This window comes from Sesamum indicum, linkage group LG2, assembly GCF_026168435.1.
Source record: "Sesamum indicum cultivar Baizhima isolate 11 linkage group LG2, ASM2616843v1, whole genome shotgun sequence".
Taxonomy (NCBI): Eukaryota; Viridiplantae; Streptophyta; class Magnoliopsida; order Lamiales; family Pedaliaceae; genus Sesamum; species Sesamum indicum.
In genome coordinates this window covers 5,988,063-6,060,151 of record NC_142658.1, presented here as the reverse complement: position 1 = coordinate 6,060,151, position 72,089 = coordinate 5,988,063, and the positions used below count along the sequence as shown (strand labels likewise).

The 72,089-nt window shown below is 35.6% G+C and overlaps 4 protein-coding genes across 8 annotated transcripts; 3 read left to right on the top strand and 1 right to left on the bottom strand.

Moving 5' to 3' along the window:
- Positions 1–11,952: 11,952 nt before the first annotated feature.
- Positions 11,953–12,552, top strand: LOC148789144 (zinc finger BED domain-containing protein RICESLEEPER 1-like). The gene has a single exon (XM_088877560.1). It carries the CDS (start codon positions 11,953–11,955, stop codon positions 12,550–12,552), a length of 600 nt encoding a protein of 199 aa, XP_088733686.1.
- A 26,330-nt stretch (positions 12,553–38,882) lies between these two features.
- Positions 38,883–52,001, top strand: SCA3 (DNA/RNA polymerases superfamily protein). Of its 3 annotated transcripts, none has more exons than XR_002286600.2 (19): positions 38,885–39,801; positions 40,077–40,280; positions 40,394–40,527; positions 40,804–40,873; positions 41,298–41,356; positions 41,585–41,702; positions 42,067–42,180; positions 42,308–42,436; positions 43,562–43,978; positions 44,852–44,902; positions 45,807–45,877; positions 46,850–46,934; positions 47,047–47,199; positions 48,388–48,462; positions 48,573–48,662; positions 49,201–49,248; positions 49,332–49,482; positions 50,700–50,803; positions 51,268–51,284. XR_002286600.2 is itself a non-coding variant. In XM_011071281.3 (19 exons), exons 1-19 carry the CDS (start codon positions 39,091–39,093, stop codon positions 51,376–51,378), a joined length of 2,859 nt encoding a protein of 952 aa, XP_011069583.2. In that variant the 5' UTR covers positions 38,887–39,090; the 3' UTR covers positions 51,379–52,001. The 3 variants fall into 3 exon arrangements, 2 of the variants coding, with proteins under 2 accessions (XP_088733576.1, XP_011069583.2); XM_011071281.3 differs by having other exon boundaries at positions 38,887–39,801; positions 49,332–49,446; positions 51,268–52,001; XM_088877450.1 differs by lacking the exons at positions 48,388–48,462; positions 48,573–48,662; positions 49,201–49,248; ... (1 more) ...; positions 50,700–50,803; positions 51,268–51,284 and adding an exon at positions 48,051–48,355 and having other exon boundaries at positions 38,883–39,801.
- A 411-nt stretch (positions 52,002–52,412) lies between these two features.
- On the top strand, positions 52,413–53,923 carry LOC105155472 (uncharacterized). The gene has a single exon (XM_011071348.2). It carries the CDS (start codon positions 52,721–52,723, stop codon positions 53,636–53,638), a length of 918 nt encoding a protein of 305 aa, XP_011069650.2. The 5' UTR covers positions 52,413–52,720; the 3' UTR covers positions 53,639–53,923.
- A 1,981-nt stretch (positions 53,924–55,904) lies between these two features.
- Positions 55,905–59,618, bottom strand: LOC105155406 (Tetratricopeptide repeat (TPR)-like superfamily protein). 3 transcript variants are annotated; one of them, XM_020692037.2, is made up of 3 exons: positions 59,461–59,618; positions 56,382–59,358; positions 55,905–56,305 (listed from the first exon to the last, which is right to left on the bottom strand). In XM_020692037.2, exon 2 carries the CDS (start codon positions 59,300–59,302, stop codon positions 56,489–56,491), a length of 2,814 nt encoding a protein of 937 aa, XP_020547696.1. In that variant the 5' UTR covers positions 59,303–59,358; positions 59,461–59,618; the 3' UTR covers positions 55,905–56,305; positions 56,382–56,488. The 3 variants fall into 3 exon arrangements, with proteins under 3 accessions (XP_020547696.1, XP_011069582.1, XP_020547695.1); XM_011071280.3 differs by having other exon boundaries at positions 55,905–56,279; XM_020692036.2 differs by having other exon boundaries at positions 55,905–56,279; positions 56,382–59,573.
- Between the last annotated feature and the right edge of the window lie 12,471 nt (positions 59,619–72,089).

Below are 72,089 nucleotides of genomic sequence, written 5' to 3'. Positions count from 1 at the left end.
CATGTTTGTGCTGATACATCTCTCTTAGTATCTTATTAGGCCATCAGTGGAAGGACAATAAGCATGGGAAACTCCAGTATCGCTGAACTCCTTAGGATATGAAGCATGGACTTGAAATTCTCTGTAGGGCGCATTCTGTTGTTGAAAAAAGTTCATCTTGTTCCCACTGTCAAAAGAAATAATATTAGTGGTTCTGTAATAGTTAGGGAGGGATATGAATTAGCTTTTAAATTTAATAAAGTTGTAATTAAGCAATTTGGTATTTGTGTTAGTAAAGGTTATTTAGAAGATGGCTTGTTCAAAGTTCAAGTTGAGAATAATAACAAAAATGATGTTTTTGATTCTATTAGATTGAATGTTGAATCATCTACTTTGTGGCATAGTAGGTTAGGTCATTTAAATTTTAATTCAATCAAACGAATGATGAATTTGAATTTAATTTCTAGACAAAATGTTGAACGAAGTCACAAATGACAAGTTTGTGTAAAAGCTAAACAAGTTAGGAAACCCTCTCAGTCAGTTGAAAGGATTCAAACATACTTGATTTAGTCCACACAAATATTTGTGAGTTCAATAGGGTTTTGACCAGGGACCACAAATATTATTTTACAACTTTTATAGATGATTGCATTAAATACTCTTATTTTTTCTCATGAAAAATAAGGATGAAGCCTTAGAAAAAATTTTGTTGTTAAAAATGAAGCAGAAACCCAAACTGATAAGAAACTTAAATGACTAAGGTCTAATAAAAGAGGAGAATATGAGTTGAGTAAGTTTAATGAATATATTGTCAAACTTTTGGCATTATTCATGAAGAGACTCCTCCATATCCCTCTTCATCTAATGGAGTAGTTGAACGAAATAATAGAACATTTAAAGATATGATTAACAGTCTCCTACTAACCTTTGGGATACCAAAGTATTTGTGGGGAGAGGGTTTGAATACGGCTTGCAATATTCTGAAAAAAGTCCCTCTGAAACACAATGCGAGTACTCCTTTCGAGTTGTGGAAAGGTAGAAAACCACACAAAAGAAAGAAATTAGGCCCTAAGACTGTGGATGTTGTGTTCTTGTGCTATGTGGAGACAAGTTATGCCTTGAGATTTCAGGTTATTAGATCAGAAATTCCAGGCATTGAGATCAACACAATAGTCGAATTTCATGATGCTATCTTCCTAGAAGATATATTTCCTATGAAAACAGGAATACCTTCAAGTGTTTCACTTGATGATTCACTTCCCTCCACATCTATTTCTAAACATGTGGAAAAGATGTTAAATAGGTTAATCCTGGTAGTACTAGTCTGACTCAGGAGTCAGATGAACTTAAACGGAGTAAGAGAGCTAGGGTTCTCAGGGATTCTAGAAGTGACTTTGTTACTTACAATATCGAGGATGATCCGATAACTTTCAAATATGCTATTCTTCGGAAGCTAAGTAGTGGAAAAAAGTTGTCAAAAGTGACATGGACTCCATTGTTTCTAACAGGACATGGGTGCTAGTTAATCTGCCTCTGGGGTGTAGCACTATTGGGTGTAAGTAGATTTTTTAGAAGAAATTGAAACTCAATGGAACGTTGATAAGTTTAAAGCTAGATTGGTGGCTAAAGGTTTTAAACAAAAAGAGGGAATAGACTATTTTAATACTTATTCTCCAATAGCTCGATTGACTACAATCTGGATCTTATAGCCTTTGCTTCAGTGTATAGTTTTCTAATTCACCAGATGGATGTGAAAACAGCCTCCTTGTATGGTGAACCCGAGTAGAAAATATACATGGATCAGCCTAAGGAATTTGTAGCTCATGGTAGAGAGCGCAAAGTTTGTAAACTTGTTAAGTCTCTCTATGGACTTAAACAAGCACCCAAACAGTGCATGAAAAGTTTGACAAAACTATCCTTCTATTTGACTTCACCGTAAATGAGAATGATAAGCGTATATACTGTAAAGTTAAAGGAGATAAAATAATTATTTTATGCCTGAATGTAGATGATATTCTTTTAATAGGATCCTGTCTATAAATTATAACCAAAACCAAGTCATTTTTAAAGAATAAGTTTGAGATGAAGGATTTGGGTGAGGTTGATGTAATTCTTGGCATCAAGTTAATTCGTTCAACTGATGGGATAGTCATTTCTCAATCTCACTATGTTGAGATGATAATTGAAGAATTTGGTTATCAGAAGAGTAGAATTGCAAAGACACCATATGATTCTTCTATAGCTTTTATATAAAAATGACAGTGGTGTTCCGGTTGCACAACTATGGTATTCAAAAATTATTGGGAGCTTACAGTATCTAGCAAATGGCACGAGACCAGATATATTCTTTTATGTCTCAAAGCTGGCTAGATACACTAGTTGTCCTAACAAAACCCATTGAGGTGCTTTTGGATATGGTACTAAGGTACTTGAAAGGAATGGTATCACTAGTCATATATTATGGCAGATTTCCTATTATTCTTGAGATATATAGTAATGCTAGTTGGATAGCCAAAAAATTCGAAAGTAACGGGCGTTCAGGATATATCTTTACCTTATGTGGGGGGGCATTCTCCTGGAAGTCTGCAAAATAGACTTTGATAAGCCAGTCTACTTTTGAAGTCGAGTTATGTGAGTTGGATACAACTGGTACCGAGGCAGAATTACTATTTGGGTTGTTATCACAGCTTCACGTTGTAAGCTAGCCTCTTCCACCTATTGTTGTACATTATGATGACCAAACCACAATTGCAATGTGAGGAGTCGTAAATACAACCAAAAGACCAAATGACACAACCAAATTAAACTGAAGTTTTAAAGGCATTAGTGTCTGACAGGGTAATTGGTATTGACTTTGTGAGAAAAAAGGACAATGTAGTTGATCATTTGACGAAAGAATTAGATCTGTCACAAGTATATAAATCTAGATTGGGGATGGGACTGAAAACCCATCAATGATGTAACTATGATGGCAACCCAATCTTCTAAGTGGAGATCCCATAAAGAAGGTTCAATTTGGTATTAACAAGTCGTAGGGTATATCAGAGCATCAAAATAGACTAATACTTTTTATGAGTTTGTCCCTGTAATTCTAAAGGGTGTTTGTACTACAAGTATAGTAAGGGTTTAACTCTGAATGTGGTCAAGTCTATTAGAAGAGATGTTAGCAGTGAAAGGATCGTGTGGTACGACCCTGGAACACGCAAACGGAAGCGGTCATGAAAAAGCATAGAATAATTAAAATTAAAGCGTAAAAAATAACAAATTCAAGGGGTGTACCCTTGGAGTCCCTGCGTTCCATGTAGTATGAAAATTAGACAACAACAAAAAAATAATCATACGAGGCTATGGTTGGGAAAAGAAAAGGAGAAGCATAAATGTAAAATCAAATTTTACCTCTTAAAATTTTAAGCTTCCAACTGAGCAACTTTGTCGAATTTGTCCACTCGAGATTCCAACATAGGAATCCTCCAAATATGATCCACTCCACAGCGGTGTAAACGAGGCCTTGATCCCTTTGCTAGAACAATTAAAATCAAAATCTCACCCTCAGTGAGAAGAAGGGGGCGAGCGAAAGCATGGATGATGAAGAGAATTTTTTTTTTTTTAATATATTGTTTAATGAGTTATTTCCTTAATAATTATAAACAATATATATTTATATACAGTAAAACCTCTATAAATTAATACTCTATAAATTAATAAACTCTCTAAAATAATAAAATCTCCCGGTCCTGACTTGGGCCTTTGTAAAAAAACATCAAATTCGATAAGATAATAAGATAATAATTTTTTGAAAAATTCCTTTATAAATATTAGGTCCCATTAAAACTCTAAATTAATAATTCATAAATATTATAATTATAAATATTATAGAAATTTATTAAAATATGAAGTCTATAATGCTTTACGCATTTGATCATTCATGGATGATTTTGCGATGCCTTTTAAATGAGAAGACATGAGTGGGTGTTATGAATTATTTTATTTTCATGTTGAGATTTATATAGTATATGTTTCATTCATTATGCATGAATATATTCAATTAGTTATAATAGTTATTTAAGTGCAACGAATTAATATAAACATGTATATTTAAGTAATTCCAATGAATTGATACATGCGTCTGTGAATATAATAGTTAATTGTATACAATGAATATATTTAATTAGTTACAAAGAATTGATTGATGCATGAATTTAATCAATAAAATATGTATGAATTCATTTATTTTCAATACATATGTACTAAATTTGTTGAATTTAAAAAGTCTCTCTTTTAATTAATAAAATATTAATTTATCGATAAATTAATATCTCTCTAAATTAATAAAATTTCATGGTCCCAAAATTATTAATTTATAGAGGTTTTACTGTACCTTGAATAGATACACAAGAATGTGGTAGATACACTCTATTATCTTTAAGGCAACTCTTCAATCCATTCCAAATAGAGAAGAGCCTAATTATGACCAAGCTAGCACTTTTCGAAAATACAATTATTTGGTCAACTTTCTCTCCATAAATTTTGCTAGTGGAACTCAATGAATGGGCCGATTTTATCTAAAATAAATTCAAGGCCTAATGAATTTTAATTAAATCCAATTTAGTAAAATCCATTTGATTGAGCCCACTAGGTATTTAATCCAATTAAATACTCAAGCCCAAATTATCTCTTGTTAATTAATGAAATCCAATTCATTAATTAAATAAAGACAAGTCCACATTAAATTAATCCGATTAATTCAAATTTGGGCCATCCATCCAATTGACCCCTATGTGTGAGTTATCCGATTACTTACACCTTAGGAAATTAATTTCAAATTAATTCCTTGTTCTTTCTCAATGATTTGTGTGTGAATCTTTAGGTTCACCTTTCAACTAGACATGGGCTAGTGTCCAACACTAACATTATTAAATCCAATTAATGAATCGCTCTTGATCAATCCTTCATCAAGAAGCCCAACTACCATAGATGGTCGTCTAGCAATGTTCCACGGCACTAGAGACTAGGTGAATATCCGTGTGAAAATTTAGGCTCTCGAGTCCACACGGGTAAGGTCTTTCCATCTATCATCTCGCGGTCTTAGTCTAGGGCATGGAATTAGGTGTCACTTCCCATCCTGGACTAGGCGTCAATGCTTAATACTTGAGACCGCGTTATGCCAATTTTCTCGACATAGAAATCTCTTTTTTCTATTCGATCAACCATTGTGGCCACAGGTTCATAAGGCTTGAATGCATCTCCGAGTGTATAGGAAATTCCTCTGTCACATACTGACAAGGGACTGATCCTATTCTTGGAACTCGTTGTCCTTGCTACATACCCTGACTGCACTGGACAAGGCTTATGATGATCATGTCTACGATACAATCACCTCTGGCACAGATCCAAAATACAGTGACCGTATGTATGTGACTACTGTGATTTTTCAAGTGTGAGGACTACTCTGACACTATTGGAGTCGGGGATTCGAGTCATACCGACAAAACCTCCAAACCTTCCATATGACGATCCCTGCGAGTTAGTCCAGTCAGTTGATCACCTTGTCAACTAACCCACTGAAATTGCATAGACGTCCAATGTTTGTCGCCGATGAAACGCGACACTCATCCAATGAATGTAATACCCAGTGCAAGTCTTAGTAGGACCCTCGATACCCAGTCTCGAGGTCCTCGACTTGGAAAACTTCAAACCAACCCTCGGAAGTTGGTTTCAGCCGCCATCAATGTGCAGCCCAACTACATGGGTTATTAAATGGTCTATGGGCATCTATTGTGACGTCAAAGTAGTGTTTCACGTAATTAGCAAGCACAACAAACACATGTACTAGAGATAAATACTTACCACATTTGTCTAGACAATATTACTTAAATAAAGATTGCTAGAATGGTTCCCAAAACCGCCAATCCAATTGGCTCTTTGGTCACCTATTCCAACAACCTCCCACTTGACCTTAAAGCCAATTACCCATATTTTCAAACTAGTCTGATCATGAGCAATCTACTATATCGGCTAGGTTTTACAGGTCTATTATGGTTTCTCGATGTTTTGCAGTCCAACTGCACGTCATAGCTTCCTACCATTGCTCCAAGCAAATGATGGTGTCTAAGAATTTTTCTTAGATTTGTGATGAGATCTTGGGCCTTTTACCTTGTGCCACAACCTAGCTGCCATCCTCCAAGGTGACCACTGGCGCCACTATGCCAGGTTGTACACCCAACAATCCGGTATAGTTTTTCAATCCTAACCACTTTCCAATACAACATCTAAAGTTGCCATACATTTAGCTTTAATGATGAAGCTTCTTATGGTATTCCGCTTGGAACCTTTCCAAATTTCTATATCATCATAAAGCTTGAATATACGCTCATTTTGAGATTAAACACGATTCATATGATGCTGGAAGCTATTGTCGCTATAGCCTTCCAAAATCAACTCTCCATTAATGTGCATCAAGAGCTCTTCTTTAATCCTTATTCAGGTATTAAAGATAGCTCTTCAACGGATATCTGTTACCTCATCGGTGCACACTCGATATCTATTTTTATGCTTAAAATTCATAAGCAATATTGGGCTTAGTGCGCTGAACAACATTCCTATGTCGCTTACAGCAAAGACATAGGGATGTCAAATATCTAAGCTCCTCATCAGTCTACCTCGACTGAATCTTGGATAGCTTATCCCTAGATAGGAATCCAATTCCTATATGAAGAATTATATGAACAATATTTGTGTTTTAAAGTTCCAAAATATCTTTCTATCATTCCAAATGATCAAGACGTGTTTAACATCTGAAATACTAGGAACACAATTGAGCTCCCACCGACCTTCTACCTTGTTCTTGACCGAGTCATGTACCTCATGAATTTGTCAAAACAAGTATTCCAGATTTAAGACGTTCAAACTTAGTTTGAATCCCATAGCGGATATTATGGCTCCAAGCTATTTATCCAGATCGACGTCTTACATCGCATTTTCTTATCCGGTTAGATTCAAAAACTCATACCTTTTAGGTAATTGGAGCTTTCTGATCGTCCTTTGGAGAACTGAAATATAGTCAGTGAAGATTTGATTACAAATGATGTTTGCATTATTCCATAATGAAGCTGGATAAATCACACTCCGAGTCTAATTTGCCTCCCACTAGTCCCTTGACATATGCAAGACCATTCCTCATACTCAAGACCCTTTGTAGGATACAGGCTTATTAATTCATATAAAAGATGGTGTCTGGATCACGGCCTTAAGAAAATGCCATGTTTTTCAATTTGACAATTTGTTTGAAAGTCCATATCAAGATGGACTAAGTAATTAAGTGAAACACCGAGTGAACCATGTCCAATCAAGGTTCAAGTTCTTTCTTATCCCAGACGGTTCAACATTGTCTCTTCAAGAAGAATTTCACTAAATGAGAATTCCATTCTCATTAAGATACTTCAAAAATTCCCACTAAATACACACCACCTCGATCCAATCGAAGGGTTTGTCTCCATAACCAATTTGGTTCTCCACTTCAAGGTGGTGTATCGCCCCCCACGACTTGTGAGATAGGAAAACAATAAGCATGTTTCTTTGTTCACAATAATGGTGTAGCTTGTCTCTATTCCAAATGTGTTACGACTCGTGAGACCACATTTGGTTAGCGGCAGCTTCCTCACCATATTATTGTGGATGGAAACCTTGGACAGATCAAGCCATTTTGATCCAAGTCCATTTTGGGCCCTAACACTTTAACTTCGTCTAACCGAGTGAGAGTTAAATTCGAGTGTTGATTGAGATCTCATCACATTAATATTTTGCATGCATAGATATCAAATATTTAATAGCACTTAAAAATGCATCGCATCCAAAAGAACCTAGTACACCCCTGTTGGATGATCACGAACCTAACCTATGCGACTTACTGAGCCCGCAGTGAGTCTAAGGTCTGTCTAGGGTGGCCCTATGCTATTACAAATGTAATTTATGCATTAACATACTAATGGGACTTGTAACTCCTCATTCGGCCTCCTTTCACCTTCAGCCTTCTTCTCCATGGGCTTGCTTTATAACAAAAATAAAATCCTCACCACAAAAATCCCGTGCTACTCTCATCACATCTAAAAAAAAACCCAATCAAAAATCTGGGGAGTACATAATTGGAGAGGAAAGTAAGCCTGATTATTCTAAGGCAGAAAGAGAGAGAAGGAGAGAGATAAAATAGCAGGGAACACTTAAATATAAACAAAATAAAATACATTCAAACGGTCAAAGGGCTTTGTGATCATCCATTGTCATCCAACTAACATAACAATCTAATAAAACATGCCAGACAAAAAGAAAACATCCCATTTATAATAAAAACCATAATATCCAATATCATAAAAAATAATTATATGTAGAAAATACAAGTTTAAAATTATAATTAAAAGGATGATTAAAATATCTGCATCCAATGCACATGAATAAACCATATTAATAAAGCAACTTAATTTTAGAAAAAAAAATCCAATTTAATTCAAAATTAATAATTTTTAGAAAATGTGTAGAAATCAAAAAATCTAATTTTCTGATAAACGGTAAAAGAACAGTGGAGCCGATCGCCGTCGGCCTGTAGCCGTCCACTAGCTCCCTTGCACGCACACGCGTGCAACGCCTACTGGCAGACTGCCCCACACGCACTAGCTCCCTTGCCAATATGCGCTCGTGTAGCACCTGTGCAATGTGCTTGCGCGTAGACAACTGCACGTGCGCTGGCTCCCTTACCAATGCGAGCACACGCACACACCAAGTAGCTTCGACTAGCAGTGCGTTGTTACAGTGACTTTTAAAAAAAAATTATTTCACACATTAAACTGAAAATAAAACCATGTATTTACAGAAAAATTCAATTTTTCTTAAATACTTAGATCATCCATTTAATCACAAAATTAAACAAGTTAATTTCTACAAATTATTACTAGGGGTGGGCAAGCGGGTCGGTTTAATCGGGTCCCGACCCGATCCAATCGGATTTGGGTAAAACGGGGCAGGTTTTTCGGATTTTTATGGCGGGTTCGGGTAAATCGAAACCCACCTATTTCTAATCGGATTGGGTTCGAGTTTTAAAACTCAACCCTATTAACCCAATTGGGTACCCGACTTTAAAAGGGGAAAAATGAGAGGGTTTACCATTTATGAAATGGTCCAGTTCTCCCTCACTCAGACTCTAGTTTTCCCTCTTCTTCTCATTTCTCACCCTTCCCAGCCAGTCAGCCACCACTCGCGAGTCGCCGTCGCACGCTCTTCACCCTTCCCCGCCAATCAGCCACCACTCATGAGTCGCCATCGTTGGTTGTTACTCTGTCTACACATCTTTTTCAAGATTCAATTTTGAACTGGGATTCCTTGAATCTTCATCTACAGCCTATAGGTAAGGTTTCTGTTTGTGTATTGTTGGTTTGAATTTGTGTTGTGTACATATCTTAGTAGTAAGTTTATTACTTGGGGTTGTAAAAATTATCTGCTCCATATTTTCAATTTTTGAAAAATGAATTCTTATCTGTAGCAGTGTTTTCTACAGTTCGTTTCAAGGCATTACGAGTTTTAGGCTTTTAGATAATGAGTTTCTGAACTAAGGTTGTCTCATCTATGGTGCTTCACTTCTGCGGCATGCTTGAGATTTAAGAAGGGTGATGCTATATTTCTGGAGTCGTTTTACTGTACAAAATTGCTAATTGACAAACTATTGTAGAGTTGTTTTGTGTTGATGATGGGAATACAAATTGACTGATACTTGATATATATTCCTGTTTCTTGAATGAGTAATGTCTATAAATTTTGATAGTTGATGAAATGGTGTGTTTGAACATCCTGGCAACTGGATCAAAGTTTAGAAGTGTGTTTGTTTTCATATCCCCTCAATTTTATAAATAGAAGCTCAATGGAAACTATTTAATGTAACAATACAAACTGTCAGGATGTGTATGTATTAAGATCATTAAAAACTATTAACTGTGTGTATATTTTCATTTATTTTCTGTGTATATGTATTTGTGATTTTTAATCTGGTTCAATGCCTAAAGAATCTAGCTTGCTCATCATTCGGTCTGGTTAAAAGTATTCGTCCAACATTAGCTGACTTATTTTGCGATGGCTAAGCCAAAAATAATTGGGGTTTGGTTGCTGAAGCCCTGTGACTGTTCTTGTGTGGAAATGAGAGATAAAAAAGAGAGTGCAGATATTAGCATCCATGTAGAGCGAGTAGGAGTTCATGTAAACAATTCAAAAAGTAATGCAAGTTTTCAGTTGTAGCTTTTCCCTATGTTTTCTCATGTTTGGGGTTAGTTGTGCTTTAAATTACATCAACTGTTTGAGTATATATCTCAGATTCTCAGACATGATTTTATATATCCATAATTTTGAAGTGATTCTTAGACTATATTTTTGAAGTGGTTCTTAGACTATCTTGTGTCTTACATGTGGATGTTTTAATCTTGCATATGTGAAATTCTCAATCTCAATCTTCACCTACTGTAGACTTATCAGATATTCAAGATTGAGGCATAAATATGAACATGGTTCATAATCAGGTCAGTGGTGATCATGTTGATAATCTTGACTTTGATGTTGATAAGGGTATGGATATGTCAGAGGTTGAGGATGATATTCTACTTGATTCTAAGAAAAGAAAAAAGAGGATAGTGACTTCTAGATCACCTTGGTGGGATCATTTTCATAAATTTTACTGTTAAAAAGATAAAGTGTAAAAGACTAGATGCAAATATTGTAGTTGGGAAATCAAAGTCAATCCAAAAGTACATGGAACTAGACCTCTAAAGAACCAATTTGAATCCTGCAAGACTAAACCTCATGATGTTTCCACCAATCAGACGAGATTGTCTTTTCACTCAATTCGTTTAGGCTAAAAAGAGGACCCTCTTGTCAATTGGAGATTTGATCAAGAGAAAATTAGAGAGGCTTTGTCTTATATGTTGGTTGTAGATGAGCTCCCATTTAAAACGGTTGAGAATTCTGGATTTAGACATTTCATGTCGGTGGCTTGTCCAATGTTTACTATTCCATCAAGAAGGACAATAACAAAAGACATTTTCCATATGTATGTCAATGAAAGAGCAAAATTGAAGTCATTTATTAAAAATCATGCTCAAAGGGTTTAGATTACAATAGACACTTGGACATCTATTCAAAAAGTCAATTACATGTGTCTCACTGCTCATTTTATTGAAGATAATTGGAATTTACATAAGAGACTTTTGAACTTTTGTCCAATTATTGGACACAAAAGTGAAGAAGTTAGTAGAGGTGTTGAGAAATGTTGGCTTGAATGGGGTATTGATAGGATTTTTACGATTACTGTTTATAATGCATCTTCTAATGATGGAGCTATGGTTTACTTGAAAAAGAAACTTGAAAACTGGGGTCAAAATATTTTAGGTGGAAAATATGTGCACATGAGGTGTATGGCACATATAATCAACCTTGTGGTTCAAGATGGTTTGAAAGGGAAGGATGAGCATTAGGCAATATCTCGTATTAGAGTGGTAGTTAGGTACGTGAGAAACACTCTAGCTAGGTACAAAAAATTTCAAGAATGAGCTGAATTTATGGAAACAAAAAAGTTATTCTCTTGATGTACCTACCAGATGGAACTCTACCTACTTGATGTTAGAAGCTGCGATATGTTTTAAAAGGGCATTTGATGCTTATGAAGATATAGATCTTGCTTATAAAACTAATCTTTCAAAGAAATCATTTGATGGGGTTCCTATTGAATCCGACTGGGATAGGGCAAAGATGCATTGAAGTTTTTGAAGCACTTTTACAATCTCACATAGTGCATTTCCGGTTCTTCATATGTCGCATCTGATATTGTGTTTTATGAAATATGTGAAGTTGATTTGCTTCTTCAAAGATGGTTGAATAGTGATGATGTTGAATTAAGTGATATGGCAAGAAAACTTTGACAAGTATTGGGAATCAATTGAAAAGATGAATATGGTTTTGTATTTTGGTGTGATACTTGATCCACGTCACAAATTGGGGTTTGTAGAATTTTCCTTTGATAAATTATATGGTGGCATTGGACAAAGTGATGCGATGAAAGAGAGAGTACGGGATGGTCTTCATAAGTTGTTCAATTATTACAAGTTAAGATATGGACACACTCTTCAAAGAACTTTAGAAAGCCCGGGTTCATCTTCTAGTCGTGTTTCTTCATCTTCTTCCTCATTAAAGGAAATGTTTATGTATGATGAAGAGAACGAGACTCACAGGTTTTCTTTACAACAAGAGTACATGATTTACATGACAGGGGGAAAAGATCACATAAAATCAGAGTTAGAGAAGTATCTAAGTGAGGATGTCGAAGAGTATAGGAAAAAGTTTGATATATTAAAATGGTGGAAAGTGAACACTCAGAGGTTTTCGATTCTATCAAAGATGGCTCGAGATATATTGGCAGTTCCTATCTCGACTGTTGCTTCAGAGGCCGCATTTAGCACTGGTGATCGTGTTCTTGATGCATTTAGGAGCTCACTATCTCCTAAAATTGTTCAAGCTATTATTTGTTGCTCAAGATTGGATCCGTAAAGATTCAAAGCCAATAAGCATAGAAGAAGATTTAAGTGACATTGAAATGTTTGAGCAAGGTACTTTTTATTTTTTCTTTTGCTTTGTTGTATATTAAATTCTATATATTTTTATTTATATAAATCTCAATTCTTTTTTTTCGTTTGTTTTCTTGTAGAGCTGACAAAATTGGGAGTTGATTCAACCATAATTGATATTTGACTGGACTACTTTTGAGTTTGGACTATTTCACATGTAATTGTAAATTGATGATTAGAATATAATGACTTGATGGATTATTTTGTTCATGTTGTTTGCTAATGATGTTTGAAAAAATTGAATGTCTCTTGTGATGCTTTGCCATTGCAATTTATTTTATGAATAAAATTGCATTGCTTCATTAAAAAAATTATAATAAAAAAAAACTTGCATGAAATTATCCGAACCCGACTATTGGGTACCCGCCCTACTCGGGTTCATAACACTACCCGACAACTTAGGTACCCGACCCGACGGCCACCCCTAATTATTACCAATAAAGTAAGCAATTAAAATATGCTTTAAAAATCGTTAAAATATGTTAACATGCTTATTCACATTAAACTAATAGTCTTTACATCGAACGGGGCTCTGATACCACTTCAAAGGATCATGTGGTACAGCCTAGGAACACGCAAACGGAAGCGGTAGCAGAAATGCATACAATAATTAAATTTAAAGAGTAAAAAAAAACAACAAATTCAAGGGGTGTACCCTTGGAGTCCCTATAAGTTTGATGTAGTATGAAAATTAAACAACAATAAAGAAATAATCATACGAGGCTATGGTTGGGAAAATAAAAGGAGAACAATAAATGTAAAATTGAATTTTACTTCTTAAACTTTCAAACTTTCAATCGAGCAACTTTGTCGAATTTTTTCACTCGAGATTGCAGCATAGGAATCCTCCAAAGATGATCCACACCAGACCAGGATAAATGAGTCCTTGATCCTTTTGCTAGAAGGAATCAAGATCAAAATTTCACCCTTGATGAAAAGAGAGGGGGCGGCCGAAAGCATGGAGGAGGAAGAGGAATTTTTTATTTTGTTGTATTACGTAATGAATTATTACCTTAATAATTATACACAATATATATTTATATACCTTGAATAGATAAATAAGGGTGTCTATTATCTATAATGCACTTTTCAATACGTTCCAAATAGAGAAGAGTTTAATTATGACCAAGCTAGCACTTTCCAAAAATGCAATTCTTTGGTCAACTTTCTCTCCATCAATTTTGCTAGTGGCCTCAATGAGTGGGCCGATTTTGTCTAAGATAAATTCAAGACCCAATTAATTTTAATTAAATTCAATTTAATAAAATTCATTTGATTGAGCCCATTAGGTATTTAGTCCAACTAAATACTCAAGCACAAACTGTCTCTTATTAAAACGGTATCCAATTCGTTAATTAAATAAACACAAGTCCAATTAAGTCCAATAAAGACATGTCTGTGACACAATTACTTCTCGCACAAATCCAAGATGCAGTCATCGTGTGCACGTGACTATACTGATTCCTCAAGTTTGAGGACTACTCCCGTACTATTGGAGCCAGGGATTCAAGTCATACTGACCAAGCCTCCAAGGCTTCCATGTAGCGATCCCCGTGAGTCAGTTCAGTTAGTTGATCACCTTGTTAACTAACCCACTAAAATTGCATAGACGTCCAATGTATGTTGTCGATTAAATATGGCACTCATCCAATAAATGTAATACTCAATGCAAGTCTCAATAGGACTCTCGATGATCAGTCTCGAGGTCCTCAACTTGGAATATTTCAAACCAATCCTTTGAAGTTAGTTTCATAACCGATATCCAATGTGCAACCCAACTACATATGTTATTAAATGGTATATGGGCATCTGTTGTAACGTCAACGTAGTGCTTAATGTAATTGATTAGCACAACAGACACATGTACTAGAGACAAATACTACCATATTCGTCTGGACAATATTACTTAAATAAAGATTACTTGAATGGTTTCCAAAATTACCAATCTAATTGACTTTTTGGTCACATGTTCCAACAAGCAGTGCATCCATGGAGACGCCCAAATAAGTGAATGCAATTGTCTGGCCGCAACTAAGAAATTGGGTTACTCCTAAAAGCATGCATGAACAGGATCAGGGCACGTGGCCTAAGTATCAATCCTAAAGATCAACAAATAACATATCACAGCTACAAACACTATTTACAACAAGAAAAATCAAATAGTAAACTCACAATAAGAATTATAACGTAGCAATTGTTAGTCTAATGGTAATCATAAGAATTAATCGAATCGCAGAATTCACTACTTGCCTTGAAGAAAATATGTCCCATATCAGTAATGCACCGGATACAACGTAATTTTTCCTAGGATAAGATGATTGCAGTTCTTTTTAGTTATATCACTATACCGAAGAACACCTTGATAAATATTGAGAAGCTTGTTCTAAAAATTTAAGAGCTCAAATTTGAAAATTAGAGAGATAGACCGAGAGAGAGAGAGAGAGAGAGAGAGAGAGAGAGCTTAGAGATGTGAGTTTGTAATGTTGGTGTGTTTTTGGAAAATGAGAAACGGCTAGCATATGTAGACATCGCCAAGTCGTATATCTTAATGCAACACATAAATCCAGCCATTAAAACCTTCAATTTGAGGATGAAAAACGGTAAAAAACGACTAACAAAAACTGTAACAGCTTTGATGATTCTCATTTCAGGTTTTAAACTTGAAAATCTATAATTTAATCTTCAAAATTAATTTTTGCAAAAACTTTTAAGTTCTAAAAAATTAAATATTTTTGTTGTAAAAAGATATATCCTGAGGCATTCGCACAAACGCCCGACGCTCGAAGCCGGAGCAGGGGCAGGGCGGGCGGGCGACTCGCGTGTGGGACTTGGAGGAAAAGAAAAGTGAAAGGGGGAGGGGGAGGAAAAGAAAAGTGAAAGGGGGAGGGGGAGGAAAAGAATAATAGTTTTCCTTCAGGTTGTTTGGTATAATTAGAATGGGAGTAAATTTCAAATACTTCCCCTTGTTTTATACGGGAAAAACAGATTAAGAAGAAAATACTAATTTTTATAATTTTACTGAATAACCCTCTTTTCATTTTGTATTAGAAAATAAATGAATTAATATTATACTAATATAATTTTAGTATATCAAAAATTTAAAACCTTATTAATGAAAACGTTTATCAAACAAGAACAAGAATATTTTATTTTTAATAAAAATATTTATCAAAATGAGTATTGTTCGTTCATTCTATACTATTTAATTTAATTAGAATAAAAATTACTAATAATATTTTTGACTATCGAATTCGAATTCAAACATAAACCCTTTTTTTGGTACCAAAAATAACTTTATATATCATCTCCAGATGCACTGAAGAAGGCAATGCAAAGAACACACACATTTTCAGCGATTTTGTTATTTTTTCTCTAGCAATTATGTACAATATTGTTAGCGGGAAGGAGAAAAGAACTAGAGGAAAATTATATATAGATATATATGGATAATAGAGTAAATAAAAATAAAACTTATATTTTTTGTCTTTTTGGCCTTAAACTTCCACTTTTTCCCGTAATTTCGGACGGAAACAAAGTTGGACTCTAGAGGAATTTCATATACATCGAGTTTTGTTTTAGCTTCATCTCTTCCTCCGACCAAACACTTATACATTTATTTTACTTTCACTTTTTTTATACTCCTACTTTTCACCCCAACTAAACACACTCTCTATAAATATTGCTTAATTGCATTCATCATCTACTTATGTCTGTTTGGCATTTTAATCCTTAAAGTTAATTATAGTGTTAGGGTTGCAAAATTAATAGTCCTCTATTATAGTACATATTTTGCTGAAAAATTTAAAATTGATTTGAAAGACTCATGTGCCTTGCACATGTCGGTGGAAGACAAGCAACCGAGTTTAAATATTTAGGCCATATGTTTCCTAAAACATAAAAAATTAAAAATATACAAGACTATTTTGCAATCCTAACAATAAAATTTAAAGGGCTAAATGCCAGACAAACATAATTAGAAGATGAAAAATGCAATTAATCCAATAGTATAGATTATAGGTAATTGGTAAAAGATTTTCACAATATCATTTATGAGTGTGAATCTTGTCGTGTCTGAAAATTAAAATACAAGAAAATTATTTGATAGGTAAAAATGAGTACAATCTCTATCCAATCCTCTTATTCTTCTCTTCAAGAATGTATTTGACAAATTTAAAGGTAAAATCTCCTTGTAGATTTCCCTTTGACTTTGTTTGAACTTCTATAACGTTAATTCAAGGGCTCACGTCAGTAATCTCAAATTAAACGTTATAGTTTTGACTTGAGATTTGAGGAATTGGATGTGGATTTGCCACTTGGATCTTTTTGACAATATATTTGGATACTTATAACGTTATAATTTGTAGCTCCCTTTGACGAACAACTCGATCATCTTTTTGAATGCTTTTGAATATTTTTGAACTTGAGAAACTGCGTAAAAAGAATTATTTGTCCTTCGCTTGCTTGAGTCTTTATTTTCTATCTTTGTGTATTGAATGAGCTCTAAGAACCCCTTTATACAGACATCTAAGAGATAGAATTGTGATGTACTTGAACACCTTTTGCATTATCTCTTTATAATTTAATTTAAAGAGATAAAAATATTAAGTATTTGGCAAGACATGATTGGTCGTTTAATATTATCTCTTTAATATTTGTATGTTCTAAAGAGATAAATATTAAATTATTTATTTTAATTTAATTGGAGCGTACATGCAACTGCTCCACGTGACGCCATGTGATTGGCTCAACCGCAAGACATGATTTAACTGACCGAAATACTTTATTTTTTATACTTGTCGACTGTTGATTTGATAACTGAATATATACTAAAATATCAATTAAGTTAACTATTTACATTCAAATTAATATAATAACTTTTAATATATAAATAAAAAAATGTAATTAATATACTATTTTATACTTGTCATCATTGAATTTCAAATAAAAATTTACTTGTCTACATCATTAATTTTATCTATTTTTGCAATGCTCATTCAAGCAACAAACAACCTCATGGTAAAAGAATTCTTATGAAATAATTTGAGAAAAAAGTATTATACTTTCACTGTATATCTTTATAATTCCCTTCGCCCAACTAACCCTAAAGGGGAAACAACTAATAGTGGAGCGGCATTATTTTTTGAAAAAGGGAAATTAATTTGCAATTATAAATAATCCCCTTATGTATTAATTAGCACAATTTGCGTATTGAATATGAAGATCGTCTTTCAAACCAATCTTACATGTTTCGGTAATTACATTTACACCCCTCACCTATTGTTTTTCTATACAAACCATCCCTACTTTTTGAAAAATTACAGAAATCATCCTCAACACCCTTAAAATCCAAAAATACTCATGTTGACTAGATCAACCTTTAAAATAATTATTAAAAGGTGTAATTTTATATAAAGATTCAATAAAAAAAGGTTAATATAATAATCTATATTTAAATTAAAAATTAGTATAAATAATAAAAAAATATATGGTGTGATATTACTCATCTTTATAAATTTTATTTTCACATCACTTCTACCTTTTGATGATTACAAAAACACTCTAAGGGCATTTCTGTTTTTGAAAACTTATTTTAAAAATTGATCTAGTCAACAGGGATCTTTTTGGGTTTTAAAGGCTACGAGGGATAGTTTTTATCATTTTTCAAAAGATATGGATGGTTTATGTAAAAAAATAATAGGTGAGGGGCATAAATATAATTATCTCTAATTGTTTATTATCAATTTATGTCAAATGTGACCGGACCTGATTATATAAGTTTAATAGAAATAAAAATTAAATTATAGTGGAAAACAAGCAAAGAAAATGTGACAATCCATTATAGATGAGATAGTGCAAGATGATCAAACCATAAATATAACAATAATATAATATATTGGAATATCATTCTCAAATCATCATTTGATTTAATTATACAATAATGATGAAGGAAATGGAAGAAAGCTAAGACCGTAGGCATAATTATAAAGAGCACTATTCAATAATATGCTTAAGAAAACAGATGTGCAGGATTTAATTAAGCTAAAAAGTTAGGGTTTAATATTATAATCAAACTTGACGACTTGAAAATGGACACTAATTCCCATTTAATTATTAAAAGCATGAGATTGCGTCGAGATTATTGGGGCGACGATTAACTAAAATAAAAAACTAGAGATGTTTGGAATGACTAATATGGCTAGTTTAATATGTACGAAAATACGTTCACACAGGGTATGCACATGTTTGGATATTGTGTAGCAATGATTCTGAGATTGGGGGGTCCTCTATCCAACTTTTTGGTGTTGACTGCATTTTACCTCTTATGATATGTAAAATGAGCAAATATTCTTCTGTAAAAAAAGAATTAATAAATTATTTATATATTTCAAAAAATAAAGTCAATTATCTGTTATCAATGATTTAGATATGGGGTAATTTACTTTATTGTTCAAAATATAGGGGGTAATTTACTTTCTTTTTTATAATTTTTTTTTTTCATTTTTCATATCATATGAAGTAAATTGCATTTTTCCCAAATTTTCTCTTGCAAATTGGGAACAGAGTGAACATTTCACCAATTAGTAAAAGTGGAAGATAGGATCGAGTTAAGTAATACGACCACCCCCAGGCCGGATTACTTATCCGGCTCAATTTCACTTTATTCCCGAGCCCTGACGGGATGTTGTGGGACGTCATAGGTATATCCTATAAAGTAAACGAGGCTTAATGTTTTAGTGGATGGATTGAAGCATTCGATTTCCTATCCTGTACTATAATTTTGGGATTGGTTTGCATGATTAGCTACAAATAATGAGAGGGGGTGGGGGGGAGTTATTTTTGTGGATGGAACAAGTGGTTGATAGAACTTGATTGGATAATATATCGAGTGCTATGATAATTTAATAAGTTTTATATAATAGGAATAATTATATTCCTCTTTTTTGTAGTTTCATGTAATTATATGTAATTTTTTTGTGATTTGAGAAATTATATTTAAGATTTGCTTCTGCCTAACAAATAAGTTTTTCGATTGGTCAAAATTTACTAAATTTGTTAATATTAACAAAAATAAATAAATAAAAATTGATATTTACCCTTGATTGATTTATTACTGATTTATTGCAGGTCAAAACAATTTGTTTTGCACTAAATTACCCTTATAACGGTGAAAATATATCTCCTTGCATGCATTATGTGTGAAGACGTATGAGGATAAAATAGTCATAAAAAAATTCATTTGATCTGTAATAAGTCAGTGATAAGTCTATCGGGGTTAAATATTTCTTTTTGAATTTTTTTGTTAATATCAACAAATTCAATGAATTTTAACTAATAGAAAATTTATTTATTAGACAGAAGTAAACCTAGGGGTGACAACGAGTCGAGCTCAAGCTCGACTCCTATATGTTGAGCTCGAGCTCATACTGTTTTTTTTTTTAAAAAAAAATATTTTTTATTTATTATTGTTATTATTATTATTATTATTATAAATTATGAAAATCACCAATTTTTTACATAAGTTTATAAGTAATAAATAAATTATATAATGCATAATATATTATTGTTATTATTATTATTATTAGATTAAATCATGGGAATCACTAATTTTTTATCTAAATTTATAAGTAATAAAATAGATTGTATAACTTATACTATATTATAAATATACCAAAATATAGTATGAAATTTTAATTTATTATTATAAATATAAACTACTAATTAGTTTAGTAGTAATATAATTAGTAAATTGTACAAAAAAAAAATTATTCTAAACAGTTTAACGTTATTGAGAAAGTATCAATTATTTGAAATAATGCAATTGAAATACATAAAAATATTTTATAGTTGAAATTAATATATGTTCACAATTTATGAAATTTATATATTTATAAATATTAGTATAATATTGATGTAACTATAATCTTACATTGTTGAACAATATGGATTAATCGGGCCATCAAAATTCATATCAGACCGTTAGATATGATAAAACATACAGAAAAAATACATTTGGTAAAGTTTTAGACTTATTGGATGTACGGATGTCGAGATATCGTACTCGAAACATAAGAATAATCATTCAAGATGGTGTATCGTTGAATCAAACCATGTGATTTTAAATCATACCGTCTGATATGATCTAATGGACCCAGTCTTGTATATATTTAAATTTCATATGAATCGGGTGCCCGAATTTTAAGATATCGTAATTATTGATTAAACTTTATAATCTTATAACATATTAATTACTACTACCATGGCTCTGATACCATTACAACCAGGATCATCAGGCAGGGATAGGATAATTTTACAAGATAATGAATAACCGGCAGCCTTTCATAAAATTTATATCCAAATATAATACTCCAAACTGCCCCTAAAAATGCCTTCAACGCGGCTATGACCGGGGTCTTACCAGGAGCCATATATTTAGAACATAATTTTTATGTCAAGGCCAGTCATTATTATCCAACCTATAATTTTGATGAGTCCTAATTATTCATGATGCCAAATTCATGCTAGTGTAATTAACAGTTAGGAATCAACACATGAATCGGTTAGCCTATAAGGCTATCCATGAACAATAAAATAAAATAATAAATAAAATACAGAAATTAAAATAAAGCGAGTAAAAACTTACAGTAGTCCTTATGTAGCAGACTTCTTTTATTTCAATATATAGAATTACAATGAGAAAGGATCACTCAACACATGAGCAGAAGAGAAAGAGAGAAAACAAAAGAGAGGTTTCTTTTCAAGTTCTGCCCTTAACACTCTAAACACCTGTATTTATAGTATACAGGGGATCCTATTCTACAGGGGTCTAGCCCTACAAACTACAGTAGAAACCGTGTATTACACAGTATAAGACCGATATTTCTGGAAAAAGTGCTACAGTTACAATAATAATTGAACTAAAAGTCAAAAATGAATAGTAGAAAAGCCGAGATTCCCGGCCTCTTGTCTGTTTTGACGTCATTGATTACGTCATCTTATTAATTGCTTATTAATGCGTCATTTGACACTGATAATCATGCATTGATACCTTCTTTAATCAGATTTTCTCCCAGTTCTTGCCTGGTTTGAGGAAGATTCTTCCATATCCTTCTTATGAATTTTTTCTACCAAGGTTTCCTTGATAGCTTCAAAAATATCCTCAAATTCCACATCATTTGGATCTTGAGCATCTTGCATGAATTCGGATGCCATGGTTGAATCTGACTTGGTGGATTTATTATCCTCCCCAAAATGTGCCATAAGGTCCTTTTTCATCTCTTCCACATATGCAACAACCATCTGCTCCTTAGTCAGAAATTCTGACTTCATTTTGAATTTCCTTGAGATATGATCGAAAGGAGATGGGGTAGCAATATCTTCTTTTTGATTTTCATAGACGCTAATTTTCGTCTGGAGGAGATCCATTGTCTCTTTTCCAAATATTTCCTTTGTATTAGGATCAGTTTTCATCATTTTATCCCAAAATTTAATATGGGATATTCTGTATAAGCAAGGAATTCCAGCCTCTGTCTGACCAATTTCTGGCGTCCATTTCCAGATCCAAGGTATTGAAAATTCAATGAAGAAGAAACATGAGGCTATTCCCTCTATGAACAGTTTAGCTTCTTGCTTCTTTATCAATTGTGGTGAAATATCCACCCATTTATCAAAAAAGAATTTTATTTTCTCAGGTAAAATATTTGGAGTGGGACCAAAATAGTAGAACCAGTGTATAAACCAGTGCGGGATATCAGTGTTATAAACATTGGCACAAACCTTTATAAACCAGGAATGTTTGTGCTTATCATTTTCATAATCTAATACCTTCATAAAGGCATCACAATAATCCCAGTAATTATATTTTACTGCTGATTTATTGATCAAAATTTCTTTATCTTTCATAGGAGAAATTCCCCAATCTTCCAAAGGTATAACCTTTTTTATAATCATTTTGCTAAAATTATAAATTTCTTTATTTGTGCTCGTAAAATGTGATATTTCACATGAGCCATTTTGAACAAGTATTTGTTCATAAAAATATCTGGACTTATAAGTCCTTGCTGGTAAGGATGAATTATCCAAATACCTTTGCATTAAAACCCATGGATCATTTTTCCATTTCAAATCTTTTTCTTCCAAAAGAAATATAATTTCTTTATGTTGGGTTTTTGAAAATCCAATATTATTGGATTCAGATTCTTCATCACCAATTATTTTGGCATACGAGGGACTATCATTCCCTTCAGTTTGAGATTGCTGACCTTTCTTATATTCCAAGAATGCCTGGTATTCAGGATCTTGTGATAAATCCATAGCTATGAGCTTTTGTTTTCCATTCTGAGATATAATCTCAGGTATTTTGCCTCGACCACCTCTTCCTCTATAAGAGGAAGTTCCCCGACCTCGGGAGTTCATGCCTGTCATTTATTAAAATATTCCCGGGTTAAGAAATCTGGAAGACTATTATCTTCTCCCTTTTTATAAAATATTTCAAAATCAAATGGGGCTAATTGAGCCTGCCATCTTGCAAACATTTGTTTAGAAACATCATGTTTAAAATCCTTTTGAAACATGAATTTGGCTGCTTTGCAGTCTGTCATAATCACAAATTTTTGATTATATAAATCATCTTGAAATTTCAAAACACATTTGACTATAGCTAGAATCTCTTTTGCTATAGTTGCATAATTTTTCTGAGAATCATTCCATTTTCCTGAGTGGAATCTAACCAAATATACTTATTTTGTTTCAGGATTTATTTGGGTTAATATTCCTCCAAACCCTATATCAGATGCATCAGTTTCTATGATCTTTTTCCAATCTGGATTACTTAACATTAAACAAGGAAGTGTTTTAATTTTAGATTTTATTCTTTTAACAGCTTCTGTATGAGCAATTGTCCATGGCTTAGGATTCTTTTTCAGTCTATCATATAAGATAGCCGTATCTTCTATTAAATTTTTATAATAAGGAGCAATATAATTTAGACTTCCTAAAAATCTTTGTAATTGAGTTTTATCAATTATTTCATTTGGAAATTTATCTGCAAAGTCAATACTTCTATTAATAGGAATAATACTTCCTTTTTCAATGATATGACCTAGAAATCTTATTCTTGTCTGGAATAATTCCATCCTTGACTTAGAGATTACCAAACCATTTTGTATAATTATACGTTTAAATATATTTAGATGTTTAAAAAACAATATATATAATAAAATAATAATTAAAATTGTTCAACCATCATCATCATCATCATTATTATTATTATTATTATTATTATTATTATTATTGTTGTTGTTGTTGTTGTTGTTGTTGTTATTATTATTATTATTATTATTATTATTTTTAGATTAATTCATAGGAATTACTAAATTTTGACATAAATTTATAAATAATAAAAAATCATAAGTGAATTACTTGTCAATTTAAAAAATGTATAATATAATACAAATATATATTAAAATATAACATAAAGTTTATAATATCATATTAAATAATAATTTTAATTATAAAAAATATTATAATTTACTAAGTTGTTGATTAAATTTATTTTTGTATAAAGATTAAATGTATAAATAACAGTACCATAATTTATTATTATCCAAAATAAAATGTATGATATTGATTAATAATTATAATATATGGTTAATTTTGATTATAAAATTGATCAAATATTAAATATATAAAAAATTCTAAAATAAAAATATATATAAAAAAATAAAAAAAATATTCACCAGCTCGCGACTGGCATAACTGAGATCGAGCTCTACTCGACCTCAAAATCGAGCCCTACTCGACCTCAAAATCGAGCCTCGCGAGCCGGCTCGACTCATCTGTCACCCCTAAGTAAACATCAGGGATACTTAATGTAATTTTCAAACTACATAAAATTTACGTGTAATTACACCAAATATCAAAAAAAGAGAATGTAATTATCCCTATATAATATTTACCGGAATGGATAATTTCATAGATTAAGAAATATGTAAAGTGTGTTGTTGTTTACATGGGAGGATAAAAAAATATGGAAAAAATAAAACTGCCCAAATTGCCCTTAACAACCCTGAATTCTTGTGTGCTGCAACTTAAGATTGTGGGGATTAGGTAGAGTTTACAACTTAAAAATTATCAGAAACAACCATGTAATTGGGGCAATGAAGCATTTTCAGCCCCCTCATTGGTGCTTATGCTCTAGTGAGAAATGCTGTTGCTGAAGCGCTGTGTGGAGTGTAGAGGAGTTTTTGGGCCCCTCCCCCTTATAGTCATAAGTTGTTGCTTTGAGCAAACATGGACCTTCTTCCACAATGTCAAGAATTTCATCATTTAATCTAGTCAGTTTAGTCAAAGCAAGCCATGCCTAGGAAGAAAGATTCAAATGTAAAGCTGCAATCTTTGATTACATCTTACTTGGAATTTGGAACGGAAGTTTGAGTTCTGTCAAGGGACAAAAGAGACATTTCACCTTATCAAATGAAAAGTGGGCTGGATTTTGTGTATTCGTTTAGGAGAACGGAATGCAATATGAGGCATTTTATCCAAGGCGTAGTTGCCCCTGGATTGGACCTGGGTCAGTAAATACAAAAGAAAATGGTTGATCCTTGAATTTAGGAAACTATCCCAAAAGGACTGTAAAGCTATAATTTTTACTTTTTAAAATTTCAATTATGTCCTCAAGCTTGATATTTATCCCAAAAGTTAAAAGCAAATAATAAGAGCATGCTTAATTTATCACAACAACAAATAATTTTTTTTGTGTATTTAGTTTTTGTTTAAGGTTTGATAGCATATAGTTATTTTTATATATAAATTGCTCTATGTTAAAATATTTAATGTACTTTTATTATGGGAAATTGTAATTTACCCTCCTGTATTAGTTAAAAATAGCAAAACACCTATATGAAAATATATTAGTAATTGACCCCCCTTAAAGTATAAAAAAGGAACAAAATACCCTTTTACGTCAGGCGGTGTGCAACAGGCACCGCATCTGCATTTTTGCTTAATTTTTTCTTATAAGATGACTTTTATGCCCTAAACATGAACAATCGGATGTTATTATATATATATATATCAAAAGTTGAGATTTGATAATCAAATCAATCACTTATATCTTTCCTGATTTAAATTAACGATTTATATTGATGTATAAATTTGGCTGGGATCTATTTATATTAGATCAATGATTCATATTTATGCGAGATATAAAATTAAATTTATAAATTATAAAAATAAAATTTTATAATAAATAAATTATAAAGTATATATAACCTATACATACATATATAATTAGTAAAAAAAGTTAAAAATGTTATTGTCAGACACCGATTAAAAGCAAAGGAGGTGGTGGTGAATAGGGGCGCAGCAGGGAGAAGGGGGGAAGAGAAGCGCAGCGGCGCGGGGGGAGGGGGAGGAAAGCCAGGAGCACTGATGGGGGGAGGAGCAACAGTGACTGAAAAATCTCAAGCAGCGCTGGGGGAGGGGGTAGGCGACGTTGGTGGGAGAGGACAGCTAGACGACACCGGCGATGGGGAAGGGTGGCGGCCGGCTGGGTGGGGGAGGAGAGAGAAATTAGCATTATATATTATATGTATATGCACATATATATATATATATATGATGAGGATATTATTAAAGCACGAAGTTCGAAGAGTATGGTCGCATGGTTGATCGCAAATTAGGGTGAACAGAAGACATTTAGAAGGTCGCACGGTGTGATCGTTGGGTCGTTTGTGACCCATTGTGGCTTGATGACGTCTCTATTGGTACAGGATAACTCGGGTCCGACCTGCAAATTGACCCGGACAGGTGCCATCTCTTTAAGCTGCTTAGTCATTGCATGCGTGGCCATGGAAACGACACCTGTCCAGTGATGGGTCCCAACTCTTCTCCTATAAATCCTCCAACTCACAAAGAGACAAGGTACTGGATATCCATATATTTCTCTCGCATATTTAGATCGCTGAAGTTTTCCTTCGATCTCTATCTTACTTAAGCATCGGAGTGTCGTCGTCGGGACGAACTCGACTAGCTTAATCTTTTTGTTTTATCTCCAGATAACAGATTCAGATTGGTAGCTTAGGGAGGTCGTGGTCGTTGATGACGACTAAGCTTGATCAACCCGGATCAGTTTGGTGCCGTCTATAGGAACGTTTGGAGATAAAATAAAACCCTGAACATGGAACATTCGGAGAAAAACATGCCTGGAATCGAAGGAACATCGAAAGGGAAAGAGAAAATAATTCAATTAACCCAAGGTGAATTACAAAAGATGATGGAGGAGGCAGGGAGGAACACTATCATGGCGTATGAACGAAGGACTACCTTACCTGCAAAAAATGAGACTTTGGGAAGAAGGGTAGTACGAGAGAGAGAGATCGAGAGAGTATCCGAAGGGGTAAGTAGAAGAGCCCCAGAAATGAGGCGTGTGATTGCCTCGTTTGAGGTTGGATCGAGTGCTCGAAGCGTAGGTTAGAGACGCAAGCCCGCGATCTCGAGAGCTGAGGTTGATAGTGTAGGCAGACAAATTCAGATGTTGGGAAAGCAAATAGATGAACTAAAACGAAAAGGAGAGCTGGTTACGCAGAATAAGCATTCGCCATTCTACAATAAAATTTTGATGGAAGTTGTAAATACGAACTTTAGAATGCCAAATTTGCTAAAGTATGATGGGTTAAAAGACCCGCAAGAGCATGTGTCTGCCTTTGACTTAGTGATGAACCTATACGGACAGTCCAATTCGATCAAAACGAAGTTGTTCGTCACTACCCTAACGGGAAAAGCTCAAGAATGGTTCACCAGCCTACCGGTTGGAAGTATAGATTCTCATGAATAATTGGTCCAGAAATTTATTTTCCACTTTGCAAGTAAACGAAAGCAAAAAAGATCAGCTACCTACCTGTTTACCATAAGGCAGAGGGATAATGAAACTCTAAAAAACTTCGTGGGACGGTTTAATAATGAAACTTTGGAAGTTCAGGATTTGAGGATTGACATGATGGTGAGTATCCTAATGTGGAATTGAAAAAAGGACTATTTGCCTCTGGCTTGGCTAGAGACCCTCCTACAAATGTAGAACAACTCATGTGTTTGGCTCAGAAATATATCAATGAAGAGGAGATGAACACTATGAAGGATGGAGAATGGCTGGGTGGTAGCAGAAATCGCGATTACGAACATGAAAAGGGAGATGCGAACAACCAAAAGGTTGATCGAGGTCAGGAGCCTCCATATCAACCTAAATATCATCGATACACCCCACTGAACACGACCTGAACTAAAGCATTGTTGACCGTGGAGAAATCAAATGTGTTGAAATGGCCCCATCATACAAGGTTTACACCGGCAAAGAAATTCTCGAGCAAGTATTGTAAATGTCATCGGGAGCGTGGTCATGATACAGAAGAGTGCTTCTAGCTGAAAGTCGAAATAAAGAGGTTGATTAGGCAGGGATACTTTAAAGATCTCATTCTGCAAAATAGAGAAGGTGAGAATAACACCCGCAGGAGCCGGTCGAGAAGTCACGATAGAGATCAGGATTGAGGGGAAGAAGTTAGAAAGGAACCTAATCCACGAAAAAATGCGCCTGTGAAAGGTGTGATTTATACTATTTCTGGAGGACCTGAAGGGAGTGACTCGAGGAGATCGCGGAAATGCCATGAAAGGATCAGCCAAAGGGATCAACTGGTCATGACCATGGAACCAGAAGAGGAGATCACATTTGGAAGTAAAGATGTTGCTGGGAGGACTGGGTCGCAGAATGACCTCATGGTGATTAGACTAGATATAGCAAATTTTGCAGTCCATAAAGTGTTGGTGGACAATGGAAGTTCTGCAGATATTATCCTAAGAGATGTCCTAGTTAAGATGGGCTTGGAAAATGCAAAATTGGAGCCAGTGAGAAAACTGTTGGTTGGATTTGGAGGCACTAAGATAGAGCCTCTGGGAACCCTCGACCTGCCAATTTCGATGGGTGATGAGCCAAGAAGGAAGACTATAGTTAAGTTTCTAGTAGTGGATACACCGTTTGCGTATAATGTGTTCCTGGGAAGGCCAGGACTTAATTCCTTTCGAGTAGTGGTCTCCACCTATCATCTCAAAATGAAATTTTCAACCAAGGAAGGAATTGGTGAGGTCGTGTGCGACCAAGAAGAAGCACGTAGATGCTATAATTTGTCCTTGAAAAAGGCAGAAAATTCAGACAAAAAGTGCAAATTGGGAGCCGTATGTGAAAATGACCGAGTAATTGAAAAGGAACCAGAGAGAATTCAACCAGTCGAAGTTCACAAGATGGTAGAAGTGGTTCAGGGCGATTCATCTAAAACTACCAGAATTAAGTCGCAATTGGGTGAACAGTTAGAAACTATGATGGTTGCACTATTAAGAAATAATGTTGATGTGTTCACTTGGAGCTCATTTGATTTTCTAGGGGTAACCCCTGAAGTAATTGTTCATCGGTTAAACGTGAACCCAACTATGTAAACCTGGGAGAAAATGGAGAGTCTGTATAGACTTCACAGACCTAAACAAGGCATGCCCAAAAGATCCATACCCACTGCCTAGAATAGATGCTTTAGTTGATTTAACGGCAGGGTATGAACTATTCTCTATGATGGATGCTTATCAGGGCTACCACCAAATTTTCATGGCAGATGAAGACCGAAGTAAGACCTCGTTCGTCACTGAGGGAGGGATATACTGCTACAATTTGATGCCTTTCAGGCTAAAGAACATAGGTGCCACATATCAGTGATTGGTTAATTAAATGTTCAAGGATCAAATCGGGAAAACTGTGGAAGTTTATGTGGACGATATGCTGGTGAAGAGTTCGAGGTCGCCAGATCACATGGTTCACCTCGAACAAACCTTTGCAATACTTAGAAAATTCAGGATGAAGCTCAACCCAGCAAAGTGTACCTTTGGAGTGTCTGGGGGAAAGTTTCTGGGGTACATGGTCAGTGAAAGAGGTATTGAAGCAAATCCAGAAAAGATAGAGGCCATTCTGAAGTTAAAGTCACCAACTACTGTCAAAGAAATCCAAAAACTTACAGGTAAACTTGCATCCCTTAACTGTTTCATTTCAAAATCTTCAGATAGAAATCTTCCCTTTTTCAAAGTGCTAAGAAAGGCCAAGGACTTTGAATGGACCGAGGAGTGTGAACAAGCATTTCAAGACTTAAAAACCTATCTGCGTTCACCACCATTGCTTACAAATCCGAATGGAAATGAAACATTGTATTTGTACTTGGTCGTTTCTGAAAATACGGTCAGTTCAATGTTGATAAGGGAGGAGGAAGGGAAGTAGAATCCGATTTACTATGTAAGTAAAATGCTGCAAGGAGCTGAGAAGAGGTATGCCGAAATCGAAAAGTTAGCACTTGCATTGGTGGTGAAAGCTCGCAAGTTCGACCTTACTTCCAGGCTCATCACATAATTGTATTGACTAATCATCCATTGCGTAAGGTACTAGAGCGACCAGATGCTTTAGGAAGATTAGTGAAATGGGCAGTTGAGCTGGGGAAATATGATATAGAATATCAAGCTCGGACAGCTCTGAAAGGGCAGATATTAGCAAATTTTATGATTGAGCTCGGAGGGGATCCTGAGGTTAGTCAAAACCCAAAGAAGTGGATGCTGCACGTAGATGGATCTTCTAACGCTGGCAATGGAGGAGTTGGAATATTAATTCAAGGTCCAAGTGAGATAGAAATTGGGGTCGCAGCACGACTATCTTTTCCGACCATGAATAATGAAGCAGAATATAAAGCTCTAATTATGGGATCAGATCTAGCATTTTAAGCCGGTGCCAGAGATTTAGAAGTATACATAGATTCTCAGCTTGTAGCTTTGCAAATTGATGGGACTTATGAGACTAAGGAAAAGAATATGATACTGTATCATAACAAAGAAAAATCTTTGATGTCCAGGTTCGATAGATGTCAGGTAATCAGATTCCCAGATGCGAGAATGATAAGGCTGATTCTTTATCGAAATTTGGAGCTACCTTATCTGGGATTCGAGATCGCAAGATAACAGTGATGATTCGAGATAGACCCGCGATCACTAAGGAGGTAGAAGTGAATACTGTTGATGAGAAACTGTCCTGGAAAGATGAGACGATTCGATACCTGAGAGAAGGTGAATATTTTATTTAAAAAAAATTAAATTAATTATACACATATATATAAATATGCCACATATAGTCGTATATATATAATTGAAGAAGGTAGTTTTGGTGCCTTATAGGTTTTTGGTCTGTATTACTTTTCTTGTTCAATTAACTACTTCAACCCTAATTATTATTCCACCCATCCTTATTTTTTTAATATATATTTATATGGATTTTCTTTTATTTATTTATTCTCTTTATTTTATTTTATTCAATTATGCTTTGATAATAAATTATTAATTTAACAAAAATATTATTGTATTTGCACAGACATCGAATGTGCATGTTCGACTAGCATTTATAAATTTAAATCATATTAATAGTATATGAGATTTAACGATAGAAAAATAAGAATAAAAATATCATTTAAAATAATAAAATTAAAAATAAAAAAGAAAAAGACCCTCCAAGACTGAAGAGGTTGTTAGCTATATTTTGAGTAGGTCAAAGAAATCTGTTAGCATTATTGTGGATGGGGAAACTAAACAATAGAACAGAGTATGTATGGGGAGGGGGAATTTAAATTAAAAAAAAAAAAAGAAAGAAAAGAAACAGTTAGGTTACCATATGGGGATGCTTATCTGGATCAACGACCCTGACGTTTACAAGCTTGACCTACTAAGCGACCCCACGTATGCACGAGGCTTAAAGCGAAACAGTTCATTTTACATTAATCGATACACATCTGTATAAATGAACTGCAAAAGGACCTCTGTTGAAGTGTTTGGACCCAGAAAGGGCTGAGTACGTAATGAGGGAGATCCATGAGGGGAGTTGTGGAAATCACTCCGGTGAGAAGTCACTAGCCCAAAAGGTGATTAGACAAGGATTTTTCTGGCCCACATTGGTGAAAGATACAAAGGAGCTGGTTAGGAAGTGCGAAGCCTACCAGAAGTTTGCAGCACAAATTCATGCACTTGCGACCCCGATGGAACCGATTAAGATCGTGTGCCCCTTTGATCAATAGGGAATAGGCATCCTGGGATCATTTCCAACTGCGCGATCCTAGAAAAAGTTCATTGTAGTGGAGGTGGAATATTTCTCTAAGTGGGTAGAAGCAGAGGCTGTAGCTAAAGTAATAGAAGTGGTCATGATTGATTTCATATGGAAAAATATTATATGTTGATTTGGAGTTCCCAGGATTTTGATACCAGATAATGGCACTTAGTTCCAGGGAAAAAAGTTTATGGATTAGTGCAAGGAATTGAAAATTCAACAGAACTTCACAGTAGTGGGACATCCACGATCGAATGGACAGGTCGAGGTCGTGAACAGAACAATCCTTCAACATCTAAAAACAAGGTTAAGCTCCAAAGGATCATGGTTAGACGAATTACTTGGGGTGTTATGGGTTTATCGAACTACCCCTCGGTCCTCAATAGATGAAACTCCTTTTTGCCTTGTATTTGGTACTGAAGCCCTTATTCCTGCAGAGATAGGCGAAGAATCTCATCGTGTAACCATGTACAACCCAGAGACCAACCAGAAAGAACGCAGCTTTTACCTAGAGATGATCGAAGAAAAGGGAGAGGTCGCATATGCAAAGATGCTGCATCATAAAGGGTTAATGCTGAAGAACTACAATAAAAAACTCAAGCCCAGACAGTTACAAGTTGGCAATCTTGTCCTGAAGAAAGTTGAGGTGTCAAAGCACGTCGGAAAGCTCGATCCAGTGTGGAAAGGACCCTACAAAATAATAGAAATCAAGAGAAGAGGCACATATCGCCTTCAAGACATGGAAGGTCAAGATCTACCCCGAGCCTAGAACATCTAAAATTTAAAGAAGTTCTACGCTTAATTCTGAGCTTGTAAAACGCCATCTCATGTAAATTATAGCGAAGATATGACTCTGCCCTTCCTTTTTTGCTGATTGTACCAGTAAAAGGTTGAATTTTGAGCCTACAAAAGGCTAAATGTAAAGTGTATCTGAAAACGATCATCTATATACCATCACAACCTTTCTTCACGATCTGTCTATAAATTAAATTTGTTTACGATTTAATTTGGTCATTCCAAAGGATTGCACAATCTAACAAGGTAGGATCTAGAAAAGATCACGAGATCTATGAAAGATCATTTGATCTGGAAACGATTGCAGAATCTGGAAAAGATCACAACCTGTGAAAGATCATTCGATTTTGAAAAGATCGCAGAATCTGGAAAAGATCATTTAATTTGGAAAAAACCGCAGGATCTGAAAAAGATCACAGGATCTGTGAAAGATCGTAAGATTTGAAAAAGATCACAAGGTCTGTGAAAGATTATTCAGTCTGAGAAAGATCGCAAAACCTAAGAGGTAAGAATTTTTAACAGATAACAAGATCGCGAAGTCAAAGGAATTCATGAGTACACGGTTTATAGTTAACGAATTTAAGCATGCGAATTCGATCTGAAAAAGATGTTTGTTTTGCATATATGAAGTATTCAGTTTACATGAAGCTTCCAGTATAAAAAAGTTGCAATTTGAAGGGTATTAATAGTATATTAAACTTGCAATATAGGAAGATAATAGCTGACAAGTTAATTGCAAAAGTTAGGAATATATTCAAAAGAAGGGATTCACCCCATTACAAATGTTCATCAAAAAATACAATTGTTCCTTGAAGAATCTTAAGTTCATAACAAAATATTCTATCTGCAGGGGTCGATGATCAAGCTCAGTCATCCATAGCCTCCACATCATCCAGCAAGCTCGCGAATTCAATACCTTCGATCTCCAAGGGAGGCTCAGAAGCGTATGGATGGAAGTTCTCGTCCAAACAAGGGTTGAGGCGACTTTGATCAAATCCCTCTGCGAACGCGTTCAGGTTGTTGGCTTGGGCCTTGCATTTGTTGAAGCCCTGGCTCATGTGGGTCGCAGCTTTGATCTCGATCGTGTCCTGGAAGACGGGGGTCTTAATGAAGTCGCGTGCTCCCTCCAGTTGCAAATTGCGAACTCTAGGAAATTCAAAAATTCCTCCCGGCCTTTCATAGTATCCTGGACACGACCCGCTTTATGGCCAGCAGAGAACCCTGTTTGCTGATCCTCGTCCAATGCCTAAGCGACCTTTGCAGCCTTTGACTCTTGAACCTCTTTGAGCTTAGCCTCGAAAGCAGCACGTTCTTCATTCCAGCGATCGCGCTCTTCGTCCCAGCTCCTCTCTGTAGCTCGCATCTCGGTACGAAGATCGTGAACCTTCTAACTGCTATCTTTCTAGCGCCTGCGAAGAGTTGTGCATTTGATGGACAGGGCTCGCATAAAAGCTACAGTCTAATTAGAGTGAGAGGTTGCATGAGTGAGTAAGCAAGTGCATAAGAAAAAGAGAAAAACCCAAGTACTAAAGAGTTAAAGATCGCGAAGATACCTGCATAAGGGAGTGAGCTCCAAATTGCTCCAACCTTGGATATGGGGTCTTGAGAATTGCTGCCTGGTCGCGAGGTAGGCAGCTAGCCTTGTAAAGCTTCATAGACTCCTGGCCTGCTTCAGTGTTAAGCACGATACTCATATCGGAGACCCTCCAGTTAGGAGCGAGCTTTTCCCCAGTTAGCTCAGTAGATACCTGGCTTTCAAAATGAAGCTTGCCTTGTGCAGCTCTCTCCCATTCCTCGATCTCCCTGAGGTAGATCAAATTCTGATCCTCTGCAGCACGAGCAGCTGCCTCTTCCTCCTTAGATGGTCGGGCGAAATGCGACCTTCCATGCTTCGACCTATGAGGAGGCTTGCTCCTTTGCTTGCACTTTCTTAGCCGGTTGGGACCAGCATCACCTTCCCCGACCTGTGACCCGACCACGTCGATGCTAGGGGAAATATCTTGTATGGGTCGAGGGATGAGGTTGCGAGGATGTATCTCCTTACCGCCGATCTCAATTGGGACCTCAGCCCTTGGCATTTCAGCAGTTGGTGTGGCTGAGGTGTTTGGCTCCGATCGCCGAGGGGTAGAGCGATCTGGAGCTCGATCCGGAGTAAGGGCAGATCGCTTAGGAGCTCGCTCTCTTGCAGCTCATGCCTCACGAGCTTGAAGGCATTGAATCATGCGAGCCTGCATAACTTTATTCTCTGCAGATGTGCGACCACAGAAAGTTAGAGAAAAAAAAGTAAAAGATAGGTGATAAAGAAGGAAGTGACAATCACCTAATGACCCAGAAACTGGGACAGGTGCTGGAGAGAGGCGCGCAAGACAGAAAACTTCTTCGACCAGCAGCTTTTTCGGGTAAAACAGATTAAAAGTGAAGCTATTTATTAAATCCCCATCTATCCCCCCGCCCTCGGTAACTGGCTCGGGTTTATCTACTGACCATTTAAGTTGGAAGGGCCATCTTTGGCCAGGGGGAGTCCCATAAAAATAAATCTATCTCTCCAAGGACCAACTTAGATTTAAGGGGTTCTAGATACCTACATTGCTTGCGAGTTGAAAGATAGAAAAAACCTCTATCCGCCGATCTTGCGAAAGTAGTGAAAGAATAGAGTGACCAAAAGTGTCAAAGGTGGGGTCGAGATGAAGAGCTCGCATTATTACAACAAAAAGAATAATATGTCTAATTAAGTTGGGGGACAATTGCATGGGGTTTAACCTCAATCCTTTGAGTATATTAGCTACAGGAGAAGCTAAGGGCAACCTCAAACCGGCCTTAAAGTGGCCGGTCGATAGTGTACAGAAACCTCTAGGAGGTGTATGCATGCGATCAAACGAGCGGAGAATAAGGACTTCAAAGTCATGAGGAATAAAATATTTCTCTTTTATTTGGTGAATGTTTTGTTTTACTTTATTCCCTATACCAATCCAGGGATTGTGATCTAGCATCTGTTGAAATTTAACATCCCTAGGGGTGTGGTCGTCAGATGAATTAGCAGAATGGTTAGACCTAGACCTCGATCTCGACCTAGACCTAACCCTGGAGGGTCCCTCCTCTGAACGAGGTGGCTCCTCATGCAAAGGAGAGGTTGCAGAAATAGAAAAAGAAAAGCTCGAATTAATAGAAGACATAGTACCTTGTGGAGGTCGAAGAGGTAGGTCGCTGAAGTTCTGGCAACGATCTCGATTGCAGTGAAATGAGCGAGTCAGTTTTGAAAAGGGGGGGTTTATATAGGCAATTGTATGGAAAGACGTGCCCTGACACAGCGAGCAGATGGGTGGCACGCGTCGTTTTGACATTTGAGCTAGCCGTCGGATTCCTAACACGTGTACCCCTTAATTAATGCAATGTTCATATTACCAAGGGGTGACGTTTTGATTACCAAGTGACCGTTACAACTTTAGACCTTGACATAAATGACGTGGGGAGATGGAAGGCGCGACCAAGTGAGCTATCATGCGACCTTCGCTAAAGATTTTTTAACTTCTCCCAAAGCAATAAATTACATTTGGAAGAAGTAGGGGAATTGTGATGAGGATATTATTAAAGCACAAAGGTCGAAGAGTATGGTCGCATAGTTGATCACAAATTAGGGTGAACAGAAGACATTTAGGAGGTCGCACGGTGTGATCGTTGGGTCGTTTGTGACCCATTATGGCTTGATGACGTCTCTATCGGGTTAAAATAACCCTGGTCCGACCCCCAAATTGACCCGGACAGGTGCCATCTCTTTAAGCTGCTTAGTCATTGCATGTGTGGCCATGGAAACGACACCTGCTCAGTGGTGGGTCCCAGCTCTTCTCCTATAAATACTCCAACTCACAAAGAGATAAGGTACTGGATACCCATATATTTCACTCGCATATTTAGATCGCTGAAGTTTTCCTTCGATCTCTATCTTACTTAGGCATTGAAGTGTCGTCGTCGGGACGAGCCCGACTAGTTTAATCTTTTTGTTTTATCTCCAGATAACAGATTTGGATTGGTGGCGTAGGGAGGTCGTGGTCGTTGGTCGCGACTAAGCTAGATCAACTTGGATCAATATATATTCTAAATATATATCTATAATATATATATATATATATATATTTGTATGTATTGTATATGTAAAATTAAATTTGAATTTTTTATTTATAAAGATAAGATCCAACGGTTACTAACAAATATACAAATAAAAAATTAAAAAAAAATTGGACTTTCTTTAAGGCATATTAGCCAAGATTGGTCTGAATATCCGGGCTAATAGTGCCCAGTGACTCATTTATTAGTTATTTGAGTGGCCTATGACTAATGATTTCGGCCCATGACTAATGATTTCGGCCCAGCATTGGGCCGTATTGCACTTAGAAATGAATCACATCATTCTTAGAAATGACAAACTTCGATTTTTTAAACAACTTGGTACAAACTCCAGTTTTTGAGATTTTTCTTTTTGGGTAAATTCATTTGGATGGATTGGATTCTTTGTTATTAGACCATGGATGCATTAAAAAAATGATTTTTTTATTACAAATACAATAACATGTTTGTCTTTAATAGGGGTAAAATTGTCAAACTACACCATAATCCCATAATTCAAGAAGGCTTAGTAAACGTGTAGTTTGTGTAATACTTTCTAATCCACAAAATTATAGAGATGAAAGTAAACAGAGTCTAACATTAAAAATTCCACTTAATACATTGCAAACATGGCCTAAACCTATCGGATTGGATTAATAATCCATCATAGGTTGGGATTGGGCTCGTTTGATTTGTGTAATAGAATTAAGCGTGATAGGATCATACAGAATAAAAAATTGAATAATTGTTAATCCTATTTTACATTATATGATGTTTGGTTTGAGGTATTGCATTTTGGATATTTCATCCACTAAATTATTTATTGAAATACAATTGCTTAAAATTAAATTAATTTGTGAAATATTTGCTTTTTTATTTTATCTATATTTATATAAAGTTGAAGTTGGAAATAAATATTTAATTAAGTAATTAATTATAAAAACTTAAATATTTTCAAATATTGGAAAAAGAAAGAAGGAATAAGCGCCCGTTACGTCGTGGGGAGAAGAAAGAGAAAAAAGAGGGGAGAGTGGAGACGAGGGGAGAGAGAGAGAGAGAGAGAGAGAGGAGATAATATTAATTTGTAGAATTACTTGTACCAATTAAATATGTTCAATTCATACTATACATTGTGATTAATAAGAACGGGGCCAGTATTAATATCGGGTTCTAATAATACTAATCAAATGTATAATTAATTATAATAAATAATTTTATCATATCCAATCACACGAATCAAATGTAGCCATGCGACTTAGCTATTCTCAATCAAATATTGGAAATAGACTTATTCATCCATATTATTAATTAAGGAGGAGGGATTGCAATAATTAACTTTGATGTACATGTGATGAATTACCTAACCTAAAACCCTATATAATACAACAATGACCTACGAAAAAAAATTTGCCATCTTTTTCGTCTTTCCAATCAGATTATTCTTAACGTTATTCTGTTTTCAATAATTTATTCCAATAAAAATATATAATATCTATTTTGTTTAAAATTTAACATAATATAAATTTAAGCACCTATTTCAAATGTGCCACTAAGAATTACTACTAGTTTAAATTGAGGGTAATTAAATGAGCTATTACGTAACTTTGATACAATTATAAATACTTTTTATACTTTGAAAAATTATAAAAATATCTCATAATATTTGATGAATTATGTAATCCTTAAATAAATGTATAGAATTGTCAATTTTACTTTTGTAATATTTTTTTTCTTTTTCTAAAAGAAATTAAAATTGTAAATGTATCGGACAATATGGATGTAAAAATATGTTTACTTAGTCCATAAAAATGTTTTCGAAAAACTTAAAATATGTAAACTTATAATTTATAGTTTATAAGGATATTTTGGTAAGTTCATCAAAAAAAAAGAGAATTTTCATTTAACGAAAACTAACGAATTGAATTAATTGTTGAACGACTCTTAAATTAAGGGTATTGAAAGTTTTTCAAATTATGAATAAATATTTATAATTATAGAAAATTTTAAAAGAGCTCTTTATAATTTACAATTAAATAATTGTTGTGTAATGATACAAAGGACAAAATGTATTTAACACTTTTCTTTTTATTAGTAAATGATCTGGTATCAGTATGGAGCTATTTCCAGCCAAGGAAATTAAAAAGCAAAAATCAAGAAAGATGGCACTGAAAATTTGCCCCTTAAATATCTGGAAATGACCAATAGGGTTTATGAGAGGTTTTGAATTCCCTCTTCTCTCTTCCTGTACATCTCTTATCCACACTCACACACACACACAAACGCGCAATTATTTCATCAGCTCTGGCTTCCATAGTCCCATTCTCCCCGAGCCCCAGAGCTCAATTTCAGCAACCCCATAATTTTTCCTCATGGAAACCCCAGAAGAACCCCAACTTCATTTCAATGTCAACCCCCGAAATTCCCAGTTTTTCGCAGAGCCCCCAATTTTCTTCTTCTCCTTTCCCTCAAACCCTCAAGCTCCCATCCATCCATAATCCCGCCCCTCTTCTTCCACCCCCTATATCAGACTGTACTGATGACAGTTTCCCGGGAAAACCCGAGAAGTTGTCGACTTTACAAGTAATGCCAAATGGGTTTCAATCAAACTTGACGAAAGAGTCGAGTGGCAGGGTTTTTATTCAAGACCCGCCTTGGATTTCCTCTCTCTACATGAAAAGTCTGCTTTTTAGGAGCAAAAATAGAAGTGAGGTCAAAATAGAGTTCCAAGAAACCGAGAGGCGCAAGTATTATTTACTACGGAGGAGGCAGATAAAGGCGGAAACGGAGGCATGGGAGAATATGGTGGAGGAGTATAGAGAATTGGAGAGGGAAATGTGTGAGAAAAAATTGGCGCCAAATCTGCCTTATGTGAAGAAATTGATTTTGGGTTGGTTTGAACCTTTGAGGGAAGCTATTGAAAAGGAGCAGAACTCGCAGAGGTCGAAAAAGCAGAAGGCAGCTTTTGCACCTTTTATTGATGCATTGCCGGCGGACAAAATGGCTGTCATTGTGATGCATAAGATAATGAGCCTCTTGATGATGGGGGGAAAGGAGGATAGGTGTGTGCGTGTGGTGGAGGCTGCTGTTCAAATTGGGGTAGCAATTGAGCATGAAGTGAGTACTTATCATTGTGTGGGTGTATGGGTTTTAAAGCATTCTGTGTTTGCTGTACAAATTGTTGTCTAATTTCTAGCAGCACATTGACTGTAAAGTCCTCCGCCGACCCCCAGAGAAAGAAGAAATAGAAACAAAGAAAACACACCAGCTGTGCATTCTCTTTCTCTTGTGGTTTATTCTTTTGTCAGATGGGAATTAGTCCTCATAGCTAGAAATTTGTTATATTGATTGATATTACCTGTAAATTTTTGTAATTGGATTTTGTCTGTCAGGTTAGAATCCACAACTTCTTGGAGAAAACAAAAAAATATCAGAGGAAGGAAACTGTAGCTGAAACTGAAGAAGATTCAAAAAAGGAAGCTGCGATTCTGAGAAAACGAGTTAAGAGTTTAATTAGAAGGAACAGGGTCATTGAGGTACAAAAGCTGGTGAGAAATGAAGAAAGTAAATCATGGAGTCGAGATACACAGGCTAAGGTTTGGAGGCTGCATTATCTTTCTACCTAATAATCGGAGATCTTAGTATTTATACATTATCAGCCATATCTGTAACTTTACTCTTATCGAGCCGTAATATATATGTTGTGCAGTTGGGATGTTGTCTTATAGAATTGTTAACACAAAGTGCTTATGTACAACCTCCAGTCAATCAGTCAGCTGACAGTCCTCCTGACGTTCGCCCTGCGTTTAGGCACTTCTTCAAGATTGCACCAAGAGAATCAGGGTCAGAATATCAATTCAGTAATAATTCCCCTTAAAAAGACGATACTGCTGTAAACTTGTGCCTTGTGTATATGATCATGGTGCATGGGGATGCTCAGCAGTGGTCTTAGGATATAGTTGCACTTGCAATCTAGTTATTAAGTTTTTGCGCTTTTATTTATTTCATAGAATTTTCTGGTCAATTGGGACTAAAGTAATATCCATATTTTCTTCAGCGTTCGTTAATGTCGAGGATCCAGTTAATTGTATCTGACTGGTTATTCTTTGACCATTTCAGGCAGAATGTTGTGAAGAAGTATGGAGTCATAGAATGTGATCCACTTGTCCTTACTGGGCTTGATAAAACTGTGAGTCACTTCCACTGCAAGTTCCTTTTGGGTTGGAAAGTGCTTTTCCTTTTATGGTTTTTACTGCACAAAGTATTTCTAGCTTCGGGCTGTACAAATAGGTTGCATTCTTCCACCTTGGCTGGCCAGTATGAGATCACAGCTATTATATTATTTTTTTATTTCATTAACTAGTGGAGAAATATTTACCATAACTGCTACACTTGTTTGAATATATGGAGTGCATTTGGCATGGGCCAATGCTATTCTAGAATGTATATTTGGGGATCACTTCTTGAACTATTTTGTTTTCATGTAAGAATACATTGTCCTTTACGGGGGTATTTAGTGTTTGGAATAAGAAAGAAAGACTGTAAATTTCTTAAAAATCAACTGTTGGATTTTTGTATTTCCTTTGAAATCTCTAATTGTATGCTTTATGCAGGTTAAGCATATGATCATTCCTTATGTGCCGATGTTGGTGCCGCCAAAAAAATGGAAGGGGTATGTTTTTCGCTACTCAAGGGATTTTCAGATGTGAAAGCTTTATAAGCTTGTCTATCTAAAATGTAGTCGAAGTGGTGGACTTTTATATATGCAACAAGAAGAAAACTTTTGGGGATATATGGTGTCATACCATTTCTGTAGTTATATGGGAGTGACCTTACAGGTAATACTAAGACTGCTTGGTTTAAGCCCGTGCCTCATTTCTACTCTTTGACGTCCTTTCAGGTATGACAAAGGTGGTTACCTGTTTTTACCTTCATACTTGATGCGCACTCATGGGTCACGGAAGCAACAGAAGGCTGTTAAAACTGTCCCTCCAAAACAAATGCAGAAAGTATATGAGGTGGGAGCTGGAATAAGTTGCATTATTTTATAAAGATTTTGTTTTCATGCATATGGTTCAACTGTGGAGTCAAGTATGTAAATGTAGATTCATAGTACTTCCACTCTTAACAGACCAAACCTAACCTAGATGCTTCTTTCCTTAATATGAATTCGAAAACATATTTCTCTCAAATTAATGACGAGCTTGTGTTCTGCTAAGATGAAACAGCAAGCTGCCAACAAAGTTCATTTGTTTGATTCTAGTAGGTTTTGTCTTCTCTGTTCCTTATATCACGGGGCACCTGTACCTTGAGTGCTGCCTTTGTTTTTATTTAAGATGTGTTTTAGAGTGGTAACATGTTCAGTTTTGATTGAATATGCAGGCCCTTGATACTTTAGGAAACACTAAGTGGAGAGTGAATAAACGTATCTTAAGTGTTGTGGAGTGCATTTGGGCAGCAGGTGGCAACATTGCTGGTTTGGTAAATCGTGAAGATGTAAGTGTCCTTCATAGCATATGTGCTTAAGTATTTCTGTTGCCCACAGTATAAATTTTCCTGTTTCTGTTATGTTCTTCATAGCTTATGTGCTTTGCCTTTATAGAAGTTGTTTTTTGTGCCATAGGTTCCAATACCTGAGTTGCTCTCAGATGATGCGAAGGAAGTAAAGAAGTGGAAATGGAGTGTGAGGAAAGTGAAGAAAATCAATCAAGAGAGGCATTCACAAAGATGTGACACTGAATTAAAGCTCAATGTGAGTTAATTTTCAACTGCCTGTAACTGTTTGTTCTGCAAAGTGAAAAGATGCTTGAATAACATGTTATGCTCTAGAGCTTTGGCTGCAGTTTCACATATGAATTTTCTGCTAGGGGGGACGAATTGGCTAGATTCTTGGTTTCCCATTTATTATGACTGTCCAAAAGTTGAGCCTTTGAAGAAACTAAATGCACTGCAGTGGATTATTAACTTCCACATTTTCTTTTAAATTTTTGAGTTATCTTTTAGTCAAGGATACATATGCAACTCCTAGCTTTATTGTAAACATTTATCAATCTTCTGAAGAAAAGTTCAATGACTCCTGTATTTTCGTAACCGGTGATAGCGTAATGTAGAAATCTCTTGTGAATGAGCGCAGTCATGTATGCTCAATTAAACCTGAGGCCTCTGTTTCTATGAATTATTCAAAATTTCACAGCTTCCTTGCTCAATGAGGTAGTTTTTTAACATCATATCAAGATAAGCTGCTATTGGGTTGGAATTCTAGTTGCCTTCCTGTGCTTAGATGACCATCTGGTCTTTTATGTCTTAACCGATAACCGAGAAGGCCTGGAATCAAAACTTGAATCCGGGACGAGTCATTGCATATATGCTTTGCATTCTGCGCCATTCAAATCAGAAGACTTAAGCTGACTTTATTCTTTGACCAGCATTGCCATGTATCTGTATCATCACAAGCTCCTGTTACTGTCACTCTACTTCAGTCTTTGGAAATATGTCTAATCTATATTAAGCAGCATACAATCTATTTTTTACAGTAAATTTTTAATATCGGGATTCCCATATGTTGTTTTATTGCTAAAAGTGGACTGATGGAGTTAATCAGAATTCAGAACGCATGGTTTGGAATTTGGATAATTGAAAATCATACATTGAAATTTCTTAAGGAATGTAAAAATGAAATTAGCAATAAAATGAAAATACTTTGTAAATTAACCTAATATCTCCTAGTAATCGAACATTTTCTCAGTAACTATTTACCAACCACTCATGTTGACTGGTTCATCTGGGCTGGCTTTAAATTAGATGATTAAGTGGATAAAGATTATAGTTCAAGAAAAGACCATCAGATTGGATACTAAAATGCGATTTTGTGAATCAGGTTGCTCGGAAGATGAAGGATGAGGAAGGTTTTTACTATCCTCACAATCTTGACTTTCGAGGCCGTGCGTATCCGATGCACCCGCATCTGAATCATCTTAGTTCTGATCTGTGTAGAGGAATTCTTGAATTTGCTGAAGGAAGGCCACTGGGAAAGTCTGGATTACGTTGGTTAAAAATACATTTAGCAAATCTCTATGGTGGGGGTGTTGAAAAGCTTTCTTATGATGGTCGACTCTCATTTGTGGAAAACAATATAGCAGAAATATTTGATTCTGCTGATAATTCTCTGAATGGAAATCGCTGGTGGTTAAAGGCCGAGGATCCTTTTCAATGCTTAGCTGCCTGTATTAATCTGGCGGAAGCCTTAAAAAGCTCTTCCCCACACACTGTTATCTCCCACTTACCAATTCATCAGGTATGTACATAAAGACAACCCCTTCATAATTCTTTCTTTGAAACTTCCACAATTATTGAGAGTTTGTGCTTCTTTCGGAAGAGTGGGAGGTAGAGATGAAAGAGGATACAGAGGTCTCATAAGATAAGGCTCTTATTTGAAACTAATGTTCTACCTCTCAAAAGTTATTAAGAACTGCTAAAATTTTGTTGACATTGAAAATCCTGTATGCTTTTACACTTTATATAAATTTATTGTATCTAAGGTTCTGCTAAACATAGTTAGAAAACTATTGAAAATCTGAGCTAATTCTGTAAAGATGTTCAATGATGTAATAATTTCTTTTTATTGAAATTCATGGGTATGAGTGAAAAGGCCCTAGAATGTTACTTTATATATTTATGTTGAATTGCCAAGCAGTGGTCGTTCTCTAGCTTCCGTCATATTGAGTGATGGTTTGCGTAACCTGGAGAGCCTGATGAACAATAATTTGAGCATATAGAAGGAAGTTGCGATGATAGGGAAGGTGTTTGAATCACTTGGTCCTTTTTGCTGTCATAATTTGATGAAGGGTCAGCCAAGGAAAATTCAGTTTCCAAATTCACACTATATGACATGCAGCTCGCTTAATGGAAGCATTTACTCTTGATACTGCTTTATCTTTTCTTGTTTGTATAACTAAGCAATCTACGTCAAATCCATTTGAAATAACTTTTTCTCCCATAAATTTATTTCCCTTCCTCAAAAAACTATGCATTTAATTGTTTGTTTATTGGTTTGAATTCACATCATATTTCTTTGAGATTCTATTTTTCTTGTGAAGATATTGAGTTTTTACTCTTGTATATGCTGTAAATGATCTCATCCTGATAATGACTCTGTTTTCTGTCATAGGATGGGTCGTGCAACGGACTGCAGCATTATGCAGCTCTTGGAAGAGATAGTGTATGTCATATTCTCAGTATTACTTTTGGCTTCTCTGGGAAATCATACTTCAAAAGTGATCCATGAAAATAAATTATTACATAATGTATACAATTCCTCCCATGTTCCACTAAAATTCCACATTTGAAGTGGTTGGGTCACTGAAATATGTTCTCATGCTCTTCAACCAGCATCTTTCTTAAAGTTTCTGGTGATGAAAAAATCACTGAAGCTAACATCATTTGCACTAGCAGATGGTTCTAGGGGTGTAAACGACTCGAGCTCGGCAAAAAATTCGGGCTCGAGCTCGAGCACATAGTTTCGAGCTCGGACTCGAGCTTTTTTAATTTTTTTATGATAAAACTAAAAATATTTTAGAATATTTAGTTATTATATTAGATTGACAAGCCCAAATTATTTTTAAAAAAATGTACTCCTAATTTTCTTCAACTATTAGATAATTTAAAAAATCAATAATTATGCTTATTTTTTAGATAGATATTGAAATCCATACTTTTATGATGATATAAAATTAAAATATGAGATGTTGCTTGAATATAATTCTAAGATATACAAATATTTTGTTTATTAACTTGATATTCTGTGTAGTTAAATATATAAAAATACTTTAAAATAAAAAATATTAAAAAATAGAAAATGCTCGCAAGCCGGCTCGCAAGCTTTTGACTCGAGCTTGAAAATGTTCGAGCCCGAGCCCGAGCCAGCTTCGCGAGCTGGATGGTTCTACCTGCTAAAATTGGGGGAAATAAGAATTGCTTAGTTGTAGTTTCTGGATCCTTCTTGCACCCCTTGTAAACAACTCCATATGCTTCCTTTTTCAGCTATACCATTATGATACAGATTCTTCCTTTGTTAGATTACCTTGAAACTGTTGTCAACTTGTTGATGTTCTGCTGATTTTCAGTTTGAAGCTGCTGCAGTCAACTTAATAGCTGGAGACAAACCTGCTGATGTTTACTCAGAAATTGCAGAGAGGTTTATTGAATTGATTTTTATTTTTCTGACTTTTAGATGTCTGTCAATGAATTGATAGAAGCCTTTCCCCTTTTACCTAATGCTGTACATGATTGTTGCTTACAAAGTGCATTTATGTATTTTTTGTGTACATGACATTCTGCCTACAAATTTCCTTCTAATCATTGCCCATAAAAGTTTGTGGAAGCACATCCATCTATGCTTCCTGAAATCTTATGGCTGGCATGAGAGAAAATTCAGGGATATAGGCGGAAAAAAATGAAGCAATTGAAAATTAAAGTTTTGAAGATAGCATTTCTTTATCTTCTTTCTACTCCTACCAGAATTGTGAGACTTTAAAACTATTTGATAGCTTTCATCTGCTTTTTCCAAGTATTTGTTTGACTTTAGACGTAAAGCATCTTAGGTCAACTAAGTAACAAGATGAACTCTTTTGCTATTCATGGGTTGTTAAAAATCCTGGAATGAAGACCATGGATATGCTTTAAGGGATAGCATGGTTGCTTAACTCAACTCAACTCTACTTGGCTTAATGAAGCTTCAGTCACATACTTCCATAAATTGGGATTACAGGTCCTCTTCTTCCATTTGCTTACTAAATGCCGTGTTTAAAGTTAGAGCACAAGGATGTTAGTTGGAAAAGTGGAAAACCAGTAGTCTGTTCAACTTGGATTCTGTTTTTAGCTTTCGCAGCTCTACTTATGTGTTTCAGTACTAGCATGAAAATCATATAAGTAATAAAATGGGAGGAAGGAGCACATTAACTTATTCCCAAGTAACTATATTTCCTGTATAATACTTCCAGATTTTAAACTTGTTGAACAGAATATAATTTCTTTTTTACAGATCCTGTCATCCTTTTTTCTCCATCTCATGATGTTTATCTCTCTCAATGTTGAATTTGATATATTCTTACTCTCTGTATTCTCCTTGCTGCAAGTTTCTCTTTCTTAAAACTTACTTATTGTTTAGGGTTCATAATATCATGAAGAGAGATAGTGAGAAGGATCCTGCAACTGACCCAAGTGCGTTGCTGGCCAAACTCTTAATCAGTCAGGTGATTTTCGTCCTCTAAATTACCTTTTAAATGGTTGGTGTGAAAATAACTGTTTCTGAAGTTCTAAGACATTTTGTGCAATTGAAGAACCTGTAGTTTTGGAAGCTTTCAGGTTGACAGGAAACTCGTGAAACAGACAGTAATGACATCAGTATATGGAGTCACCTATGTTGGTGCACGGGAGCAGATTAAAAGAAGATTGGAGGAGAAGGGTCTGATTACTGACGACAGGCTGCTCTTCAGTGCAGCATGTTATGCTGCCAAAGTGAGCATCATGCACCAAAAGAAACTTTTTCCACTTCTTGCCATCTCTCTAAGATTTATCGCGTCACTCTTAGAACTTCTTAAATGAACTTATGGTGCTTTTGTGTCAAAGATATGATACAAATTTTTCCTACCTTACTCAGTTGCAGGGATTTCATAGGCGGAAAAGAAAACTTGACATGTTAATGAATTCTCCTGGCTGTAGATGAATTATGAAAATTAGTCAGACTTCTTTAGTATCTCCAAACCAAGATTGCATTATCAAGCAAGGGGCTGCAGCTTAACTGCTTGGAGCATGAATTTGCGATGTGACTGCAAGAGAGCATTTTTTAACTACGACATCACGTTTTAGAATGATTAATTTTGCGCTAGAAATAGTAGGACAAGAAAGTAAATTATCAGTTCATGGATTGTTGTGTTGTCAAAATCAGAAAAAGTGGGCGTAGTTTTATAGTGCGGTGCTGTGAAAGGCATCTAGCCATGAGCTACTTGAGTGCTGCAATTCTATTACTGAAGAGAGAGGATTGACTGTGGTAGATGGTCGGAAAGAACGAGATGGACTGACGAAGTAGAGAAAAAATGGTAGAAAGGAGAAGGGAACGGGAGAGGCGAGCAAAATGAGAAGAGAGACTAGAATGGAGGTGAAAGAGCCCTAAGAGATTAAAAGGGATATCAAAATTGGGGATTCTAGTTTCTAGCATTTTCACTTAGTCAAAACCAAATGGTTGTAAAAAGTGGTGGAATATATCTCCCAAAGTACTAAGTTGGGACATCAACTATTTTTTCTTTTAATTTCCCTGAGGCACTCTGGCTATTATACAATATTCAATCTGATTTCATTTGCACTCGCAGTATTGCTCCTTTCCCGAATCCCGCACCTGCATGCATGTATTTGCACCCGCTCCTACTGTATCGGACTTGTATCCCTACTCAATGGCAAACAAAAGGGTGGTGATACAACCTGAGTTATGCAAGTTTTCAACTTAATGATATCTATACAATAGGAGGCTTACATGCAGTGCAATTATATTCCCAAGTATAATTAGGTGTCTTCTGACTTTTCTCTAATTAATGACACTGTGCACCCTGTTATACTAGCAACAGTCTTTTCAGAAAAAAAATGGTTATGAAATTTGAACGATATACCAGTACATGCTGAGAATAATTATGGTTAGAAACTTCTCTGCAGGTGACATTGGCAGCACTTGGGGAGTTATTTCAAGCTGCACGTGCAATAATGGGTTGGCTCGGTGACTGTGCTAAGGTTTGCTAAAAAATGCAAACTAAATAGTATGACTTGTAAAGACTCATTAAAAATCAACAAGTTTCATGAATTTGGGATTGTTGTTTGATGTAACTTGAGTTACTTGACAGATCATTGCTTCAGAAAATCAACCTGTATGTTGGACAACGCCACTTGGTCTTCCTGTCGTACAACCATACTTCAAAACTCAGCGTCATGTAGTAAGTGATTTATGCTGTGTGAAGGAATACATTCTGAATTAACGGAAAGAATAAAGATTACAGTGATGCTAATAACTATTAATGCATGGTACCTAATGTAATTATCATAAAATAAATAAATGTGGAAAGATGTTTGGTTTGTTAGGGGAGTACAACCATACAAGCTCATCTAATGTAGTGCTGAAACCATCTTTTCTCACCCAGATTTCTTGAAAAGCATTCAGTTTAATGTCAGAAATGGGGGACGTTTGCATCTTTGTTACAGGATTCATATTGCTAGTTGCATGGTTTGATAGTTTTTACCATGTCAATGATCTATGCTTTAAATTCACACATCTTAAAAATATATTAATAAGTAAGAACACAGAGACACTTTCTTGACCATTTTCTAGTGGAAAAGCCACAGCAATATTTTTCTCACTTCTCTGTTTGTGAATTGAGAGCTTAAAATTCTTGAGATAAATGTTTCGTGTATGCTCTGGATGAGCTGTTTTCAGTTTTTATTCTGTGGAATCTGATTTACCTCATTTCAATGCAGATAAGAACTTCTCTTCAGGTTTTGGCCTTGCAGCGCGAGGGTGATTCAGTAAGTTTTATCACTCTCTCCTTTTATATCTAAGCATTTGCCATTGTGGGTACTGATGCTCATTTTAAAATGACTGGCCCTAGGTTGAGGTAAGAAAGCAGAGAACTGCTTTCCCTCCAAATTTTGTGCACTCACTGGATGGTTCACACATGATGATGACTGCCGTTGCTTGTCGAGATGCTGGATTGCGGTTTGCGGGTTTGTCGTGATCGCCACTGCCTCTAAATTTACTCTGTTGGTTCATGTATCTCTTGTGCAAATGTTTATTATTGAAGTGCGTGCATTGTATTTGCTCTGGGGTCATCAACTGTGTATAGGTAGGCTGATCTCTTGCCTGTTTATTCGCATGGTTTGTCTGGAGAAACCTAGCGAGAATGGGGCTGACATCAGGTTCTAATTCTGTCACATCCCAAGGCTTGGATAAAACATAACTCCCTACCTCGGGCCGTGACACCATCACTTGTGGTCTAATGAGATTCACCCTGGACCACTTTCTAAACCTATCCAATCTAAAAGGAAAATTTAAACTCTACTGTAATTTTTATAAATAATTACATAACGAAAGTAGTAAGGAAGTCATATAGTTACATTTATGTAGTGTTTTTTCAAAGTTTTTAGGAGCCATGCTCTACCTTTAGATACATGCATGACTATATGCAAAATTAGGTGGGCTCCATTTACAGCGTAAAGGGAGTTAGTCCTCATTTTAAAATGTCTACCTGGTTTGGAGGAGGAGACAACAAAAATTATGTAAGCAAAAGCTTAGTGAGGCTAGATATAAATGAATATTGTTTATCAAAGTATATTATCACTTGCTCGCAAAGTCTGTTTGGAGTGACTAGTAGAAATCAGCCAAGTGGCACGATTTAAGCCTCTGAAGAATAAATCAGGCAAATACCATCTTTGTGACCCCCAAAAGACCATTTACTATCTTATCCTTAGAACAAGAATTGACCCTGTGACCGTGTTGAAATGCCATGCCTAGTTTACATGGCCGGGCCAATCACAATTACAGAATTGTCCGTGATAGGACACCCAAATTGGAACTGGACAACAAAGCCAGACATTGCTTGTTTGAATATATTAACATGCTGGAGCACTGTTATAATGGTTTAGTGGATTCTTCAAACATTCATAGAAGATCAATTTGTTGAAACCAGTAATCAACTTTCAACATTTTCGTGAAAGCAAAGGTTCCCAGGTTTGCATGCCTGATCAGGAGAAGAATTTGAAACATTTTCTACAAATTTAAGAGTCAGACTTTCCATGCCTGATTTGATGGTATTTGATGTTTGTTTCACAGTTAACCAACCTCTTGAGATGCCTCCAGTTTAGAGTCGTTTATTTTGTTTGCCTAAGTGACTATCGTCAATCATGTTGTTACTTTAAGAAGTCTTCATTCTTGGTTGATGAGATTGGACTTCTACAATAACCTTTTTGTTGCGTTGCAGGCGTGCACGATTCATTCTGGACGCATGCTTGTGATGTTGATAGAATGAATCAGATCCTAAGAGAAAAGTTTGTGGATTTATACAGTATGCCAATACTTGAAAACGTAAGTATTATAACCCCTCAAATAGCTTCTTGCATGCACTGAATGACAGTTTTAACTTGTTTCTCGTATTTCCATGTCCTAAATAGCCTGCTGAAGTATCTCATTAAATTTATTTTCGTTCTCCGCATCTCTTTTTTAAGTGCACTAAGAAGTGTTGATTTTGTACCTAGACTTGGGTGGAAATGGAGTGTAATTAACATTATGACATCCAACTTCATGGTTGGATCCTTGGCTTTTAGACCAACTCCTTAGGATGCTTATTTCTCAATTTAATTGTGAAACAGGAAATGCATGGATTTGACATTGCCAAATCATTTTAATTTATGTGTTACTTGCAAATTGTTGGCATAAGTTACCAAGAATTGCTTCACTAAGCTTGCTCTGCATCCAGGACTTATCGACTTGCTTTGACTTCAATTTTTAAGATGATTCACTTGCACTTTACATGTTGATTGCATGAGCAGCTGCTTGAAAGCTTCCAGACGTCATATCCAATGTTGACCTTCCCCCCTCTGCCAAATAGAGGAGACTTTGATCTTGAAAAAGTTATTGAATCTCCATACTTCTTCAACTGATCCTCCCCATAATGCATCCACTCGACGGACAATTTTGCTGTGCTCATCAGAGGGTACCTGTCAGAGGTGCTTGCGAATGCGCACGGATTCTACTAGAAGCCAGATTCATCTGAGCCTGGACAGCGGCTTTCTTGTTCTTGTACATGCACTGTATACAAGTTCATGGTCTTGGTGCACATAGCATCTATCTGGGGACATGTTGAAGTCTCATCTCATGGTGCGTAACATAACTAAGCTTCAGCAATTTCTAGTTGCGAAAGATGGAGTGAGAACAGAAGCCGAGTACTAATCCTGAAATGCTTGTCAAGGCTTTATCCATAAGGAGCATGGATATATCATAGGGGATTGTATATGCTTTAAAGAAGTCTTTCCCCCAACTTGTTATCTATGCACAAGCACAGTAGGGAGCTCAGAAAGGAGAGAGAACATAATTTTGGGAAAGAGGTGTTCAGTCTTCAATGGGCTAACACTGTAACTCTGTCGTGTACAAATAAGTAGTTTTTAGTTATTCAATATGGTGGAAGGTATATAATACTTTGATGGCTGTGTATATACCATATCTTGAATAATTGAGCTCTTCTCTTCAAATGGAAATACTACAGAAATTTGATTGGATTTTGATACCCAACTCATCGAAATCTTTTGATCTTTGGAAAACTTGTTTGTTACTCATTTCTTGATTGATTTTTGCTTGGTCTTTAGCTCATTGATTCTACTCTTGGACTCAATTATTTCATACATTTGTTTTACCTTACTGACTTGTCCAAAAATCAATTTCAACTCATGAACTTAGAAGGGTGGGTTTGGAGACATGAGATGAGGCTTCAAACACATAGTAATGAGCGCAAAAATTTCCAAGTCCTTACGAGTAAATGCAGTCCGTGAACATCAATTGGCTTATTACATATGCCTGAACCATTTGTAGTAATTATGACATGTTCTCTCCTTTTAGGTACGGCAATAGCTCTTTTAACATAGTTTCCAATGACTGGCTTGGATTTAACAAAATTTATTGGAGTAAGTCTCAACTGCCAACGTATTCTGCGACAATAGTTGTTTTTTCAAGCTTCTTGCTTCCGAAAACCAATTAAAATTTTCCCATGTTTGTGTTGGAGCGAGAGAGAGAGGTGGCCATGAATGCATGTATGCATGGAGCTATCACGTAAAATGTGTGGGTATTCGAGCTGGAGTTGTCTTAAAAAGTTGGAAAAGCATTCAAATTGGTTGCAACAGTAGTATTTATATGCTTAGAATTAATACTTGTTGGTTTGGGTGTGGTGGGTGGTTGGGAGTATGCTTATAAAGCTCTGTGTTTGCACGCAAGTGCAGTCAAGGAATAAGAATGGCTGTGAAGGGTTTTCTGGCCGCAGTGCTAATCTCTCTTTTGGTGGTGGGGTGTGCGGAGGCCAGGAAGTTGGGGCAAAAAGGTGAGCTCAAGAAACCAGAAGGGTTCGTTGATGGCGATGCTGGTCTAAGTAATCATTATGTAAGACCTGACTGCGTAGGAAAAGGTGGTGGTGGTGGAGGCAGTGGTGGGGGTGTTGGTGGCGGCATTGGCGGGGGAGTTGGAGGCCATGATGGTGGAAAGCACCATAAGAAGGCTAAAAAGCATCACCATAATGGAGTTGGAGGAGGTATTGGAGGGGGCAGTGGCTCTAGCGGAAGTGGAATAGGAAAGGGGACCGGGAAGGGAGGTGGAGTTGGTGGTGGACATGCCCACGGATCAGCCGGTGGTATAGGGGGAGGTGGTGGTGCAAACGGAGGTGGAGGGATTGGTGGTGGAGGTGGAGTTGGTGGAGGGGTTGGAGGTGGTGGTGGAGGGGGAATTGGTAAAGGTATTGGTGGTGGAGGAGGAATCGGTGGTGGTGTTGGAGGTGGAGTTGGTGGAGGCGTAGGTGGCGGAATTGGAGGTGGGGTTGGAGGAGGAATAGGTGGTGGAGCTGGGGGTGGCAGTGGAGGCGGTTTCGGTGGTGGATTTGGAGGTGGTGGCGGTTTTGGAGGTGGTATAGGCAAAGGAATTGGTGGAGGAGGAGGAGGTGGGGGTGGTTTTGGGGGAGGTATTGGCAAAGGCATAGGTGGTGGAGCGGGCGGTGGTTTTGGGGGTGGCATAGGTGGTGGAGCTGGAGGTGGTTTTGGAGGAGGAATAGGGAAAGGAATTGGCGGGGGAATAGGTGGTGGTGGTGGTGGTGGAGCTGGATTTGGTGGGGGTGGTGGCGCTGGGGGCGGCATTGGCGGCGGAAATGAACCGAAGAAACCATGAGTTCTAAAAGCTGCTGCATTGTTCCCTCTCTATGATTATTAATTTGGCTGTTCCAAGAGTATTTCCACAAAGTAGTTGTTTCCATTTGGTGTCTCTTTGTAACCCCAATTTGGAACTACAATTGCGCTTCAATGTCTTTAATTTTCATATCCATTTTATTCTGGATGTATTAATATTTCTGGGATGAACATAAATATTTGTGTTATTTATTTTATGTTAATTAAAAGTGTATATTGAATCTCCTCCCAATTAATATTACATTATTAATCTGATCTTAGACGTTAACTATTTTCTTAGTTTATTGAATTATAAAAATTTGTTTCTAAAATATACTAAACTTCTAATTTATTTTCTAAATGAGTCCCAAAAACATGTTTGTGTATATTTTTCTTTGAGAATTTATATACTTAATAATTTACATCTATACCTATATGTCATACATATATGTAAAGTATTATTAAAATAATAATGACCTTAAAATTTTATACACTTCTTAACTTCATTGTTAACACTACAATATAGAGAAAAAGTAATTTAATTAGATTAAACTAATAAAAAATAAGACAAACTTAATTTCATCATAAATTGTAGGGATAATTCCATTTATACTTATAACCTATAGTTTGTTTACATAAATTATCCGAACCTTTGCATAATTATAGAAACAACCCCTAGCAAAATTAAGTAGGGAGCAATTTGTGTAAATAATATTGATATTTCTGGTGGGTGTATGTATAATTATCCAAAAAATAGGGGTGATTTGTGTAAACAATGTGACTATCCCTAAATTATAATGCATAGTCTCAAAATAAAATTATTATAAGAATTTAAACATGAACTGTTGAAAGAAATACTTATTTTACTTTCACTTAAATAAACTTGTTAAGTAGGTGCAACGAGCTTTCCAAAATAAAGTTATTTTATTCAACATTTTTTAGCATACATGAGAAATGATACACCATATGCTTCGTTTACATTTAATGATTTGGCCATACATACATAAACATAAAGATTTATTTTAAAGAACAGTTAAGACAGACATAAAAATAGGCATAAAAACTTATTAGATTGAAAACTTTATTTTATTTCGTTCATCTTTTTGTATGTCGGCATAAAATATAATGCAATTTGTTAATTTTTGGCGAGTTCAAAAAATAAAATAAAATTGACATTTGTTAAGAATATATTAATCTTGATAATAAAACATTTGCATTTGTTAATAAATTCATAACTTATCGTCACAAGAAGTAAGTATTTCCAAATTTATGAAGTTTATATTTCACATGAATTTTAATACTTTTTATGAAAAATAACAGCGTGCAAATATTTTAATAGTTCCAGTAAAAAGTTCATCATTGATATTCGAAAACTGAATCCTCTTTCATTTATTAGCCAGAATTAACAGCACCAGCTGCCTTATGGAGGCAGGGAAAGGAAGGGAAAATGAATAAAAAGAGATGAGCATAAATAAAGAAACAGAAATAATTCGAAAAATCAGATTGAGTCCATCCCTTCTATAATCTTGAGTTCAGCAGTTATTCACATGCAGACTTTATCCAGGACATGAGAATGGGAGACACAACATATAAGATTTACTTACAAGAAGCTGTTGCCATTTCATGAAGAGAACTTGTGATTTGATGTTGCCCGACTTGATTGCATTGTCGTTGTCTTCATGGAACGGTAGGCCTTTCTGTTATTGTTGCGAAACATACTTGCACATAGTGTCAGAGCCAAGCATTAGTATATAAATCACATAAAACTGAAAAAAGAATAAAACAAAAAACTCTAGGTCCGTCTTGGGAGTTTAAAGCCGAATCTTGGCCATTAACATCACTTTCCAAGGACGTCTTCTTGGACAGAAGTTGCTGCACATATAATTGGACATCATAGTGAAAAATAAACTTTGTTTTTAAGACAACCTCAAGAAAAAGCAAACTAAAAGTATATTTTCTTACATTCTTACAGGAATTAGCAAACTAGTGGCCTCGAGTAAAGAGAATAGAGAAAACAACTACGTCATAAAATCTAGCAGCTCTTCGAGAAGTATGAGAACAAGAAGGTACTTCACTGGATCATGTGAAAAACACATCAGCCTTGCCAATCATGCACTTCAAGCCTCGAATCAGCAAAAGACACAATGCAGTATGCACTTTTATACACCAGAAGCAGTGTTTATGTGTCTGAAGGAAATTATGAGAACACTGAAAGCAGAATGATAGCAAATCATATCAATGTATAAGGACTGATGCAATGTGAAAGTATCTCTAGGCAATTAACTGTTTTCTTTATTTTTCATTTGATATGTAAAGATAACGACGATGGTGTGTCTCCTCCTGTCGACATTAAATTAAAAGGAGAAGATTAATACAAATTATAAATAATAACTGTTAAACTATATATAAACAGCTAAAAGGTGGATCTCATCCTACTTGAATTACATGAGCTCATATAACCAAAAGGTACTCTAGATATATCAGTTAAAAGACCACCGTTAGACCTCATTGGCAAATTGACAACAGTATGATCAACATATTCACTGTTCTTGATGGAACATGGAGTAATTCAGAACAATCCCTGTCTGCACTTTGTACAAGTTGAATATCTGATGTCAGTGTACAACAAAGACTCCAGCCACTTCCTGGAAAAGTAAATTTGAAATTGTGTCTGTGATTTTTTTTCTGCAAAGTTCAGAGGAATAACATGTAAATGGATGCAAAGATTCTGTATGTGCAATGCTTACCACTGCATCAGATTCAGAGTCGTCTATGCTATGAGGTCTAGATGGATGTATAGAGGAAAGAAGCAGAACAACCATGACAGTAGCGTGCGTATGAATGAATACAAGTATCATAGGCCCATCTGCTTCATCCACAAGGACCACTTTACAGCCTCCAGGTACATATCATTCTTTCTTAATGCAGTGATCAGATTAGCATAGGTTATCCTGTCAGGTTCTATTCCATTTTCTCTCATTTCCTTGACCAAAGCCATGGCATCGTCAACCATTCCTGCAATCCCATATGCTTTTATCAATGTGTTATAGCTGCACAAATCAGGACTGATTCCACATTCTTTTAATTCCGTTAGCACGCCAGCAACTTCTTCAATCCATCCTTGCTCTCCATAGATGTTGATTAAGATGTTGTAAGTGTACTGGTCAGAAGAACAGTTAGAAACCTTCATCCTCTGCAAGACACCTCTAAATTTTTCCATTTCACCTTCTTTCCCATAGACATCCAGCATGCAATTGTAGGCTTCAAGGGAAACTGAAAAACCATCAAATTGCATTTTCTTGACAGCTGCTGACATATTCTTTAAGTATTTATTTTTCCCATAGGCAGCTATGATAGTATTGTAAGATATAACATCAACTAGACCTCGTTTCTTGGCCATCCAAAACACTTTCCTTGCCCTTTCAAATAGTCTAGATTTGCCATAAGCATTGAGCATCACATTGAAGGTAATGGTATTCGGTGAAAATCCTCGCTGAAGCATTTCATCAAAAAGCCTTGAGAGTTCATCAACTGGCAACGCACGGGCACAGCAGTTTATAACACAATTATACATTTCCTCATCCCAAATTTCACCATTTTTCAACACTTGATAATACAGCTTGACCAATTTATCATCCATGCCACATCGCTGATAAATGCGGAGCATATCACGTAGAAGATACGCATCAGGCACAATATTCTTTTGTTCATTCATTATGTCCAAAACCAAGCAGGCGTCTTTCAAAGACCCAGATTTGACATACATTCTTATTATAATGCTAAAGGCTATCATGTCCAATTTGACACCTGAAGTTTTCAACTCCGCATAAAGTTTTTCAGCTTCAATAAAAAGGCCCATTTTACTGTAAATGTCAATCATTGTGCAGAAGATATTCAAGTTTGGTCGGGCAGATCTTGGCATGTAAGTAAATATTTTGATGGCATTCTCAAGATGACACAAATCTTTGCATGAACATATTAATAGGTGGTACAAGTTATCCTCAAATATAGAATCCTCCCATTGCTTGTCTCTCAGAACTTCCAGTGCATTATCAATCAAGCAATTTTTCACATAAGCTGTTACAAGAATTGCGCAAGATGTCTGGTTTTTGAGAACATGATCATACAGGGGACCTTCCAAAGTCAAAGACATCTTTTCCAGTCTATTAGCCTTCTCATACGCCTGTAAGACAATGCCCAGGATGGAGGATTTTTCACAACCAATCAGCATCATGTCATCAATAGTTCTTCTAGCGCCATCTTCATCTTCATGCTTGGCTTGCAATCTCATCAATGTATACAAGTTTGAGGAATTAGGCTTAAAACCCAACCTCTTCATTTCCATGTAGTAAAGTTTTGCCTGCTTATAATTGCCTGTTCGACCCCAACCTTCAATTAGTGACCTATATGTTGTTTCATCAGGCTCAACACCATTTTCTTTAAGGTCGTGGAACAAGCGTTCTGCGTGATCCATACTTGAAACTCTCCCATATCCAGTGATCATTGTATTGTATGCAACTATACTTGGAGAAAAGCCAGCTTCTCCCATTGCACACAGCACCTGCTCCGCATCACTTAACTTGCCCTGCTGGCAGTAAGCATTTAGCAGTACCAACCAGTTCTCCTGATTTAAAACCACATGATCTTCTCTCAGGAAGGAAATAACATCTTCTGCTTTATCATACAAGCCCATGCGTATATAAATCGTGATCATAGCTGAATAAGCAGACTGGCACGTTATTTTCAGATTCCGCATCCAAGAAAATGTGAACTCTGCCTCCTCGACAACCCAACCCTTCTGGTAAAGAGTCATAAGCATTCCAAAAGTAGCAACATTTGGCCGAACCTTATAATCCAACATCATCCTGAACCACTTAGCTCCCAAATCGACAAGCCCATTCTTATAACAAGCATATATAAGGGTATTGAAAGTCCGATAGTTAAGCTCGCAACCTGAGTCACAAACCATTTCCCTGATCATGACTTCCGCTTCACCCCAGTCCTCCTTTCTACCCAAAACCCTAAGAATCAAATTATAGGCAGTCATGTTCTTCTTCAACTTCCCATTAACTTTCATCCACTCAAAAAACCTCAAAGCTTTGTTACCATTGCTTTTCTCAAGCTGTTCTAAGATCAGATTGCAACGCTCGTAGCTCAACTCAGGCGCAAGATCATCAAAATCTAAATCCACTACAGTCTGGCCATCCAAGACTCTGTTTGGTTTTATATTTTGTCGTGGACCCACGACTTTCTCTTCCTTCTTATACTTGTTGCGATTTCTATGAACATCCAAATTCCTACTAGTGTGCTTCCGAGCCGCATTTGCACTCCTAAGCTTTTTCCAGATATTCACTCTCCCTTTATGAGAATCTCCATGAAAATCTGGGGTTTCTAAAATCATATGATCACCAGCTACATATTTCTTCCCATCACCAATCTGACAACCATCCAATGTCGACTCAGGCGCACCCAAAAGCTCATTTCCTAACCCATTAACCCTAATCTGCTTCAGTTTACAAAAGGGCTTCACAATAAGCGCCCCATTAGTAATCACATAACCCGAAAACAAGGTACTTGAGCCAAATTTCAATGAATTCAAAGCAAACCTCTGTTTCTTGGACTCATAACAGCTGTTATCTACAGAAACTGAGAGCTTCAGGGAGGCCATGGAGTACGGTGGCCTCTGCTTACACTAGCACTACTTCTTATTCATCGAATGACTAACTGCATTCAGCAGCATAAGAAAATTCAAGTTCTTGAATTTCAAAGTCGAATTCAGCTTAAAAGTAAGTGGATTTTAGCGATGGAAGCCAATAAAAGACGTACCTCTCTTCACAGAGTGCAAGCATTGAAAGGATAAATGAAGTTGAAAGAAGTGGAGGAAAAGAAGCTACTGGGTTGGAATCCTCTCCTAGATTTGCATATTTTGTTATTAAATGAGTAGAGAAATTTTTTTCTCATCATTGTCTGTGTATGGATAAATATACATCCAAAACATCTACATAAAAATAGAATAGGCAATAGCATTATAACTCTTTGAAGATCACAAAAATATACTTCATACATTAGTTCACATTTAAAAATTCAAACACATTTGATGCGTATACATAATTTATTAATGTGTATATATAATTCTAAAGTTTTATTTTATTTCTTTTGTCTAATTAAATAAAATTATAGATAAAATAATTAATTTATTAATTTGACAAAATAAATTATTATTAAGTATCAAGAACAGAAAATTATTTGAAGAAATAAATATTTTGTGAATAAATAAATATATTTTTCAATAAATATTTTGTCGGCTAATGTAGTCTAGGGATCACGACCCTTAATTGTTACGGTAGCAGAGGAACATTTGATTAGGAGTATAAATGGATCGAACTCGACAAAAAATTAAGGCTCGAGGTCGAGCTTTTGATTTTGAATTTGAGCTCGACAAGCTCAAAACTTTTAGGCTCGAGCTCGAGCTATTTCAAATTTTTATTTATAATTAAAATATTAATTATTTTGAATATTATTTATTATGTAAGATTAACAAACTCAATATTTTTAACAAAAATATATTTCTAATTTTCTTCAACTATTAGATAATAAAATTAATACTTAATATAAAATAAAAAATATATAGCAATAATAATTATAATAATAGAATGCTTATGTAAGTTAATGGAAACATTAATTTCATAATAATTATAAAATTAACAAAGATTTGTTTCCATTAAATTAATGTTATGTATATACAACTTCATAAAAAAGAATACTAAAATTATGCTTATTTAGATGGATATGGAAATACCATACTTTTACAATGATATAAAATTAAAATATGAGATATTGCCTAAATATAATTCTAATATATTATAAATATTTTTTTTATTAATTTGATATACTAATATGTGTTAGTTAAATATATAAGAATATTTCAAAAAAAAAATTATTAAAAAATAGAAAAAGCTCGCAAGTGGGATAGAATTATATTGGTTCCAGCTTGACTCATCAAGGAGCTCGAGGTGAGCTCTAGTTGAGCCAGTCCGCCAGCTTGCAATTGGCTCGACTCATCTACTACCGCTACATTTGATGTAAGTGCTTGAATTTATTCTATATTAAATTAAAAGTTTATTTGTTTTTATATTATAAATATTTTCTTATTATATTTTTATTTGAACTAAATAGAATCTCTATAAATTAATAACTTTTCTCTAAAATAATAAACTTTCTCGGTCCCGATTTTGGCCCAAAGTCTAAATTAATAAGATAATAACTTTTCCAAAAAACCCTTATATAAATTTATGCTCCCTTCAATATTATAAATTAATAATTCTATAAAATTACAAATATAACTAGGACAAGATTGTCTAATTGGTTTATATTCATGTATAATGAACTTTGTTTTTAAGGGGGATGTATTATATTTTATTAGTCAATCATTCAGTGAGTCAAATACAATGTGTATATTTTATTCATAAAGAATAATGTAGATTCGTTGAATTAAAAAATTATTTTTAAATTAATAAATTATTAATTTATCAATTATAATATCTCTTTAAATTAATAAAATTATGTGGTCCTCATATTATAAATTTATAGAGGTTTTAATGAATTTATGAAAATATGGTTTTAAGAAATATGTGAAGGAAAAATTTTGGACATCAGAGAAGAAATAGGGTTAAATTGCATTTTATGCTCCTATATTTTGTTAAAATAGCTAAAACCTTCTCTGTGTTTTCGAAATAGAAACCCCCATTATATTTTCTAAAACTCAGCAAAAAAAAAAAAATCATTCCATTAATAATTAACGGAAGGTACATTACACACGCTCATTGTGTGTTTGAGGGTGTTTGTACTTGCTTTTGACCTTATTTATTGATGTTTTTAACTAAAATACCCTCGTGATGTTTATATATTTCACACCTACATCTTTTACTTATTTCGGTTGATTTTTTTATATTTTAATCTATCTAAAAATAAAATATTTTTCTAAATATATTTATTTAAAACTATGAAAAAATATAAATTTTTTAAGTTTTATAATTTAAATTAAAATATTAAGTTAAAATCACAGTATAAAAATTAATATAGTAAATTCATCTTTAAAATTTAAAATATCTTAATTAATATAAAAGTTAATAATTACAAAACTTATATAATATTAATAATTTAAATAATTATTCTTTAGTTAAAACTTATATAATATTAATAATAAGGGCATGAAATTGGATATCTGTTCCCATCCTGGACTAGGCGTCTATGCTTAATACTTGAGATCGCATTACACCAAACTGCTCGATATAGGAACCTCTTCTTCCTATTTGATTAATGACTGTGGCCACAGTTTTATAGAGCGTAAACGCATCTCCAAGTGCATAGGAGATACCTTTGTCACGTTTTGATAGGGGACGGATCCCCTTCTTGGAATTCACTGTCCTTGCTACATACTTTGACTGCACTAGAAAAGGTTTATGATGATCATGTCTGAAACACGATCACCCTTCGCACAAATCTAAGATATAGTCATCGCATGCACGTGACTACCGTGATTCTTCAAGTCTGAGGGTTACTCCCGTACTATTAGAGCCGGCGACTCAAATCATACCAACCAAGCCTCCAAGGCTTCCATATAACGATCCTCGCGAGCCAGTTCAGTAGATTCGACACCTAGCCAATCGACCCATTAAGATTGCATAGACGTCCCACGTATGTCGCTGATGAAACACGACATTCATCAAATGAATGCAACTCTTAATGTAAGTCTTAGTAGGATTCTCGGTGCCCAGTCTTAAGGTGCTCGACTTGAAAAATTTCAGACCAAACACTAAATAGTTGGTTTCATAACAACCATCCAATGCGCAGTCCAATTATTGCACGGTTGTTAAAGTGGTATGTGGGCATCTGTTGTGACGTTCAAGCAGTTTGACGTAATTTGCTAAGCACAACAGATACGTGTGCCGACGATGAATTCTTATCACATTCATCAGGACAACATTGCTTAAATAAAGATTGCTTGAATGGTTCTCAAAACTTCCAATCCAATTGGCTTTTACACCCATTCCAATATGTGTTACAAACATGATCATCATAAGACTTGTCCAGTGCAGTCGGAGTGTGTAGCGAGGATGGTGAGTTCTAAGAAGACGATCCATCCCCTGTCAGTATGTGACAGAGGTATCTTCTATGCACTTGGAGATGCACTCATGCTCTATGAATCTGTGGCCATATTCGTTGATCGAATAGGAAAATGTAGTTCCTATGTTGAGGAACTTGGCTTAATGCGATCTCAAGTATTATGCATAGACGCCTAGTTGAGGATTGAAACCGACACTCAATTCCATGCGCTAGCTAAGGCTGGGAGATGGTAGACGGCAGGACCGAATCCGTAGGGACTCGAGAGCCTAAAAATTTACATTATTATTCTCCTAGTCTCTAGTGCCATGACCGTTGCTAGACGACCACCTATGCTGACGGGCTTTCTTGATCAAGGGTTAATCGAGATTTATTAATTAAATTAGATTTAATTAATAATTGTATTTAACACTATCCCAAATCTACCTGAAAGGCGAACCTAAAGAGTCACACATAAATCACCGAGAAGGGACCGGGAATTAATTGAAAATTAATTCTATAAGTAATTGAATTACTTATAAATAAGAGGGATCCATTGGATGGAGGAGTCCAAGAATAAATTAATATGATTAATTTATATTGGGCTTGCTTTTATTTATTTAATAAGTTGGACTTATTAATTAATTGAGGCTTATCAAGCTCATATATTTAACTAGATTAAATATATGATGAGTTTAATTCGGTGGGTTTTAATTAATTAAATTAGATTTAATTAAATTATTTGGGCCTTGTATTTTATTTTTAAATAAAATAGGCCAAAGCAACCCCTAATTAAGTTGTTGGAAAATTCGAGGAAAGGAAATTGTTGACTAACAAATTTACTATTGCAAAGTGCCCTGTTAGTCATCCTTTATTTGGAATAAAGGATTTATTACCTTGTGGATGGTAGAATGAACCTAGGCAAATTCTAATACATTCATACAAGGTAAATATATGTATATGAGTTATTTGGAATGACCGATAAATACATAACACAAAAACACAAAATAATTTCCTACACCAACACAAATTCGGCTGCCCCCTCTCATAAGCACACTTGGTGTATTTTTTCTCTCCAATTCTTTTCTAGCAAATTGAGTTGAGGGATCCCATATTTCGGTGTGGTGTGGACGCAACTTTAGAGGGCTTCTACGTTGAAGTCTTGCGTGAACGGATCAAAGGAAGGAGGTTCGAAGTAAATCAAAGAAAGAGGTAATTCTTGATTTTACGATCTTGTACATCTCGTTTTTATTTCAACCATTAGCCCTGCTTAGTTTTTATTATTTTTATTATTAACTACATCGAACGTCCGGAAACTCCAAGGGTACACCCCTTGGAATTATGATTTTATTACGTTTTATTTTTAATTTACGTAATTTTATATTACACTTTTGTTCACACGTTTCTGGGCCGATTCACTCGCATTTTGCGGTGCTTTCAAGTGGTATTAGAGCTTGGTTCGATGTAGGGGCTATGATTTTATGTGAATAAGCATGACAATATAATTTTATTGCTTTTGAAGCATGATATTTATTTTTTTCTTATTCTTGAATAATTATATGATAAAATAACTTGTTTACTTTTTGCAATTTTGGATGTTTTAAGTATTTTAAGAAAATTAGACTTTTTGGTAAAATACTTATTTTTTAATTTAAGGTTGATGTGTGGAAATAAAAAAAAAAAAATGGCACTGTAGCAGTGCACTGCTAACTGGTATTGCATAGCGCGTGCGCGGCCGCTGGGCTGCCTCTGCTGCTAACGGTCGGCGGCTGGGCTAATCGCCAATTTTTCCTGAAAATTCAATTTTCTAATTTCTGCATATTTTCTGAAAAATATTAATTTATTGCAAATTTAATTTTGGAGAAAATTGGATTTTTTCTAGAATTAAATTGCTTGAATTAATTGGTTGTTTTTTGTGCATTGGATGCACGGGGCTTTGTCATCCCTTTTTGGTATTTTCTTGGAATGTTCACTTTCTTGTCTAGCATGATTAATTGTTAGTATGTGCTAGAATGAATATGGGTGGATGATCACGGAGCCCTAGATCGTATGTATGTCTTTTATTTTGTTGGGTGGGCCCGTGTGCCCTTGTGATCTATTTTCTCCCTCCTTCACATTTTTAACCTTCGAATAATATGGCTTGCTATCTCCCTCCTAATGTACTCCCCCTAACTTCTGATTGGGGTTTCTTTTAAAATTGTAATGAAAGTAGTATAGGACATTTTGGTGAGGTTTTTATTTAAGCAAACCTATGGAGATGAAGGTCAATGAAGGAGGTCTACGGAGAAGGCGACCCATGAAGATATCACAAGGCCCATCTATATGTTGATGGGTAAAATATTATGTAATAGCATAGGGTCACCTTAAACAGTCCTTAAACTTACTACGGGCTCAATGGGTCGCATAGTTTGGGCTCATGATCATCCAATAGGGGTATACTAGGTTTCATTGCATGCGATGCTTTTATTTAATGCTTTAAATATTTGATACTTATGCATGCAATATGTGATGTACTCTCACTTGGTTGGACTAAGTTGAAGTGTTCAGGCCCAAAATGGACTTGGATCAAAATGGTTTGATCTGTCCAAGGTTTTCCTCCAATAATGTGGTGAGGAAGCTTTCACTACCTAAGTTTGGTCTCACGAGTCGTGGCACATTTGGACTAGAGGCAAGCTGTACCATTATTATGAACAAAGGAACACGCTCATACACAAATATCAGTAGAGGGATCACAAGTCTAAGGACTACTGGAAAGTTCGGAGAAATTAGACTTGAGGTGGAGAACTAAATTGGTTATAGAGACAAACCATTCGATGGGATTGAGGTGGTGCGTATTTAGTGGGAGTTCTTGAAAAGTCTGAAAATGAGAATGGAATTCTTGTTTAGTGAAATTCCTCCGGAAGCGGCGATGTTGAACTGTCTCTGGTAAGGAAGAAATTGAACCTTAATTGGACATGATCCGATCGATGCTTCATTGAATTAGTTGGCCCGTCTGGATGTGGACTTTCAAAAACCGTCCAGTTGTAAATTATGGTGTTTTCTTAAAGTTGTAATCCAGACACCACATTTAATATTGATTGATAAACCTCTGTCCCACAAAAGTCTTGAGTATGAGGAATTGTCCTGCATACGTCAAAGGACTAGTGGGACGAGTAGAAAACTCTAGTTACCTAAAAAGTACAAGTTTCTAAAACCAGACAAGGAGAAGCTATGTAGGACATTGATTCGGATAAATGGTTTGGAGCCATAAAATCCGCTATGGAGTTCAAACTAGGTTTGAATGTTCTACATACTTGTTTTGACAAGTTCATGACGTACATGACTTGGTCAAGAACAAGGTCGAAGGTCAATGGGAGCTCAATTGTATTCCAAGTATTTTAAATTGAAGAACATCTCGATCATTTGGAAAGATAGAAAGATTCCTTGAAAGTCTAAAACACGAACATTGTTCATAAAATTCTCCATAATAGGAATTGGATTCCTATCTAGGTATAAGCAGTCATGGTATACTGATGAGGATCTTAGATGTTTGACATCCCCTGCGTCTTTGTTGTAAGTAGCATGGAATGCTATTCGGTGCACTAAGCCCGATGTTGCTTATGCTTTTTAAGTATAACAATGGATATTGAGTGTGCACCGATGAGGCAACATACAACTGTTGAAGGGCTATCTTTGATACCTGAATAATATTAAATCTAAATAACAAACGTACATTCGAGGTTTAATGATAATGTGGTAATATTGGAAAGGTTCCAACTGGAATACCACAAGGAACCTTATTGTGAAGATCGAACGTATGGAAACTTTAAAAGTTATACTGGAAGATGTTAGGATAAAAAAAAAACGCCCAATTGTTGGATGTGCTACCTCTCATAGCCGCGCCAGTAGTCACCTTTAGAGGATGACAACTGTGGTATAGCACAAGGTAAAAGGCCCAAGATCTCATCACACGTCCAAGGAAAAATCTTAGACACCATCATCTACTTAGAGTGATGATAGGAAGATGTAACGTGCAGTTGGACCGCATGACATCGAAAGAAACGGAAGTGGACCATAAGACCTAGCCGATATAGCAGATTGCTCATAATCACATTAATGTGAAAACATGAGTAATTGGATTTAAGGCCAAGTGGGAGATTGTTGGAATAGGTGACCAAAAGTCAATTGGATTGGTGGTTTTAATAACCATTAAACCAATCTTTATTTAAGCAATGTTGTCCTGACAAATATGATAAGTATTCATCTTCGACACATATATCTATTGTTTTTACCAAAATTACGTCAAGCACCCCTTTGACGTCATAACAGATGCCCACAGACCACTTAATAACCCATGTAGTTGGGCTGCGCATTGGATGGCGACTATGAAGCCAACTTCTCAGGGTTAGTTTGAAGTGTTCCAAGTTGAGCACCTCGAGAATGGACATCGAGTGTCCTATGGGGACTCACATTAAGAGTCGCATTCATTTGATGAATGTTGTGTTTCATCAGCGACGAACGTGGGACGTTTATGCAATCATAATCTAGGTGTCGAATCAACTGAACTGACTCGTGGGGGTCATCATATGGAAGCCTAGGAGACGTTGTCGGTATAACTTGTGTTCCCGACCCCGATAGTACGGGAGTAGTCTTTAGACTTGAGGAATCACGGGAGTCACGTGCATACGATGACTGTATCTTGGATCTGTGCGAGAGGTGATTGTGTCACAGATATGATCATCATAAACCTTATCTAGTACAGTCGGAGTATGTAGGGAGCATGGTAAGTTCCAAGAAAAGGATTAGTCTCCTATGCAAACGCAACAGAGGTATCTTCTATGCACTTGGAGATGCGTCACGCTCTATGAATCTGTGGTCACAGTCATTGATCGAATAGGAAAAGAAGGTTCCTATGTTGAGAAACTTGGTGTAATGCGATCTAAAGTATTATGCATACACACCTAGTCCAAGATGGGAGCCAACTCTCAATTCCATGCCTTAGATTAAGGCTGGGAGACGGTAGATGGATGGACCGTACCCGTATGTACTCGAGAGCCTAAAAGTTTGCATGAATATTCACCTAGTCTCTAGTGCCATGGACCGTTGCTAGATGATCACCCATGATGACGGGCTTTCTTGATTAATGATTAATCGAGAATTATTAATTAAATTAGATTTAATCAATAATAGTGTTTGAAACTAGCCCAACTCTAGGTAAACCTAAAGAGTCACACACAAATAACCGAGAAGGGACGAAGAATTAATTGAGAATTAATTCCATAAGCAATTAAATTGCTTATAAAGAGGGATCCATTGGATGGAAGAGCCCAAGATTAAATTAATAGGATTAATTTATATTGGACTTGCCTTATTATTTAATAAGTAGGACTTATTAATTAATAAAGGCTTATTGGATTCATATATTTAATTGGATTAAATATATGACGAGCTTAATTAGGTATTTTTTAATTAAATTAGATTTAATTAAAATTATTTGGGCATTGTATTTTATTTTTAAATAGAATCGCCAAAGCAACCCCTGATTAAGTTGTTGGAAAATTTTAGGAAAGAAAATTATTGACTAACAAATTCACTTTTGGAAAGTGCCATGTTAGTCATCCTTTATTTGGAATAAAGGATTTATTACCTTATGGATGGTAAAATGAACCTAGATACATTTTAATACATCCATACAACGTATATATATATATATATATTAATTATTTGGAACGACTAATGAATACATAACACAAAAACACAAATAATTTCCTACACTTGCAACAATTCCACAGCCCCCTCTCATAAGCACACTTGGTGTGTTTTTTCCCCCAATTCTTTTCTACCAAATTGAGTTCTGGGATCCCGAATTCCGGTATGGTATGGAGGCAACTTTAAAGGGCTTCTACGTTGAACTCTTGCGTGAATAGATCAAACGAATGAGGTTTGAAGTAAATTAAAGAAAGAGGTAATTTTTTATTAATGATCTTGTACCTCTTGTTTTTATTTCAACCATTAGCCCCGCTTAGGTTTTATTATTGTTTTTATTAACTCATCGAAAGCTTGGGAACATCAAGGGTACACCCTTGAAATTATGATTTTATTATGTCTCATTTTTAATTTACGTAATTTCATATTACCGCTTCCGCTCACCCATTCCTGGGCCGATCCATTCGCATTTTGCGGTGCTTTCAACACTAAGGCTAGAGGCAAGGGTAGCAATGTAGTAATACATGATTCACTTCCTGAACAAAACTTACAAATGTCAATAAAGATTTTAGAAGGGGATGAGGGTATCAGGGAGTTATTAAGAGACTATAAGGGCTGCAATGTTATCAATTTACATTAAAGAAAAAGCAAGTCCCTTATGGTCTGTTAATGCAAGCATGGTAATATTCTTAATCCTGAAGAACCTGTGCTACTGTTACAGTATAGTGTTGAGGGTGCAGGGAATGAGGAACAATATGAGGGTGTAGGAATTGAGGAAAAGGCTGAGAATGTGATAATAGGATCTAAGGCTGTAGGGGGTGAGGAAGTAGGGTATGAGGGTGTGAATGTGGAAGTAGGGGCTATGGAATGGGATGAGACAGGGGTGGATTTGGAGACTATGCTGATTGGGGTGAGGAACAACGAGACGTTCAGACCGGGGTTGAGGGAGAGGTCCAGACTGGGTCTAAGGTTGTGAATGAGGGTGATAGGGGTAATGATGACTCAGAATCAAATTCCGATTCATCATTAGTTTTTGATTGTCTTTCATGGATGTCAGAGGAATTCGAGGGTCCTTGGAATGATGATATCTTCACTAATAGGCCTAAAAACTGTACAAGAACAGTTCTAAGAACAGTAAGGTCTTTATGAGAGAAGGAAAAAAAAAAGAAGAAAGCAAGATGACAAAATGTGAGGGGTGAAGGGAGTAGTAGGGGAGTCAGACAATGGTTTACTGATTGTGAGGATGAAGAGCTAATCTGTAAGGGGGTCTTATGATGAGGGGGATGGGTATCTAGTGTGGGATGAGAGGATGGATATGGGTGAAAAAACTTGGCAGTGGGTATGAAGTTTGAGACAAGAGCCAAATTTAGGAATGTGATGAGGGATTGGGTTGTGGGGAGGGGATGAGATTTGAAGTTGTTGAAGAATGAAAAACACTTGATAATTTCAACTTGTAATTGGGAGTTGAGGGCATTTTCAGTCACGAAATCCACAACATTTCAGAAAAATCTATTAAGGGGCAACATACTTGTGCACATAAAGATGAAAATACACATGCCAATTACAAGTACATTGGTCAGAGAGTTGAAAGCTTTGTGAGAGACAATTCAAATGAGCCTATTCAATCATTAAAGAAAAAAGTCAGAAGAGAAATTGCAGATTCAAGTTTCAACTTATAAAGTAGAAAGCCAAAAAAATATGCTCTTGAATTTATAAGAAGTGATGTGAAAGACTTTATGTGAGCTCCCTAGTAATGAAGTTAAACAACCCACCTACTTTCCAAAGAATGTTTTTTTGCTTGAGAGGGATGAGAGATGGTTTCTTTGATAGGTGTAGACTAGTAATTTGGTTGGATGGGTTTTTTGTGAAGGGAATATTCAAAGGGCAGTTGCTGGCTGCTATTGGGAGGGATCAAAATTGAAGGATCGCGTGGTACGACCCTGGAACACGCTAGCACAAGCGGTAACAAAACCGCGTATAACAATTTAAATTTAAAGCGTAAAAACAACGAATCCAAGGGGTGTACCCTTGGAGTTCCAAGGCGTTTAATGTAGTATGAAAATTACACAACAATAAAATATAAGACAAAATATCAGTTTTGGTCCTACTAGATAGGGCCCTTCTCACTTGTAGTCCCACGCTTTACGTGTTCAACACCTTTAGTTCCAAAATCTTAGTTTTTTAATAGAAATAGTCCTGTTCCGTTAACAACTAACGGAAACGGCATATGAGTTGTCACGTGCCGTTAGTCAACTGGCAACTGGCGAAAAAAACAAAGACTAGCCTTGTGTTCAGTTTTTGGAGGGAAAAAAGGCGCCAAAAGAATATTTTTTCGCTATTTATATATGCAAATAACCCACAAACACCACACAACATTTTAATCACTTAATCTTGAGAGCAATAGGCCAAAAGATGTCACAAACATCTCAAAATACTTCAAATATTGAATGCTATTGTAATGGTGAATTATGTGTAAAAGGATGTTCTTATATATTACTAGAAGACCTTTTAGTAATGGTGAAATATGTGTAAAAGGACTAATGGATATCCTTTTTTGCAAGTAATTATAGTTTATGTTGTGTTTAAATGTATAAGCATAAATCTTGAAAGCAATAACAATGGAAACTAAAATTGCACAAAAGCACTAAATTGCAAAAAAAAAAAAAAAGAAAATAAACTGAAATCCACTAATTTTGATCATTAATGAAATGTGTAGTAAAGTGCAACTTTGCATGCTTAAAATCTGTCAAATACTACCATTTTACAAACCCAAAATGTACCAAAAGAACCCCCAAAAGTCTTACAGTATCTTGCAATATTTTATTCTTTAAAACAACACCGATGAACGTGAACAAATATCACGGGACAACGTCAAGTGCACCTCCGGCGATGATTCCTGCACCACTCCAGAAAAGACAAAAAAAAAATTAAATTAACTATATAAATTATATATATTATAGGAAAAGTTGACATTGACGATGATACAAGTTACAACCCAGTGTTTCGGAGTAAGATACGTAGGTACACACTAACGTCCTAACTGACATCGAAGTAAACGGCGACGATGAACTCACCTCGAGGCGATGAGGACGGTAGCTACCTAGAAGACATTCCATTTAACGCGGCATTTTGCACAAGTGGAGAAGATTATGATTTGAAATGAAAAAAGTGAGAGCGAAGTAAAGGCAGTAGGTGTGTGTACAAGGCCAACTCCGTCATTTCAACAGCTAATTTGAGGGTATTATAGTCAAAGCAACATAACTTAAATGTTGGGATAGATGGTCCGGATGCGAATCCAACCCCCATTGCCCGAATCCGTATCAGGCGAATAATCCACCAATGTACCGGGCTTGGATTGCCAGTGACGGACCGCTGATTTCGCAGGTAAACGGACTGCTGTACTGGATTACACCGTATATACTGCCTAATCCCGAGGGGTAAACACGGCCTTAGCCTATTGCTCTCAAGATTAAGTGATGAAAAAAAGATAAAATGTTGTGTGTTGTTTGTGGGTTATTAATATATAAATAGCAAAAAAATATTTTTTTGGTGTTTTTTTTTCCCTCCAAAAACTAAATACAAGCATGCTTTTCTATTTTTTTCGCTAACTGGCAGTTGAATAATGACACGTGACTTGTCACGTGCCGTTTTTATTAGTTGTTAACGGA

Coding starts and splice junctions, on each gene's coding strand:
- LOC148789144 (XM_088877560.1), top strand. CDS start 11,953: ATGAATATGGTTTTGTATTTTGGTGTGATACTTGATCCACGTCACAAA.
- SCA3 (XM_011071281.3), top strand. CDS start 39,091: ATGTCAACCCCCGAAATTCCCAGTTTTTCGCAGAGCCCCCAATTTTCT. Junction 40,528..40,803: donor ATTGCACCAAGAGAATCAGG/GTCAGAATATCA, acceptor TGACCATTTCAG/GCAGAATGTTGTGAAGAAGT. Junction 48,663..49,200: donor TCAAAACTCAGCGTCATGTA/GTAAGTGATTTA, acceptor ATTTCAATGCAG/ATAAGAACTTCTCTTCAGGT.
- LOC105155472 (XM_011071348.2), top strand. CDS start 52,721: ATGGCTGTGAAGGGTTTTCTGGCCGCAGTGCTAATCTCTCTTTTGGTG.
- LOC105155406 (XM_020692037.2), bottom strand. CDS start 59,302: ATGGCCTCCCTGAAGCTCTCAGTTTCTGTAGATAACAGCTGTTATGAG.